The 62,014-nt window shown below is 39.7% G+C and overlaps 4 protein-coding genes across 9 annotated transcripts; 2 read left to right on the plus strand and 2 right to left on the minus strand.

Annotated features, from left to right (window-relative positions):
• Nucleotides 1–11,754: 11,754 nt before the first annotated feature.
• On the plus strand, nucleotides 11,755–14,736 carry si:ch211-222l21.1 (prothymosin alpha). 4 transcript variants are annotated; one of them, XM_060857939.1, is made up of 5 exons: nucleotides 11,755–11,949; nucleotides 12,952–13,047; nucleotides 13,450–13,504; nucleotides 13,588–13,679; nucleotides 13,800–14,736. In XM_060857939.1, exons 1-5 carry the CDS (start codon nucleotides 11,899–11,901, stop codon nucleotides 13,872–13,874), a joined length of 369 nt encoding a protein of 122 aa, XP_060713922.1. In that variant the 5' UTR covers nucleotides 11,755–11,898; the 3' UTR covers nucleotides 13,875–14,736. The 4 variants fall into 4 exon arrangements, with proteins under 4 accessions (XP_060713922.1, XP_060713919.1, XP_060713921.1 ...); XM_060857936.1 differs by having other exon boundaries at nucleotides 11,756–11,949; nucleotides 13,585–13,679; nucleotides 13,797–14,736; XM_060857938.1 differs by having other exon boundaries at nucleotides 11,756–11,949; nucleotides 13,585–13,679.
• Nucleotides 14,737–17,008: 2,272 nt separating this feature from the next.
• On the minus strand, nucleotides 17,009–26,669 carry slc45a1 (solute carrier family 45 member 1). Of its 3 annotated transcripts, none has more exons than XM_060857934.1 (9): nucleotides 26,552–26,669; nucleotides 22,468–22,914; nucleotides 22,151–22,243; nucleotides 21,160–21,375; nucleotides 19,846–20,744; nucleotides 19,210–19,363; nucleotides 18,966–19,142; nucleotides 18,681–18,886; nucleotides 17,009–17,735 (listed from the first exon to the last, which is right to left on the minus strand). In XM_060857934.1, exons 2-9 carry the CDS (start codon nucleotides 22,892–22,894, stop codon nucleotides 17,463–17,465), a joined length of 2,445 nt encoding a protein of 814 aa, XP_060713917.1. In that variant the 5' UTR covers nucleotides 22,895–22,914; nucleotides 26,552–26,669; the 3' UTR covers nucleotides 17,009–17,462. The 3 variants fall into 3 exon arrangements, with proteins under 3 accessions (XP_060713917.1, XP_060713914.1, XP_060713915.1); XM_060857931.1 differs by lacking the exon at nucleotides 26,552–26,669 and adding an exon at nucleotides 24,142–24,257 and having other exon boundaries at nucleotides 22,468–22,905; XM_060857932.1 differs by lacking the exon at nucleotides 26,552–26,669 and adding an exon at nucleotides 24,142–24,241.
• On the plus strand, nucleotides 26,566–33,253 carry prxl2b (peroxiredoxin like 2B). Its single transcript, XM_060857935.1, has 7 exons — nucleotides 26,566–26,719; nucleotides 27,240–27,444; nucleotides 27,686–27,737; nucleotides 28,210–28,273; nucleotides 28,387–28,462; nucleotides 29,435–29,553; nucleotides 32,199–33,253. The coding sequence occupies exons 1-7, from the start codon at nucleotides 26,657–26,659 to the stop codon at nucleotides 32,223–32,225; spliced, it is 606 nt and encodes a 201-aa protein (XP_060713918.1). The 5' UTR covers nucleotides 26,566–26,656; the 3' UTR covers nucleotides 32,226–33,253.
• Nucleotides 33,254–36,546: 3,293 nt separating this feature from the next.
• Nucleotides 36,547–56,443, minus strand: mmel1 (membrane metallo-endopeptidase-like 1). Its single transcript, XM_060858046.1, has 23 exons — nucleotides 56,113–56,443; nucleotides 50,949–51,115; nucleotides 50,681–50,710; nucleotides 50,346–50,408; nucleotides 50,102–50,263; nucleotides 49,902–49,982; nucleotides 47,992–48,087; nucleotides 47,158–47,276; nucleotides 46,975–47,040; nucleotides 46,745–46,879; nucleotides 46,143–46,232; nucleotides 45,921–46,057; nucleotides 45,078–45,171; nucleotides 44,865–44,993; nucleotides 44,324–44,422; nucleotides 43,378–43,461; nucleotides 43,168–43,271; nucleotides 42,551–42,609; nucleotides 41,797–41,916; nucleotides 40,638–40,771; nucleotides 40,372–40,533; nucleotides 40,128–40,204; nucleotides 36,547–39,313 (listed from the first exon to the last, which is right to left on the minus strand). Exons 2-23 carry the CDS (start codon nucleotides 51,103–51,105, stop codon nucleotides 39,214–39,216), a joined length of 2,298 nt encoding a protein of 765 aa, XP_060714029.1. The 5' UTR covers nucleotides 51,106–51,115; nucleotides 56,113–56,443; the 3' UTR covers nucleotides 36,547–39,213.
• Nucleotides 56,444–62,014: the final 5,571 nt, after the last annotated feature.

The following is a 62,014-nucleotide window of genomic DNA, read 5'->3' on the forward strand; positions in this document are numbered from 1 at the left end:
CTCTCTCCCTCTCTCTCTTTCTCTCCCTGCCTCTCTCTCTCTCTCTCTCTCTCTCTCTCTCTCTCTCTCTCTCTCTCTCTTTCTCTCTCTCTCTCTTTCTCTCCCTGCCTCTCTCTCTCTCTCTTTCTCTCCCTGCCTCTCTCTCTCCCTCTCTCTCTCTCTCTCTCTCTCTCTCTCACACACACACACACACACACACACACACACACACACACACACACACACACAACACAACACAAATTAATAAATGGAAACTGAATAAATATTTTGTATTCGGTTAAATTGTGTGTGTGTTGCCTGTCTTCAAGTTTGAGTGCCAAAGTTTGAGACAAACTTGTGAGCCCTGTGTATAGTTTATTTTACAGTGTATATAAAACCCGAATCTGTTCATATTCACAGTATAAATTCTTCCCTCTTAAGTATAAAATCATAACTTATATATGTTTCATTTGACCCGAGTTACTTCCGCGTTCAGACAGCTTTGTGCACGCGGCCCTTCACGTTACCACGGCAACAACTCTTTTTCCCTTTTTCATTTTGCCGCCCACTTACTTAAGACCACCCACATCGCCTCGGCTCAGCCAATCAGAGGCCGCGCGAGCGGCGGAGTGACAGCTGACTCTCACCAATCGTTCTGTCTTCCTCGCGCGCTCCTCAGTCTCTTTTGGTGACTCCATCTTTTATTTTTTGCATGTGGGCCATTTTGTTTTTTTTTCCTCTCTCCAAGACATATATTTCTATTATCATTGTAGTTAGAGTACTGTATGACTACTTTAGAACACACACACACACACATATACACTTATACTCACTCACACACACACACACACACACACACACACACACACACACACACACACACATATTCACTCACACACACATACACACACACATATACACTTATACTCACTCACACACACACACACACACACATACACATATACTCACACACACACACATATACACTTATACTCACTCACACACACACACACATATATTCACTCACACACACATACACATATACTCACACACACACACACACACATACACTTATACTCACTCACACACACACACACACACTTATACTCACACACACATACACTTATACTCACTCACTCACACACACACACACACACACACACATTTATCTCCTTATCTCTCCTCCCCAAAGAGCTTTATATCCTGTTCATTTGGTTTCTGTCTATCTTAACTGTGCAGAAAGATCCTGTTAGGCTTTTATCAGAGTTTCTGTTTTTCATCACTCTGATTTTGGACATGATTAATTATATCTTTAAAGCCTGACACTACAACATGGAGTAGCATGCGGACTAACTGTCTAGAAATAAAATTGAAATTAACATTACAAATGCAATTTGCATGTCAGATATAAAAAATAGAATTCCTTATTACATGCTTGCTCTCCGTTGGGTATTGCTAGTGTCTAGCTTGAGTATTTAAGAAACTGCTGATCATTTTCACTCACAACACTCGTTTAGTTTAGTCCTTTATAGATTAACACAGAATTGTGTGTAAAACAAAGAGAGAGAGAGAGAGACAGAGAGAGAGAAAGACAGAGAGTGAGAGAGAGTGAGAGAGAGAGAGAAACTATTTCAGGAACTGCTGACCATTTTCACTCACAACCCTCATTTAGTTTAGTCCTTTATAGATTAGCACAGAATTGTGTGAAAAACAAAGAGAGAGAGAGAGAGAGCGAGAGACAGAAAGAGAGAGAGAGACAAAGAGGTAGAGAGAGAGAGAGAGAGTGAGAGAGTGAGAGAGAGACTATTTCAGAAACTGCTCACCATTTTCACTCACAACACTCATTTAGTCCTTTACAGATTAACACAGAATTATGTGAAAAACAAAGAGCATCCAGTGCAAACACTTTGTTGGGAACAGAAATCTGAGAAGAATAGCGTGAGTGGTTAAAGCTGAAAGAAAATAGAAGTCAACTCTGTTCCTCCGTGGTGAGCAGAAGAGCATCTCAAACCTTCAGGTGGATGGGTTACAACAGCAGGAAACCAAACTGGGTTCCAGTTTTATCAACAAAGAACAGGAACAAGAACAGGAATCTCAGTTTCAAGCCCTTCCTGTCAGCTCAGTTTTCTAAACATGAACCTCCACTGCTCCCGTGGCAGGTCTTCTGTTGTCACAATGACATCAATTCATGAAATTGTTCAAAAAAAGGGGACAGCTCTTTTTTACCCTGTCCGTTCATATTAGCAACATGCTAACCTCTTTAAAAAGGTCGAAAGTGAAGTCAGAGTATGTATTTGTTCTCTATTCAAAACAGTCTCTGGTTCTAGTGAAAAGTGAAGCACCAATACAAAACAAGACAAGTCTTGTCTTATTCATCACCAAATCTTACCACCAAAATGATAATTATCGTTCAGTCACGTTAGTTTTTCTCACTTTCACAAGTAAGGTATTTTATGCTACTGGAACTTCCAAAGGTTTTAAACAAGTTGTAAACTTAAAAACAAGTCTATAAATGATAGGAACTGTCTATGGAAAGTTCAGGAATAAGAAGCACTTTAAATGGCTCCTATAAATAACCAGAACAATACTGCATATACATAATAAAGCTAATATTTGAATAGTTAGCTGATGTTCAGTGAAAGGTCAGTGGAATTCACTTTACAGTTAAAGTGCTCCTGGTTGCAGAACGTCTGAGAAGCCGCTCTACCCCACACTTCCCTCTTCCATTCCTCCTTCTTGCCCTCTCTTGTTTATTTTAATTGGCTGAGTGCCAACTATTCCTTGTTTCGCCTCCATGCTGCTCTGTGATCTCTTCCCCTGGGCCTTTTTGTCTCCAAAACTCAGTTTAATGAGTAAGAAACTTGAGAGCTCCTGGGCCAGCCCAGTCAGCGGCGCTTTAAAGCCAGGTGATCACAGTCTTTATCTAATCTTCTCGGTTAAACATTTATTTTCATAGATTTCATTGTCCATGAATGCTCCATTGTTTGATGTTGCTGATGTTCGCGTGTTTTGTTCACTTTTAATCCAGTCTCTAATATCACTCACAGATCACAGCCTAATTGTAAACCAGTCTGCTCTTAAAACATGCTTCAGTTTTAAAGTTACGACATGCAACTGGCATTTGTTTCTCACCACTAGATGGTAGTAACTTCTGTTAGTGACTTGCTGTTGCCTGTTAGTGTGATAACAACACATCTTAGTTTACTCACCTGATTACCGAGGTGAACAAACTTTAGTCCTGGTTGATTAAGTGTATTTTTTTTTACCTTTTCCAAAAGAATAAAATGAATACAATAAGAGCTACCGTTGGCTCCCAAATGGCTCATTGCCAGTTTTTTTATCTTTGTCAATAAGATCTTTCTAAAATCTTTCTAAACACACACACACACACACACAGAGAGAGAGAGAGAGAGAGAGAGAGAGAGAGAGAGAGAACACACATAGAACTGGTGCTAAATGGTTTTGCTGTTCCAAACACCTTAGATATTGATTACGAAAGCTATATTTTAGTCATGTTGTGGTGATGACGATAATGATGATGATCATGATGACGTGTAATTAAAGGCATTAGAAGCTTTCAATGGCAAAGCAACATTTGACTCAAGATGTTCTCAATCCTGTGTAAATTGTCTATGATTAAGAAAGGTGGCTAATCCAAACTATTGTTTTGAAAGATTCCTCACATCACGCTTCACCAACTTTAGTTCTCACCATTAATTTCAATTATCTAATGAAGGAATAAAAATGCATAAAAATTAACGCATATAAATGTGGTTTCCTCATATTCTGTCATATATGATCCCTTAGTAAATGTGTATAGAGAGGTTATGAAGAATAATAAAGCTTAGAAGGAAGCAGAAGAGATTCACCATGCCTCAGTTAGATTGCTTTGCTAATTTTCAATTCAATTCAATTCAAGTTTATTTGTATAGCGCTTTTTACAATGGACATTGTCTCAAAGCAGCTTTACAGAACATAAACATAGAACAGAAGGTAGATATAAGGAGAAATATAAAGAATTAATATAATAAAATTCAAGATATATATAGTTCACAGTGTGTAAGTATGTAAGTATGTATGTATGTATGTATGTACGTATGTATATGTATTTATCCCCAATGAGCAAGTCTGAGGTGACTCAGGCAGCAGTGGCAAGGAGGAAACCTTGAGAGGAACCAGACTCAAAGGGGAACCTCATCCTCGTATGGGTGACACTAGAGGGTGCGATTACAAATATACAGTCAAACAAATGTTGTATTGGTGTAAGGATCACATGGAGTTCAGATCTCCTCTTAGTATCACAGAGTCCAACTGGAGCTGGTAGATCTGTAGCTGTCTCAGGATTCTCACAGAGTCGGCCTCGTCTCAGTGGAGGTCCGAGATCTTCATCGCACGGAAGACGAACGGAGCTGGTACAGTGTCTGGATGCCCCGGGATGGGTAGAAAGAGAGAAGCAGTGCAGAGGGATTAACATATCTGCTGTTCATAAAAATGTGCAAGTCTGATATAATAGTGTACAATATTATGGGATGTATTATGTGTACGCCTGACTAAAGAGATGAGTTTTTAATCTGCTTTTGAACTGGGAAAGTGTGTCTGAACACTATCAGGAACACTATTCCAAAGTTTGGAAGCTAAATAAGAAAACACTCCTTTACCTTAACACTCCTACCACCTTTAGTAGACTTAAAGCTTAGCTTTTAATTTACGCTCTAATTCACAGACAAGCTTTAAAATTCAATCATAACTGGAAAACCTAACCAAAATCTAATACACATTCAGTCACAGCATATAAAACTGAACATGTGTTCAGCTTTAACTCTCCAGATGACATTTATTGAGCTCCTTAACGGACACAGAAAATATTTTAAAGATTTCATAATCAGACATGAGGCTTAATTTTGTTTCCTGCATTTGGTTTGCTCTTTAACCTCACACACACACACACACACACACACACACACACACACACACACACACACACACACACACACACACACTCACACACACACACACACACCCTAAAATCTCTTCAGGGACTATCTGAAAGTCCCCTCCCCACCCTCTTGCTCTGCTACCACATCCCCTGTGTGTGTATTGTGTGTGTGTGTGTGTGTGTATGCGTGTGTGTCCCTTGTCTTAGCCCCACTTGCTAGGCAGATGGCTCTTTGTTGAGGTTTTACAATAGAACTGAGGTCACTGTGGTGCTCTATTGGCACACACTTCAGGTCATTTTATCTCTCTTCAATCTGATGCTTTAATATCCTCCATTAAGGTGGTGAGTTCTCATAGCATGCACATAAACCTGCACAGCGTCTACAGTCTCTACAGCACATGCGACTTTTCTCAAGTCAGGAACAAGGTTGTGGGTTTTGAAAAATTATTTTTAAAAATAGAAAAAAGTGTACATGGAAATAAATGAAAGTCTGAGTGGCATGGATAAGACGCAATCCAAAAGGAAAACATCAGCTGGAGCTGAGGGGGAAAAATGCTAATTTGCCGTCTGGTTTATTAGGCCGTCCTCCAATTCCCTCACGCAAGCAGACCGTGAAGAAGACTCTCCACGTCTATTCCCTGCCTGGACTTCACTGGAGGCAATGACTTCTGAGTGAGGGAAGTTTGGAACATGAGGTGTGAAACTGTTAAAAGTGAAGTGCAACATGTTTGAACAGCGCCACAGGAACTGAAGCCAAGTGCAAGTAAAGACCTGTCGAGACGGTGAAGTTAGGAAAGCTAGATCATTAGCCAGACAAAAAAAAATCCAGAGTGTGGGTGGTGAGTACAGGTAAAGGGGCTGCACCGATGAGAAGATCCACCTCATTCGAATCTCAGTCTCTGGAAATTTCTGCCAGAAAACCGAGCTGACTGAGTGGGCTGGGCTTTTACTGTATCTCATTTTCTCCTAAAACCTTCATGTTAACCTCCAGTGCAGGAACTGGTACAGATTTACAACATACTTCATGTTATTTTACTGAGTTAATTTTAATTAGATTAGTATATTAAACACAAAACCAGACTTTATTAAACAATTGTAAAAAAGCTAAATCCTTTGACAGCCTTTAGCCAACATTTGCTTTTGATATGGAACTAGCATTTGTAAAAAGTATAGCATAGATGTGACTAGCTAACATTTTGTAGATTAAGTTTTAATTTAAAAAAAAACACGTTTTATAAATGCAAGAATAGTGTAAATAGTGATAAATAGCACTGATGTTCCTAGCTAAATTTAGCTTTTATTACTAGCTAGCTAATTTAACAACATGTCAGAATCACTTTTTTACATTTAAACATTGTTTCTAAGTCTTAAAAAAGAGCACATATAGATTAGTAATTTCAACAGACAAACAATGGAGAGTCCTTTCATAACTTATGTCTTAATTTGTTATGTGAATACGTCATAGAAAAAGAATCAACACCTTGTCAGGTGAATTGACCAATCAGGGTTTGATATGTAGAGATCTACAGTACCAGCTCCAGTCAGACTCTGCAATACTATAGAGGAGATGTGAACTCCATGTTATCTTTTGCATCAATACAACATTTATCAGACTGTATATTTATAATCACAACCCCAGTGTCACACATATGAGGATGAGGTTCCCCTTTGAGTCTGGTTCCTCTCAATGTTTCTTCCTTTACCATCTAATGGAGTTTTTCCTCGCCACAGTCACCTGAGTCACCTCAGATTTGCTCACTGGGGATAAATACATACACATTGTAAACTAAATATATATAATATTAATCTTGAATTTTGTATACTATTAATCTTTATATTATTCTTTATATTAACCTTGTGTTCTATGTTTATGTTCTGTAAAGCTGCTTTGAGACGATGTCCATTATGTCGCTATACAAATAAACTTGAATCGAATTGAATGTAGAATCATTAGCATAACATCAGCTGTTGGTGTTACTTTCACCAGGTGAGAATCACTGCATGCTGCTGACGGTATGATCTTGTATCTAATAAACCTGAAGGGATAAAGACATGTACCGGTTGCACTGATTTTTACCAGGTTTCCTACTGGGCCATTGAAAATCCATGCCTAATGTATTAGCCAGTGCTGTTGTGAATGAAAGAGCACAGCTTGCCCACACAGGATCTCTCAAAATAATAGCAATCCCTTTCCCTCCAAAAGCTCAACCTCTGACATTAGAAACAGCTCTTTCCCTGCTTACCTCTACCTCTAACATTACAGGTATCATGTTACAGCTCTGAGCTTTGTCTCCAGATTCAGGTAAAACACTAATTACATTCTTTTAGCTACACAAACCTGTTTGAACAAAGTTAGCGCAGATAAAATTAACGATGGTTTCAGTGCAATGTGAGCGAGCGAGTGGAAACATTTTTAACATTAAAAACAGAAGTTAAAAAAATACCATATTGATACACATCATCTTCTATTTGTATTTGCTGTGCGCAGGTTCCAGGGGATATGACCCAGTCTTCTAAATTATACATCATCTAGACATCATTATGGATGGATGGATTTGCTTGCAGCATTATTTAACCACATCAGTGCTAGCCTGTGTCACATGATCCATTAAGGTGAAGATACAACACTGCATGAAGTGTTAAAACCGGTGAAATCTCTCACATTAAAACTAAAGGTGACATATTAGTGCATATTTATATATTTAAATTATTCCTTTATTAGTCATCATTTAAATATTTAAATAAATATGCACTAATCTGTCAGCTTTAGTTGTAATGTCCAGGTACTATTATCTCAAAGGTAATATGTCACAAAGGTAAATGTTTATCTTTATAAATTAGTTAGAATTACAGGATAAATCTAACATTCAGAGTTTAATCCTACATAAATAGATGAATATACCGTACGTTTATTTGAAAGACAATGACAATAAAATCTCAAATCCCTTGAATCCTTCATCTTATACTACTTACAATAAACTCCTCCCTCATGCTCTCAAATAATAAAAAAAAAAAAAAAAAAAAAAAAAAAGCACCGAAGAGCAGCAGGCAATTTTTGGACGAGATCCAGTATCCATGGAAACTAATCGAGCTCGTAGGCAGGCTGTGGGTATACAGAGGGGGAATATGCACTACAGGAAATGACCTAACAAAACCTCCCTTCTCCCATTGCTCCCATTTTCCAGTGGCACAGCATGAGTAATGCTTGGACCTGATCGCTGATTTTTTTTTTCTTCCCTAAACTTACTGTTGCTTGTCTGGATCTGTGCGGCAGACAGCCGTCTCGGTGTGCCGGCTCTACACATGGACTTAATTTCCTAAATAAAAGAGCCTCTGTATACAGAATGGAATGAGTTCCAATCCTTTGTCTGAAGACAAACAGGAGGCTTTATGTGATTATGTTCATTAATCTCCTTAAAAAAGTCTCGAACGCTGTCATCTTGACACCAAGATCTGCATCCAAAGCACATCATGTGAAGCTCTGTGGTTTTAGGTCTGGGATTACAACACATTTCACTGCTTTCATCTCTGTGCGTAATTGCACCCGTCATCTGCCTGGCCATAATTATAACCTTCTCTTTGGAAAACTTGCGAAAGTGACTTCAGAAAGCTTCACGTTGTGGGAAAAATGATTTCTGAACAATTCTAGTTGCAGGCATTGGTTCTGGTGAACGGTGGCACTCAGAGCCAAGTCGATGTTTATCATCCTCTCATCCATTTACATGAAATACAGCTCTCCAAGACCATAGGAGGCTTTACAGAAACTTCAAAGAAGCTTCAACTGTACAAGAAAACACTCCATGCTGTGCTGTTTTAGGAATATGCTCCACAACAGGGGCGCGTGAGAAAGCGGTGTTACAGTCAATTATTTACATGATTATTTTCCAATAACATCATGTTCTGAACTCCATACATATTGTTATACATTAACAGTTAGATTTAATGTTGAAGAACATTTTTCAAAGCAAGCAACATTTTTAGTTAGCAGCTATTAAACCAGGCTGTCAGTCCTACATCAATTATTAAAACAAACAAACAAACAACAAACAAACAAACAATCACATCTTGCCATGTTACCAAGAAACCACAAAGCACAAAATTCTCTCTGATGAATGACTGCAACAAAATGAAGGTCAAGTCCTTGTGACTTAGCTATTGCTATAGAAACTATAAGGTATTTACCTTCTGAACTGAATCAGAATCAGTAGGACTGAAGATAAGTAGTTTTGGTCTGCTTTCTTTTTCTGTTAATCAGGAAAAAGGATGAATCCAAGTCTGAACCTGTCGAAGGATTCTAATAGATTTTTGAAAGAGCTGCTTAAATATTTTTGCTTTATCCTTAAAATTTAAATCCAATCCAAACATTTGATGTCCACATCTACATCTCAATAATATCTAAACTGACTGAGCATACGGACTACATACCATCTGTGACTTCTAAAAAACGCATTCATTCCTGCTGCAGGATCTGATGAATCTGCAATGGTGGTGATCAGAAGCGATGATTTAACCTCGAGGGTCGATGAAGAACTTCAAGGTTTATACCATGATAACGGGATTATTTTTAGCCCAAGTTATCCTCCTGTAAAAAATGTCAAATTCCTCGTCTACAGTAATTCAGGGCAAAGTGCTGAGTGTGCACAGTCTATGAAGAAATAACTATTTACAATTTCACAAATATACAAATTCACATGACAACAGGAAGACGGATAATAATAGGCCCATGGAGCAACAGGTATGCTCCTTTAACAGACAATGACGATTTCACAATGAGTTATAATATGAAAAGGGAGGAGATGTTTTGTGTATGGGCTTCTAGAGGAGCGAGTGAGGGAGGAGTTAGCTTCTCAAAGTGTTCCTCCTGACTGAGAACAAAACAGCCACATGGAGCATCATGGTCTAAGGCACAATGGCCTTTACACACAACATGCTAATGAAACGGTGGCTATAAACAAAGACTCAGAGGCTGTAGACGGTAGTGTCAGGGGTATAGAGGATCACAACATGGCCATGATGGGATGTGAAAATCTGCTGAAATATAATTGTTGAATATATAAATAATCGATAAGTTAGTGTTGCTAATTTAGAAACTTTGTCATGAATTTTAGACCCACTTCAAGTCAAGTCAAGCAGCTATTATTGTCATTTCAACCATATATAGCTGTTGCAGTACATAGTGAAATGAGTCAACAGTGCTACATAGAACAAAGACACGGCTAAGGACTTAGTAAGTAAGTCCTAGCCACATACTGGTGTGCAACCTGGTGCAAACAGTGCAGGACAAGACAAACAAGACAGACAAGACAGTGCAGGACAAAAGACAGTGAAAAAAATTACAAGACAATACAAAAAATACAATACAAAAACTACAAAAAAGACAATACACAAAAGACAATAAACAGAAGCAGCGGTGACCTGAGATAATGTAAAGAATTGTGCAAAACAGCAGACGACAGTATGCTGCAGACGACAGTTAGACAGCATGTGCAAAGAGCAAAAACGTGTGCAAAAACAGCATGTAAACAGATTGATGGATATATGTTGGAAGTGTGTGTATTTGTCTGTAGGTCTGTGCAGTCCATACAGTTAATGTGCGTATGTGTGTTGTGCTCAGAACAGTTCAGTTATTAAGGAGTCTGATGGATTGTGGGAAGAAACTATTACACAGTCTGGTCGTGAGGGCCCGAATGCTTAAAAGCAAATCTAGTCACTTTTTGAGCAGACATTAGTGACTGTCCTGCATATGATAAGGCTCTCCAGCTCACATTACAGCCGCAGTCACATCGCAGCCGAAGTCGGGTTTGTTCGACTAATCCCCAGAGTGTGATCTGATATTCTTATTGTAACGATGCACTTCATTTTTCATCATTTTTAAACTCTCTTCTTGGCCATTTTTACAATAGTAAACAAACTGATTATTACGTAACCACTAACATATGCAGGGAGTTTATGACATTAGCATAAGCTTCTTTAAACAATGTTATAACAGTTAATTCCAAAAAAACTCATAATCTTATTTAATTTTATTGTGTTTTCACAAAGGGGTAGTAGCACGTTCGCCTCACAGCTCCAGGGTCGGGGGTTCGATTCCCGCCTCCACCTTGTGTGTGTGGAGTTTGCATGTTCTCCCCGTGCCTCGGTGGTTTCCTCCGGGTACTCCGGTTTCCTCCCCCGGTCAAAAGACATGCATGGTAGGTTGATTGGCATCTCTGGAAAATTGTCCGTAGTGTGTGATTGCGTCAGTGAATGAGAGTGTGTGTGTGCCCTGCGATGGGTTGGCACTCCGTCCAGGGTGTATCCTGCCTTGATGCCCAATGACGCCTGAGATAGGCACAGGCTCCCCGTGACCCGAGGTAGTTCGGATAAGCGGTAGAAAATGAATGAGTGAGTGTTTTCACAAAATCCTTCATGCTTCTTCATGTAGCCTTTGAAGTAATAATAATAATAATAATACTAATAATAACAAATAATCTTGAGGAATCCCTGAATATGCAAATAAGTCGTTATTAGGGGTTTTTGGTGATCTACTTTCTCCTAAAAAACACGTGAGGATGTGAAGACAAATCATCAAAACCCACTATTCACTACACTTGGCTTTTATGGACATGTTTGTCAGGACTCCATTTTGTAAAAGACCGGGTGAACGCCAGCTTACAGCGTTTGACCAATAGGAACACAAATAGACAGTTTTTTTAGTGGGAGGAGTTTGGAGGCGGACTTTAAAAATGAGCGGCGTTTGTGTGTCCAATAAGAGTGCGTGAAACTCTGCGCTGCATTCTCCCGACCAATAAAAACCTACAAGGCATTATCTGTCCAATCAGATCGTGCAGCGGTTAGCTAGGTCCTTTCAGTTCTCAGGTTGAAGCGGGTTTGATTCACTCTTCCTCCTCCTCGCGTCTCGCTGTGTTCTACCTCAGTCCTGAAACACGAGGATTTTTTTTTTCTACAACTATTTTTTTTTTAGTTCTTTTTCCTCAGTAAAAATGGCCGATACTGCTGTAGACACCACCACCACTACAGAGATCACTGCAAAGGTGAGTTATGGGGGGAAATAAACCTTAAACAAATCGTCCAAAACCGCAACTTTCTCTTAAGTGAACGGATTCCGTTTGGTGTTAAATTTGTGTGAAAAAAAATTTCTAAAACAATAAAGTGTGTCGACCCGAAGCGAGTAGTTGTGTGAGGGACCTGTAATCTAGCTGCTCAGTTACACCGCTTCATCACTGGGTACCACAGATGGAGCGCGAGGGACTGTTAGCCTGCAAGCTAACGCGCACGAGACCTACTCAACTGACCGACTGAGCTTTGTTTCGATGTATTTAAACACTTATGACCCATCGATGGGTTCATTTTTATCATATAACATCATATTATCTGTCTGGATTGTAATTAAAGGCAATTTTCGGTTTATAAGTCCGTTTTGACCTTAAATGGTCAACCGCTTCGGTGTGAGGTAAAATAAAAAAAAAAACGGTTTTATAACGGATTGTTTTCGATTTGAATATAATATCGTTAATAAATGGGCGGGAAATCGGTGCACATTAGAGCGCGCGCACTCTCCTCACTCGCTGAGCATTGTTCCTTATGGCCACGCGCTGCCCTTTGTCTGAGACTCGGGCACGCGCCGCTCGACGCGTTCTGGCTCGTTCTGATTGGTTGGAACAATTCGATGGGATTTCTGAACAGTTGTGTGCAGTGATTTTTTTTATTTTTTTTTTTAATCAAAAAGTAGCCTCGTAGTTTATTATGATACGTACGTAGATTATAACGTTTTAAAACCGCTCCATAAACGTACACGAGAGTTTGGTTTTCACGCTGATGTTCGGCTCAGCTCGTGTTTTTAGGGGGTATTTATTTGCGTCATAACGCTGATGCTCATAGTGGGAGGAAGAAGCAGCACAGAAACTTCCACTCGGTACCTGAGTGACATTAACACCACAAAGCGGAATTGGGACGGAATAACCATGAAAATGTCTGACAGATGTGCTGTAAACGTCTAGGTGACTTTATAAACACGTGTGTGTGTGTGTGTGTAGGATCTGAAGGAGAAGAAAGAAGTTGTGGAGGAGGCACAAGAGGAGGAGAAGAAGGAGAAGAAGGAGAACGGAGACGCACCTGCTAATGGCACAGCGGTATGTACGAGGGGGATTTCCCAGCATGCCTTGGGGCTTTTATCACTGTATTACATCTCATAGTGCAGGTGTGGGGCGACTCACAGCAGCCCCCCTGGTCTGTCTGCCCTGCTGCTGTGCAGGTTGTGCTCTTTGTTTGGGTTAGTGAACTTTCTCAGATGTAACACAGTCAGAGAAGGTATTAGTGTTGGCCGTGTGTGTGTTTATCAGAGCAGTATGAAGTCTCAGTGGCTGTGGAATGTTATTAGTGGAGCTCCCACTGCATAGTAACACGATAACGTTAAAGTGAGTCAGAGTCAAATGTGTCCAAAAAAACTGACTCCCTCCTGTCATTTTCTTCTTGTTTTTATTTATTTATTTATTTTTCCATACTTTACAAATAACCTAAAACTCCCCTGACAGACTAACGGTGCGTCTCATGAAGAAACCGACAAGGTGGACAAAGCAGCCGAAGAGCGTAAGTCATTACCGCTCCGTGAGTCAGTTGTATTTTGTAAGCCGTCGTTCGGTAATTAAAGTGAAAATTGTGTCGTGAAGCAGCTGCAGAGGGGGAGGGTGAGGAGGAGAAAGCTGCTGAAGAGGAAGCAGATGGGGAGGCAGTGAAACGTCCCGCGGAGGAGGAGGAGAAGGAGGTGGGTTTTAAAAAGATGTTTTCCAAAATGGAAGAAGGAAGAAAAAAAAAAACAGACCAAGCAGCATCATGATCGGTGTCTATTATCTATTGTCTTACTAATCTTTTGTGTTTTTAGGAGTCGGTCGAAACAAAGAAACAGAAGACTGAGGAGAACGGCGAATCCACAGAAGCCGAGGCTGAAGCGACGGCCTGAGGCTTTTTCCTCTGCGGTTCTGTTTGGTCAATCTGACAGTAGAGTTTGTGCTTCTGTGTATATTTAATTTTGTTATCGCTCCACCCTTATGAAACATTCAATTACACTGATGTCTTAACATCATGGCCCCGTCTTTATCTTTTTTTTTTTTCTTTTTTTTTTGTATGATGTTATTTATTGGTGTAGGAACAATGTGTTAGGGTCCTGTTATATAAAATCTATGAATTTTTTTATGCACAAGTTAAATGTGCGAGCACATTCTATTGTTTGGGTTTTTTTGTTTTTTTTGACCAGCAGATACGCACCCATAAAAAACCTACAAGTCGCCGTATATAACGTAACGAATAATTTTTTTTTTTTTTTTTTTTTTTCCCCATGTTCTGATGTTTATATGTCAGATTCACTTAAGACCAAAGATAAAAGTTTTAAGCAGGGGCTAATGGACGACATTTTAATCCTGGTTGTTTTCTGCTGCTAGTAGTTAATCCCTTGCTTTGGCTTATCTGTTAACAGAACAGATGGTGTCCATGAATGGGTCTCCTTACATTGTGAGAGTTGAGAAGAAAAGATAACTTTGTCCTTTCCTGACTAGCTTATGTTAATTAACCCCTCTTAAACCTTAAGGTTTTTGGTCTTTTGTTTCATATGCATTCCAGAAGGTTTGTAACTTTCCACGTCCGTATGTACAGGTTATTTTTATTTTACTTTTTTGTTTTTTGCAGGGGGGGGTATAGGAGTATGGGCAGTGCAGGATGGGAAACGGTCAACATGCTGGCACTGGTGTTTTGTGTTTTGGTTGCTTTTGACCACTGCTTTGTATATTCTGGTTCAGGCGTATAAATAAAATCACTCGTCTTTTTAACTGTGTTCTTTTTCTTTTTTTTTTTTTTTTAAGCCTGTTTCAAGGTTTGTGTTATCATTCAGTGCTGTAGACTATAAGCTTGCAACATTTCTATTTTTAATAGCAGGTTTCCTCAAACGAGTTGAGGTTAATTCTAACATTTTTCCTGACTCTAGGGGCTCAATTGTTCTTTTTGAACAGGTTTATATAAACTGGGAGAAAAAAAAAAATCGAGACAAAGTTGTTTTATTTACATTTCGGCTTGTCTTTTGTTCAGATTTTATATTTTTTTCTTCTTTACCCCGCCTGAAACTGATGAGATTTGGAAATTAAAAATCGACATTTTGTTGCTTGCATTAAAAAGCCGTACTTCTGCCCTCTAGTGGCTCGTGAATATATTGTACTTTTTCAGTCTTATGTTGAGTCCACTTTTAGTTCCTAACGTGTCTTCCTGATCTGTTGCCTGGTGGCCAAGTCTATTGGGGGGGAAAAAAACTGTAGATTTGCCTCGCTCTTCTCTTCTGTAGTGGGTACTTCTCCGTTACAGCTGAGCTGTAGTCGCTCACACTCCAGTCTCAACATCCGCTCTGCCTGATAATGACAAGAACCACCGTCACCATTACAGCCATCAAGCCAGATCACATGGCAGCAGGCGGAAGAGTGTTTTTAAAAAAAAAAAAAAAAAACGATTGGTAGTGTGACATGTTTGTGACCATCACCGAGTGCTCTGAGGATGATTTTTTTTTTTTTTCTTTTTCTAAATGTAAGTTTCTATGAGTGCATGCAGTCAACTCAAACGCTCAGCTCAGCAGGAGATAAGAAGCACATTTAGGCCATGTATCTGTCTGTGTAGTGTCCAGTGGAGTCTCAAACATGCATTCGGAGTAGTGTTTTTCTGGTTCTTTTTTTTTTGCCTATTATATACAGTATAGTAAGCGTAATGCTAGTGTATGCAAACTAAGACATTCTGTAGATACATTCTCTGTTTTACTGTCTCACAGTCAGAAACAGGTCTGAAGGAACCCTACGTTCACCCAAGCAAATGACATAAAAGTGTTTCTGTGGACGAGTTATTTCAGCAACAAACGAATGAATTTAAATTAGGCTTTTCAACAAACGAGCTCGTTCGAATGATTCCTCAAACCATTTCTGCTTTAATTCGCATTTACAGTTTGACCCAAAAAAATGGCACCGTGGTTTCTTTTCCTTTTTGTATACAAATTCACACTAAATGTGACTAGATGCTACGAAAGAATTATTAAAGCTCGGAAGGAAGTCGGCGCCTCTGGTGCATGTACGTAGCTGGTGAACTAAAAATGAAGTACCTGCTAGTGTGAACGTAGAGCGAGGCATCAGTGCTGCTTCTCATGCACATGTACACCTGACATCTGCAGTCAGTTCACAGATGCTGAGCGTATCGCTGCATCTTGATATGTGAGAGTGGTTTCTGTTTTATCATCGCCTTTTATTAAACATCTTTGGATTTAGACTGTTAACCGTTTCCTGCAGTCCAAAACAAAAAAAATTAAGCCCGTACCAACATTCGGCTCAGAACGGACTCGGACGCTCTCACATATCTCCGACATTCTTGATGTTTTAGTTAAATGCAACCGTTAGAAGAAAGACAAGGTTGTGAAATCTGTGATGCATGTGGATGCTTGTGGGCTTCGTCTTTCTATACCGTGAGACCGAGTAAGAATGTTTACATGTGCAAAGTAATCTGATGCTGAGAGAGAAAACTGATCTGCCAAAAAAAAAAAATCTTATTTTTTTTACTGTAACTTTAAATGCATAGGTTTATATCCACAATTTCAAAGGCACCTTAGGAAAAAGGATCTAGCATTTTGTTTTAAATTTGTTTTATTCATTTACTTTTTTCGATTCTTTGCTTTAAATTCATCTCCTGTGTTACGAAGTAATGTGGTCATGGGAAAACTGGGGCCCTGACTGATTGTGTTTGTGTATAATGACAACTTCTACAGAGAATGATGTCATTTGTATGAGCAGAAACAACATACTTGTCATAGTGAATGTTTTTACTACTAAAAAAAATGGTTTAGTAACCACAAAGGTCACTTTAATACATCTAGGGAACATGAACCTAAATCTGTTTCCAGCAGAAGATGATGATTATCTCAAAACCATGACAATAGAACCAAGTTGGTTTTATGTTTGATCTGAATCCAGTGTAAAATGTGATTGCTGTTATATTAAGGTTTAGCTTTAGGTGGACTTTTTGAGGAGTCTCTTGGAGATCTGGACTTAAGATTAAACCATAAAACATCACATTCGTTTCGAACGACATCACTACAAAGTTATTCTTTGTGAATCATCTGTAACATGCCATTTTTTCATGTGATTTATTTGTGAACTTTAGCAAAGTCAATAATTAAATTCAAACATCCTGCAGCATATTTATTTAAACTTTGGGTCTATTATGTTTTAAGAAGAATTTGACTGGTTACATGTTCAGATGTCAGTTAAAAATTGAGATCATGTATGCACAGTTGTGTACCATTTACCTAACTACCTGAATCAGATCATTCGATCAGATTAGTGTTGTGCATGTAAACACACTTAGTTTATGGAAAGGGAATCAAACATGCCTTGGGTAATAAAAAAGTTTACAAAAAAAGAAAGTTTCTAGAATGATGCGAGACATGATGCCAGTGATTAGTGCTGTCTAAAAAATCATGTGTATGTAGGTTTACAGGCCTGTTTGTGTGTGTGTGTGTATGTGTGTGAATTTATATGTGCACCAGTAGTGGTTGGCTCTCACTCTGTGAGCGCTCACCCTCCGGAGGTGGCAGCTGGTACACCACACACAGCGAGGAGTACAGGCAGCCCACAAAAGACATGAGGCTCGAAAAGTACATCACACCCTGAGCCCCACCCACCAACGAGGTCAGAGGTCCCATCGCCACCGAGACCAGGATCTGGGCCAGGAAGTACTGGCAGCTGAGAAGAGAGATGTCCACGCCCATGCCCCTCCTGGTGCCGTCCTCTGTGGAGCCGCAGAACTACAGGAGAATACACACACACACGGGTATCTGGTATGACTTATTCACAGTAAGGTCCAAAGCTCTGTCCTCTTTACTTCCATGTCATTTTATTCAACTGAAGCTCTTGTACTAGAGATGTAATAGTGGTGTTGCACACATGAAATCTGACCTGTTTATTTATTGTTTGCTAAAATGGGCTGCAAAACATTCTCAAAAAATGAGAAATAATTAAATAAAACATTATCCACTTAACTTCGACAGCACTCCCACTCAGGAAGTGTAGTCGCCCAACATAAAAGAGCGAAAGCGGGTATTAGTTTGCAGGGTGAAGCTCATTAGAGATTAATGCATGGATGTATGATGTCCACAAATGCATCCTAAGTGCCAGGAAAATGGACTGCTGCATTTTTAATCTCTTACATTTCATGAGCTCGCGTCTGTGGTCCCAGTGAATAAGGAAAATGCTGCTTTGTTTTAGGAAACGTTGAGGAATTGATGCTGTTCATGAATTCTTATGGGAATGTTTGTATGGCAAAAGTTTGTGCACCTCTGATCAGCACACCCAAACATGCTCAATGAACATCCCGTTCCAGATGTAGGCCTCATATCTGTTCTTAATAAGCTCCACTGTTCTTTGAAGGGTTTAGACTAGATTATGGATTGTGGCTGTGTGAATTAGTGTTCATTCAGCTACAAGAGCATCAGTGAGATCAGATTCTGGACTCTGGAGTCCAACATTAATGCTCCAGGTCTACATGGAGGTGCTTTGTGCACAGGATTAATTGTCATGCTGGGACAGGATTTGAGCCTCTTGGTTCCAGAGAAGAGAAATCCCATACCACTTTGTGCTTCCAGCTTTGCAGTAATAGTTTGATGAAGAACGACATATGGGCGTGAGGGTTAGGGGTGCACATACTTTTGGCTGAATAGTGTAGTACTCAGTGTGCTGTGCTCTATTCTTACCTGTGGACTCTGATAATATTCACATAGTAGCGAATAAGGCAGCGTGCAGAGCGAAGAGAACAGGACTCCGTAGGTGACACAAAGAGACAACACCACGTACAGGTTGGTGGAGAGCGTGGCCAGACCTGTGCCCAAGCCGAACGCCAGGTAGGCAAAGAAATACAGAGAGCGCAGAGAGAAACGTTCCTCCAGCTTCTCCAGGATGGCTGAGGAACACACATACATTTCCAGATAAACATGCAGAAAATTCGCCATGTTGGTGCTCATATCTTCCTGAGTACTGACCTGAGTAGAAAGCAGCACTGAATGCATAGATGCACATGCCCCAGCAGCCCATGCTGACCCCGGCGTTGTAGCGCTGGTAGGCCTCAGACTTGTTCGGTGCCTTGGGGTCGCCCCCAAACACAAACTCGCCCATGAAATCCGTGTAGAAAAGCAGCATGCCTTCGAAGGACAGCCAGCCTGAAGAACATGCACAATGATATCTCTAAATGTCACTGAATCCTAGATAAAAGAGTGCTTTACTTACCCAGGAAGTGGTTGGTGCACAGGCTGCGAAGGGAAGGGGGCATCCTGTAGATGGAGATGCAGAGCAGCTTGAGAGACATCTGAGTGTCTGGAGCCTCGGTGTTGTCACTGAGATTACTGTCATACTGCACACCATTTAGGAGGATGTTGGCAACCTAGAGAGGAAAATGATACAGTAATAACGTGAAACTACAAAATTCATTGCGATTCTTTACCTTATTACAGATTTTTACTACAATCTGACCAGTATATGTGGCAGAGAATGCGGAAAGATTTTTTTATTGATGTAAAGAACTGCATCACGCGGTCGGTCCACGTATACTACAGACAACTGTTCACTCACCAGCGTCTTTTTAACATGAAGAAAGGATATTGAAGAAAAATTACTTTAGACATCCGCAGCTCTATTTGATTCTTTGTGAGAAAACCATAAAGCATCAAATCACAAAACATAAAATCTAAAGTTATATAAAGTTAGATATAAAGTTGACAATACATGTCTGAAGCTAATCTCTTTCTGGCATGAGCATGTTTTTATTTAATTTATTTTATTTAAAAAAAAAAACTGTACAGTATAAAATGAAAGGCCATAACTGATCATCATCATTCTGTCATTAAAAGTGAGGTTAAGACTCACTTGTTGGCTGAAGGTAACAGTGCGTCTACGGCCGTTCTCCAGGCCGTTGCTGGGGCCGATCAGAGGGTCGTCCATTAAGGTCAGGCTCTGAGGGCGCTTCAGGATCCCTGAGGTACTGCTTCCCCGTGTTAATCCGCTGCCTTCCTGAGGTGCCTCGCTGAGCTCAGATGCTTCATTCAACTCCAAACATTCACTGGCTTGAACTTCATCAATAGCCACTAATCTTTCCGCCTCCTGCAGATCTCCATTGGGTTGAGATAATTCCCTTTCCTGAGAGTTGGCAGCTGGAGACGGTTCCTCTACCAGCTGAGACACCTGAGCAGGAGGAGTTTCTCCCATAGGAAGGCATGGAGTCATGGTCTCTGGCTTCAACGGTTGGGGCATTTGCTGTCCAGTGTAACAGTCAATAAGCACACTGTCTATGTATGACGTTCCCAAGGACGACGCAAACTCGTTAATGTCCATCAGCGTGTTGTCTCGGCTGATAAAGCTGCCGTATTTAGGTGTGAGAGGGCTGAGAGGGGAGATGGGGCTGGTGAGACCTACACAGAGCCTCGCGTTGGCACTACACGAGTGTCCTATACCATCCGGGTACCTACACCCAGAGAACTGATAGCTGTAGAGACCTTCCTCCTTCTCCTCCTCCTGTAGGGATCCAGCTGGTGGAGGTGGAGAAGGTGGCAGAGGTAAAACGGGGCTCTTTAAATGTTTTGAGTTCCTTTTCTGTGACGGGAGAAGAGGACGCTCAGGGATGCTTGTAAGTGTCAAAGCTGTAGTGATTACAAGGGTTATGCTGGTGAACAGGTAGATGACTCGAAGCTGACCTCCCATTGACTTGCCAAACTCAGTGTGGTCCCAGTTCACCCCGCCCACGATGTAGCCGAATCCACCACCCAGACCTGCACAGATTAAACGAAATAATGATTTGTACAGTAGTGAAGGAGTGCTTTGTGGATTTAGAGTCCTCTGCTGCCTGTGGTGGGAACTGCATGTGTAACAAAAAGCCTCAGACTTTACTCCAACAAACCCCACCTGCTCCGTTAAAGCTACACATTCAAAATGGGGTGCTTTTCAAGGAGAAACAGTAGAGGTGAGGAGTTCTGTTCTAAATTCATTTCTAGGCCTAAAAATGTAAACAGAAGCCTGGATAGGAAAAAAAAACAAGCCAGATCTATAATATGGCAATGTTGTAGAAGTTTGTGAGGAGTTTTAAATGATGTAAACAGATGATGCAGGAAAAAAAGATCTCTTATCCTCAGAATATATTATCCAAACTCCAGTTCTGTAATCTGCTCATAAACGCTGAACTCTGACCTGCCAGAAGTGCGTGGATGTTGAGACCTCTGTCCTGGTCCTCTGGACTGCACACATCCATCATGTAGGCATGGCTGGGATTATCCGCTGAGTCTGCGCTGAAGTCCATCAGAACCACGCCGCACACAGTTAGCACGATGCCCCACTTGTGAGTGTCTGCCAGCGCAGATCCCATGTCCCGCCCATTTAGCACCAGCGTTAGACCAAGCAGAGCCCCTGGCCACAGAAAGAGAGAGAGAGAGAGCTGGTTCTTCACGAAACACAGTCGGAATCAACTAAACTGCCAGACAGAGGACAGACTGGAAAGCTTAACGCACACGGACTGTAATTTACAAACAGCTAATTCTGTTCTCTATACACTTGCCAAGAACCCGCCAACCTGCACATCCCTGTTCTAACACTAATGTAGGCAGGACATCAGGCTCGCCAACACCAGGAATATGAAACTGAGCACTAAAACACAGAGATGTGTGGAGTTATCGATAGTCTAGCTGCTAGATTTAAATTAAGGGAAGATTTTAGGTGAGACATCAGTTATTTAGTTTTATCATCGCTCCAAGTTTATCATCCTACTACAGACCATTGCGAAGGGTTTTATTCATCTTATACAAGAAATTACAATTAAAAAAAGAATATGTTAAATATATTATGAAGATTATGTTAATACATTTAGTGTCTGGGAACATCAGGGTTCATATTTACATTATTGCAGCTATGACTTCACATCTGTTATCTTGTCTTTTATTGTGTGAATTCAGAGATCATTTTTACAGTTATTTATCTGACCTGAAATATTTGCATAGTGGTCAAAAATGAAGGCTAGACATCTTGTTCTCCTTCTATATCGTTCATGTCCTCTGTCTTTTTTCATCTCACTCACCCAGGCTGAGTCACATGACATGGATACAATCCACTAATACACAGCTTTAGAAACAACCTAGAGAGGCTATTTTTTGGAGAGAATATTTTTTGGTGATATCACAGGGCTCACCGATGGCCAAGGCGAGGATAAAAGGCCTCCGGCGGCCAAAGCGTGATGTACACCGGTCACTCCAAGCTCCAAGGATCGGCTGAAGCAGGAATCCTGCGGTCACAAAAAAAGAAGGTGTGATGTAATGATGGCGGACATGTAATGTTCTATTCTCTTGATCCAGACCGTCTCATTTCCTTATTCTGTCCCAATAAATAATTTTTATGTTGATCTGAGAATTGAGCATGAAATTAATTTATAACGAAATAATAATATATTGTTAGTATTTAATCTGAAGTACATTAAAATAATAGAGTAGCCATACACTCCTGAGGTACCTAATATGGGGCTGATGAACCAGACGAGGCTGTAGAACTGATCAGGCAGACCCATCTGAAGCAGCAAGGGCGTCACGTAGGCCGTCTCCATGGCATAGCTGAACTCGATGCCGAACAGGATGCAGCCGTTGAAGAGGAGCTTGGGAAAAGTGCGACGTGGAGGCAGATCGCTGAGGTCCAGCTGCTCCAGAGGGCAAGGAGTGTTGGGTGGAGGGGGCGGAGACGGACGGATGAGCTTTTGCCGTTTTTGATGCCTCTGGAAGCTGTTGGCTCTGTGGCTGAGATGGCGTGTGGTAGACATTGGGAAGCTGCAGGTTTTGGGAAGGGTCGGCCTCCATGTTTCACATTGGGTCGCCCTCAAGCCGTCTCGCCCCGGGCTGATTAAAAGGGGGTCGCTGGGCGTGCCCATTCCAGGGGAGGACATCATGATCTGGAGTTCTGCACACACTATCACAAAATGATTTTCACTCCTATTTTTATATTCTGTATTTCATGATTTTTATTGGTCAGAAAGTGTTGTTTTTTTTTACTGCACATCACAGCTGCACATCACATTACATGTTTACGTGATTGCGAACTGCTTTTGTATAAGAGAAATAAAAATCTTGGGGACATGCTGAAAAAAGAATATAATCATCAAGGTGAATCATCAAGCTTCAAATCAAATCAGATCAAATCACACCATGCCATCTTTGATTATTTTCCTCTGACAGCATGGCACTGTGTTTTAAGCCTTACATATTCATCCACATTTATAAATCTTTGAATCAAAATAATACTTTAATGGGAAGATAAACCAAACTGTCAGATCTAAAGCTGATTAACACTTGACAAATACAAATCATCACCCAAAAAAAAGTAGAAAATATTTTGACATCTTTGAAGGCCATGGTTATGTTTATTATAATAATAAAAATAATAATAATAATAATTATTATTATTATTATTATTATTAGCAAACATACATAGCCTATCGGGTTACAATTTAATAGTAGGTAGTAAGTCATGTCGTTTTGAGATGATCAACACGATTCCTACAGCGCTGAATATCGCGATATATCGACCAGCCGATTATTGGTGCATGCCCATTGTGCACTTTATCATACTGTGTGTACTGATGGTGACATTGAGCTGAAAAAGAAGTAAAATTAGCAGACGTACAGAACGAGTTCACGAAAATAACGAAGTGGAGTGAAACAGGGCAACTACAACACCCACAATAACCATGTAGCGTTTTTTTTTTTTTTTTAAAAAAAAAAAACGAGGCAGAGAGAAAAAGAGGCAGAAGAAAAGGAAGCTGACGAGGACATCCTTGGAGTCGGGAGCGCGCATCAGTGCATCCAATGCGCAGCCTGAGCGGTGTGCGCGCACTGCACGTGCTTACTGTCTCCAACACGCAAAAAAAGATGAACTTATAACTCACCTGTCGTTTTTCTTTCATTTTCACTGGTATCATTGATTTATTTTATGTAGTATTGACCCATAAGACCATCCAGGTCATCGCATCACACAGTAAACTGTAGAGTCCCTATCAGTGTAAGGCCCATATATGTGATCAGAATAAAGCTAATGATGTCTGTCTGTCTGTCTGTATGTGTGTGTGTGTGTGTGTGTGTGTGAGAGAGAGAGAGAGAGAGAGAGAGAGAGAGAACATAAAGAATTCAGAACCTTTACCTTCTCTGGGTTTCTGTTCATCTCCTCAGACTGAGCGCGTTATCATTGTAATTCCTCTGTGTCTTTTTCCTTTGTGTTATCTTTGGTGCAGGCATTGCTCGGCTCCTCTCTCTCTCTCTCTCTCTCTCTCTCTCTCTCTCTCTCTGTCTCTCTCTCTGGTCCACCCATCATCTCCCCCACCTCTGTTTCCCGGCTATCCCCGTCTGAGCGGTGACGTCACAGTTAAACCCCGCCCACTCCAAGTTGTCGCATCAGCACCAGGTTGTATTACTGTAAAGCACATCTCTGTCCTTCTGCCCATCTGCCCATCCCTCTATCTCTCTATCTATCTATACATCCTTTTTATGAACCTCCTATCCTTCTATCCTTCTCAGGGACCCTGGAGCTTATCCCAGAGGACAACCCTCACATCAGTGCATACACTCACATGGATTAATTAGAGCTCCCAGTCAGCCTATAACACATGTTAGGACTGGGGGAGGAAACCCTGGGACCACGGGGAGAACATGCAAACTTCACACACACAGGGCAGAGGAATCGATCTGTCTATCTATCTATCTATCTATCTATCTGTCTGTCTGTCTATCTATCTATCTGTCTGTCTGTCTGTCTGTCTGTCTGTCTGTCTGTCTGTCTGTCTATCTATCTGTCTGTCTATCTATCTATCTATCTATCTATCTATCTATCTATCTATCTATCTGTCTGTCTCTATCTATCTATCTATCTATCTATCTATCTATCTATCTATCTATCTATCTATCTATCTATCTATCTTTCTCTCTGTCTGTCTGTCTGTCTGTCTATCTATCTATCTATCTATCTATCTATCTATCTATATATCTGTCTGTCTGTCTCTATCTGTCTGTCTGTCTGTCTGTCTGTCTGTCTCTATCTGTCTGTCTGTCTGTCTGTCTCTATCTATCTATCTATCTATCTATCTATCTATCTATCTATCTATCTGTCTGTCTGTCTCTATCTGTCTGTCTCTATCTATCTATCTATCTATCTATCTATCTATCTATCTATCTATCTATCTATCTATCTGTCTGTCTGTCTGTCTATCTATCTATCTATCTATACATCCTTTTTATGAACCTCCTATCCTTCTATCCTTCTCAGGGACCCTGGAGCTTATCCCAGAGGACAACCCTCACATCAGTGCATACACTCACATGGATTAATTAGAGCTCCCAGTCAGCCTATAACACATGTTAGGACTGGGGGAGGAAACCCTGGGACCACGGGGAGAACATGCAAACTTCACACACACAGGGCAGAGGAATCGATCTGTCTATCTATCTATCTATCTATCTATCTGTCTGTCTGTCTATCTATCTATCTGTCTGTCTGTCTGTCTGTCTGTCTGTCTGTCTGTCTGTCTATCTATCTATCTGTCTGTCTATCTATCTATCTATCTATCTATCTATCTATCTATCTATCTGTCTGTCTCTATCTATCTATCTATCTATCTATCTATCTATCTATCTATCTATCTATCTATCTATCTATCTATCTTTCTCTCTGTCTGTCTGTCTGTCTGTCTATCTATCTATCTATCTATCTATCTATCTATCTATATATCTGTCTGTCTGTCTCTATCTGTCTGTCTGTCTGTCTGTCTGTCTGTCTCTATCTGTCTGTCTGTCTGTCTGTCTCTATCTATCTATCTATCTATCTATCTATCTATCTATCTATCTATCTATCTATCTGTCTGTCTGTCTCTATCTGTCTGTCTCTATCTATCTATCTATCTATCTATCTATCTATCTATCTATCTGTCTGTCTGTCTGTCTATCTATCTATCTATCTATCTATCTATCTATCTATCTATCTATCTATCTATCTTTCTGTCTGTCTGTCTGTCTATCTATCTATCTATCTATCTATCTATCTATCTATCTATCTGTCTATCTGTCTGTCTCTATCTGTCTGTCTGTCTCTATCTATCTATCTATCTATCTATCTATCTATCTATCTATCTGTCTGTCTGTCTGTCTGTCTGTCTGTCTGTCTGTCTAGTGGTGACCCTGTTAGACTGATTGTCTAAACAGTAATTTTATATATAATAAAAGCATTTTACACTTTTATTATATGTTATTATATGAGATGTTCAGAATGCACGTGTAAAATGCTTTTATTATATATAATAATAAAATATATTATATAATAAAAGCTATCTATCTATCTATCTATCTATCTATCTATCTATCTATCTATCTATCTATCTATTTATATATGTAAAGATTCAAGAATAAAATATCTCATTTCACAATGCTATAGTTGTTGCATAAAATAATTTTATTTATGTCACAAGACTTAAATAAATAAATAAATAAAAATACTTCCGTATGCAGAGAAGACTTTTGAACATTGTAGTTTATGTAATAAGCCCCGCCCCAGTGACACGTACCTTGCTATGATTGGTTCTTGTTTGTGGTTTCTCCAACAGACAGGTGTGTGTGAGCGACTCTGTATCAACACACTGACTAACATAACAAGTGTTACTGTAAAAACAATGTCGTGTTTAAATGTGGACAAACTCGGCAGTAAGTGTGTGAAGAGCGCCGTGTCCGGGGAGGTAAGAGTCCAGTGTTTATTCACTTAATCACATTATGAAGTCTTCACCATGTGTCGTGATTCAGAGTCGTTCGGAGTCATGTGAGGTTGTGATTCATTTTGACTCCCTTTCTGCTTCTCATAAATAACAAGATCTTTTGATGTTTTTGTTGAGTTTTATTGAGTTTTTCTTAAACAATTATGTTAATAAATATATTAATACCAATAATAGTCACATTGCATAAAAAGCACAAATAATAATAACAACAACAACAAGAAGAATCATTTATCAGTGTCAGGATCAATTGCTGTTGTTATTGTACTGTATGTATTTTATTTACACACAACATCTCTCTGGTATAAATAATGTTGGTATTAATTCTTCTTTTTTTTTGTCTTCTTATATTTATATTACAGCTTAATGATCATATAAAGTCTTGTCCACACTAAAATGAAGCTTTTCCTTTAATAAAACCTAATTGAGTATTAAGAATGAATCGTTATATGCTTAATTGCTCACCCAGCTTATGTGCTCCTTTTAGCAGGTGGAGCTCAGCTCTCTCTGGAGAGATCAGACAGTGGTGATGTTTTTCCTGCGACGTTTCGGGTGTCAGATCTGTCGCTGGGCTGCGGCGGAGGTCAGCAAGCTGGAGAAGGAGCTGAGAGTAAACGGCGTGGCTCTGGTGGGGATCGGCCCTGAAGAGACAGGACTCAAAGAGTTTCAGGACGGCGGGTTTTTTAAAGGCGGTGAGTTCTGGTCACGTGGGACATGAAAATAAGTTTGAATTTGCTAAATTCTGAGAATCATTTTGTAACCTCAGGTTTCATCAGAAATTTGTCCCTGACGTTTTATTGTCATAGTTACACAAGCACGGTTTGACTTTATTACAGGAGTAATGATGTTTTTACAGCCTTTCTGCTTTATGTAAAGCAGTGACGTGATTGAGATGGTGCGAGTCATTGTGTCTTGTGATTTTGTTCCCCCAAGAAATATACATTGATGAAACTAAGCAGTGCTACAAGGACTTGGGATTTAAAAGGTACGGAAACTGACATATGTGACATAAAATATCGATTCGTTTATCTAGAATCCACTATACAACAATCTACACAAACGTACACAGAATAAATGTCTAGGTGTCATAGAGTTACTTCAGCTGTATGTGTAAAGGCAAGGACACGTTAATGCTAATTATATACATACATAAGTCTTTCAGTTTAAATGATTTGATTACGATCTATAATCGTAACATATAATGTGCCAAGACTTCATAACACTATATGACTGTATACATGACAGAGCCTTTATAACATACTACAGCGTTATAACAATGTGTAGTGAGTGTGTAGCGGTATAGAGCCTTTATAACATAAATGCGGTTACAATGTCTATATAACGCGGATAAACGTCTTTATAATCGCCACAGAGGCACTGAATAACAGGTCATAGAACTGTGAGAACACAGCTAAAGGAACGTATGCATGTCATAGAGCCTTTATAACCCTTCACAGATATAATGCGATCAATGTGGTGCCTGCTGCTCTGGGAAAGAAAGTACGAGAAATTTCCTCAAAGGTACAATCAATAATAATAATAATAATAATAATAATAATAATGTCTGCTGTTTCGTGAAGACTTTTACTTTTATATAATTAGGAAAAAAGTCTCACTGTGTTTATTTCATAAAGGCAAGCAGTGAAGGAATTCAGGGCAACTTTAGTGGAGACCTTCTGCAGAGCGGCGGCATGCTGATTGTAGCCAAAGGTAAATAAAATATTCGTAATAATGTTAAAATAAGTCCAGCTATTTACTTATTTACTTATTAAACATTTACCTAACAATGAAATACAATAAAATACAATCAGCCAAAGACTTTAGGTTGACAGTCAGTAGTGTGTTTTGGGTGGTTTAAGTTTCTTAACGTTTTTTAAAGGGTTATACATCTCTTATAAATTTTTACACAAAACCCTTAGAGTGTTAGATACTTCTGACTGAAGATCACTGAGTCACTGCCCTGGATGTTACAGGTTAAATCTAACACTCAAAGTGTTTTCGGTCCGTCCATCAGGTGGAGCTCTTACAGGAAATACGTAAAACCCTATGAACCTTCACATCCTGTCTAGAAGGTTTCGAGGAGAACTCGTTGTAAAGCTTAAACTACGTGTAGTTAAATTACAAAATTATGTTTTATGATCAAACGAGGGGGGCACGGTGGCTTAGTGGTTAGCACGTTCGCCTCACACCTCCAGGGTTGGGGGTTCGATTCCCACCTCCGCCTTGTGTGTGTGGAGTTTGCATGTTCTCCCTGTGCCTTGGGGGTTTCCTCCGGGTACTCCGGTTTCCTCCCCCGGTCCAAAGACATGCATGGTAGGTTGATTGGCATCTCTGGAAAATTGTCCGTAGTGCGTGAGTGTGTGAGTGAATGAGAGTGTGTGTGTGTGCCCTGTGATGGGTTGGCACTCCGTCCAGGGTGTATCCTGCCTTGATGCCCGATGACGCCTGAGATAGGCACAGGCTCCCCGTGACCCGAGGTAGTTCGGATAAGGTAGAAGATGAATGAATGGATGATCAACCGATTTAAGATCGAGTTCCAGATTTGTGTTTAATCAAGCTGTCACTAGGGGGCAGGTTTGTGTTTAATCAAGCTGTCACTAGGGGGCAGTGTAGCTTTATTTATGTTTGCTTTAGTCTAAAGAGTTTGATACTGAACATTTATGTCGGTCTGACTGTTTGAAGGTGGTGAGAAGGTCCTGCTGCACTTTATTCAAGAGACACCAGGAGATCTTGTGCCACTTGAAGACATCACCAAAGCTCTGGGCATCAGTGCCAGTGTGCAGGCTGGAGTGAGACCTCAGGTGAGACAGTGAGGTTATACAGAGATCACATCCATACGGTGGCTGTTTACTTTGGGATTTGTGTTTATTTATTTGTTTGTTTGTTTTTTGGACATTTGACATGGTGAAGTTTTCTGTAGTAAAAGAAGAATAAAACACTTCAGAATGTGCGACGTTGAGCTTCTCCTCACTTAACAAACACAAAGCCATGAGTTCGTCCTGTCTGAAGTTTACAGTATCATTTCACCATGTTTTCTCCTGAGCACCTTTGGACCTTCTGATGTTCTTAAAACTCCACCTTAATTTCTGTCTCTGTGCGTCAGTTCACCACAAATCTGATGAGTGTCCTTCATCATTTCATCATTTCATCATTTCATCATTTCATCATTTCATACGGCCTTTTATGTGAACAGTGCAGACTTTTACTAAGAAAGTGGACACACACACATACACACAAACACACACCACACACAAACACACACCCCACACACACACTACACACATGCACAAACTCATACCACACACACACACACCACAAAACACACACGCACAAACACACACACACACACAAACACACACACACTACACACATGCACAAACTCATACCACACACACACACAGCACAGAACACACACCACACACACGCACAAACTCATACCACACAAACACACACACCACACAAACAAACGCACACACAGCACAAACACACACAAACACACACACCACTCAAACACACACACACCACTCAAACACACACACACCACTCAAACACACACCACACAAACACACACCACACACCACACAAACACACACCACTCAAACACACACACACTGCACACAAACACACATAAACACACCAAACAAACACACACACCGCACAAACACACAAACACACACCACTCAAACACACACACAGCGCACAAACACACACACCACTCAAACAAACACCACACAAACACACATACACACCACACACACAAACACATACCACACAAACACATGCACACACAAACACACACCACACAAACACACACACCACACAAACACACACCACACAAACACACACCACACACACCACACAAACACACACCACTCAAACACACACACACTGCACACAAACACACATAAACACACCAAACAAACACACACACCGCACAAACACACAAACACACACCACTCAAACACACACACAGCGCACAAACACACACACCACTCAAACAAACACCACACAAATACACATACACACCACACACAAACACATACCACACAAACACATGCACACACAAACACACACCGCACAAACACACACACCACACAAACACACACCACACAAACACACACACATATTATTAATTTTATATATATATATATAAATATATATTATATTATAATTTTAATATACTGTAAAATCTAGATCTGTTGCTCCTTTTTATCTCCTGTTCAGTTCTCAATTCTTTTTGAGACATTGTTGTATTTCTAAGAACAGAGTTTTGTGTAAATACGCCTTCTCTGAATGAAGTTTTAGTCTTTTCTTAGACTAACAATGAGAGGAAAGTTCTGGTTTATTTTTCTCCTCGTTCAGGGTGACAGACCGGTGCAGACACGCTCAGAGGAAATATACCAGATAAACCCTTTAAAGTCCCGGCGTGTTATTTATGTATTACAATTAAATGGTAAATGTTAAATAAGGAATAAAACAAACATTAGCATTACAGACACCGCCTCCGTTTACACGATGATGTTAATAAGTATGTAAATAACAGTAATAAGTAGAATCAGATTTAGCACTTTTCTGATATTGTCGCTGATGATCGAGGTGAAACTTTGAGTATCAGATGATATCGAGACTCATCTGTGTTCTCATTTCATTGCATTAATACGCTTTAAAATGATTTTGTTTTACAAACATAATTATAAATTTAGTTTATAGCCCATGGTCACGTCAACTGGTCAAAAATCTTTTAGATTATTTATTGGTTTGATTTTTTTTGTTGTCGTTGATCTGAAATATCTTTAACATTTTGCATTCCGTGTATCAATCCATCATGTGTACACACAGCACCGCAATCATCCATACTGTGTGTGTGTGTGTGTGTGTGTGTGTGTGTGTGTGTGTGATCCCTGTCCACCTACAAATGCAGCCCTCCATCCTGCATAAACACGCAGAAGGCTTTATCACTGACCCCATCAGCGGTCGTGTCTCTGAACTCAGGAACATTTTCACCTTCGTCCCGCAGGAAGGAAACATCCAGCAGACACAGACGCAGGTCTAGTCGAGCCGGAAGTGTTCTGATCACATCGTGGCACACATTAATCACACATTGAGTCTTGTGTCAGGTCTGTTCCTATCGACGTGTGCGTCTGGGTCACGTGTGAGACTCCGTACGTAAAGCGGCGCTTCTATTTTAGCCGCTTCATCCACAATGCAGTTAAATAAACATGTGTAATGTTTGAGTGCTCATTGTTTAAGCAGCCTGAGAATAACAGGACATGGCTTTGGCCTTATTTCCTCCTAAAAGAGCTCGGTGTGATAAGATCTTCTCCACAGCTTCTCTGCTGAACTTCTCCTCACCTAGCTGAGGACCAGGAGTGATGATGAATCAGCAGAAAGATGGAAAAAGCAAAGATTTTTCTCCTCATTTCTCATCATCTTTGTCTCATTTTAGTGTGATGAAGGAGTCTGTACACGATGAAGATGAAGAACTGATGAACTCAGAAGCTTCAACACCGTCGTCTTCCTCATCATCTTCTTCTTCTTCTTCTCCTTCTTCTAGAGAGAGATGAGACTCAGACATTCCAGCTGCTGTCTTCACCTCCATCACCATCAGAAACTTTAACTTGTCAAACTGTGTTACTCACAATGCAGCAGTTAATGTATCATTTATTTATGTTCAAGTCAGAACACAGGACATGGACTCTCTGTCTCTCTGTCTCTCTCTTTCTGTCTCTCTCTCTGTCTGCCTCTCTGCCTTTCTGCCTGTTTGTCTCTCTCTTTCTGTCTCTCTCTGTCTGTCTCTCTGTTTGTCTGCATGTCTGTCTGCCTCTCTCTGTCTTTCTCTGCCTCTCTGTTTTTCTGTCTGTCGGTCTCTCTCTCTCTCTTTCTCTCTCACCGTCTCTGTCTGCCTCTCTCTCTCTCTCTCTCTCTCTCGCTCTCTCTCTCGCTCTCTCTCTCTTTCTCTGTCTTTCTTTGCCTCTCTGCCTCTCTGTTTTTCTGTCTGTCGGTCTCTCTTTCTCTCTCACTGTCTCTGTCTGCCTCTTTCTCTCTCTCTCTCTCTCTCTCTCTCTCTCTCTCTCTCTCTCTCTCTCTTTCTCTCTGTCTCTCTGTTTGTCTGCATGTCTCTCTGTCTCTCTCTGTCTTTCTTTGTCTGCCTCTCTGTTTTTCTGTCTGTCGGTCTCTCTTTCTCTCTCTCTCTCTTTCTGTCTCTCTGTATGACTGCCTGTTTGTCTGTCTTTCTCTGTCTTTCTTTGTCTGCCTCTCTGTCTCTCTCTCTGTTTCTCTCTCTCTCTCTCTCTCTCTCTCTCTCTCTCTCTCTCTCTCTCTCTCTCTCTCTCTCTCTCTCTCTCTCTCTCTCTTTGTCCCGCTGCCTGTCTCTGACTCTTATCTTACTGCATTAAAAAAAATTATATAAGTAATGTGTGAAAAATTCAACCACCAACCTACAAGCTATAAATAATCTATACTAAATAAATAAATAAATAAATAAATAAATAAATAAATAAATAGATTAAATAAAAATAAATTAATAATTTATAACTAAATAAATAATAAATATCCAAAGAAACTAAATAAATAAACAAACAATTAGGCAAATAAATAAATAGGTAGCTAAATAAGTAAAAAAAAAACATAAAATAATAATAATAAAATGTTTAGAATATCATCACTCACATTATATTCACTTGTTATGAATGTAAATTCACATGTAATAAAATTATAATGTTTTAAAAACCAAACCAGCGTCTGGGATTTTATTTCTTCAGTGTTTTCAGATCAAACACAAACCACATGCGATTTGTAAACGTTTATTAAGCATACACAGATCTTTACCCTAAAATATCAAGACTCTTATAGCTACAGTATGTTTTTCTGACTGTTTAACAATATTTCTTCGCTGTGATCAGATCAGCAGATGATTAGACACACGTTCAGAAACGCACACAAGTGACCTGAATTGCTTCAGCCGTTACATTAAGGTTCAAAGAGCTTTTCATTTCTTTTCTTATATTTGTTTCACAGCAGAAGCAAAACTTACAAAAGTATTGACGTAGCAGCATCTGAACTTCGTGGCGATTGACCTGCGGGTGCGTGGCGATGGCGTCGGATCGGACGTGTGGTGAATTCTCTGAATTTCAGAGCAGCTTTTAATGCACTTAACAGCATTTACAGCATTTGTCTGACTGTATATTTATAATCACACCCTCTAGTGTCACCCAGATGAGGATGAGGTTCCCCTTTGAGTCTGGTTCCTCTCAAGGTTTCTTCCTTACCAATTTAAGGGAGTTTTTCCTTGCCACTGCTGCCTGAGTCACCTCAGACTTGCTCATTGGGGATAAATACATTCGTAGCTGTCGGGCGGAAACCTCGTATGTCCAAATTTGGTCAATTTCATATTTTTTCACATATCGATGCTATTGGTCAGTCCCCACGTGGGTCTGTTATTTTTACAAGTTATTAACCGATCTAAAGTCTTGAAAATAGCTTGAGCGCAAATCTCATAACTCCATTGGACACTTCAACTGTCCACCTCTTCCTCACTCCGTGGGAGAGCTTCACGGCATATTTCTCCTCAAGAAGAGTCGCAACGAATCAACACGTCTTCTGAGGTAAATGTCTTCAAAACACTGGGCTCAAAGAAAAAAAAATCTTGACCCCCGCTAGTTCTGGTGCTCGTCTGAGGACAGGAATTTAGCACAAGACAATCCACTGCAACGTGGACTAAACCCTGTGCACTGCAGATAAGGTACGGCGTTTTTTTAATTTCCTGAAAAATAACGGTTTTGGAGATACGAGGATTCTGCCTGACAGCGACGATATACATACATACATACATACACACTGTGAACTATATATATCTTGAAATTTTATTATATTAATTCTTTATACTTCTCCTTATATCTACCTTCTGTTCTATGTTTATGTTCTGTAAAGCTGCTTTGAGACAATGTCCATTGTAAAAAGCGCTATACAAATAAACTTGAATTGAACTTAAGATTTGCGCGTGGTTTTAACATGCCGTACGATTCAGCATGCAGGAGTTACTTTATTGTTTAGCTTATTAACAAGACTTCAAATAAATGCATAAGACATCAAAAATCCACACAAATCCATTTATCAGTACACAAAAGCATTTTTCATTTTACAGATATTTAGTAGCAGATATATTTAGAAATAAATATCATTCTTAAAGGTCCACAAAGTACAAAAGAGCTCAGTTTTAAACCTGCTTTCCAAAGCCGTGGCATTTAAAATGTTATCAGTGATTCTTGGCACCGTAGGATGTTTCTGTCTGATTGTTGTGTAGATGATTCTCTCAGAATCGACTCTTTGCGTGTTTTGATGGACGTGGCGAAGAAGAATAAACGTACGTAGTCAAGGTGAGAGATCACCTTAAATGACACTACACATGATTAACACTTAAGGCTCTAGCACACACTTTATTAAATAGCCTAACTTTCCCTGACCGAAGTCAGAACCATTTCGCATACAAAAATCCAAGTACAGGCGAGTGACAAATTAAAGGGAAAAAAAAAACAGACAATTATTTTTATTTTTCTGGCTTGGATTGGTTTCACCTGTCGCCTTACAGAGAATCACTGTATCAATAATTCAGCTTTTTTTATTATTGTTTTTATCATTTATTCTGTGATCTATGAGTCATCTCTATCTTGGTGGGTGTGGTCTCTTCCAGGATGACTCCGCCCACACCCACAGAGATCATAGGTACCGGCGAATGAACGATGTAACTTGTACGCTAGTAACTGAACAGTTGTGAGGGTTTGGGAGGTGTGTGTGTGTGTGTGTGTGTGTGTGTTATCCTATGTTCACATGAGCAAGCGACAAAGCAAAACAAACCAAGTGACGTTTCTGTACTAATTGGTTATGACAGTAAAGCGACAAAAACTATTATATTAGTTTATAATCTAAAACAACTTTCATCGTTTTTGTTTTTTTTGTGTGTCAGACAATCAAAACCTCTTGTTATAAGTGTACAAAGATATTACAAGTAAAAATAAAGTCGATAAGCAGCAGCGATCGGTACCTATCTACGAAGTTAGTAAAGTTAGCCCTGCTAATCATAGTGCGCTATTTAATTTTTGCTTAATTAGAAAGCTCTAGAAGCTGTGTGTGTATATATATATATATATATATATATATATATATATATATATATATATATATATATATATATATATATAAAACGACTACTGTTTCTCATCAGAACCAAAAGAAAACCCTCAGACAGACGACGCTCGCTAGCGACAAAGGTAATGCAAAGAACATGTTCATGGCTCATGTAGACATCCAGAGCCTGAAGGTGTTCTGAAAATTTCTGCTGGTTTTTCTTTTTATTTGTCACTCGTCTGTACGCTGTCCTGTGACTTCCAGCCTAACTAACATTTACATTTTATCTTTATTTAAAAAGAGAACCGAAAATATCTTTAATATATGCAAATTTATCGAATCGCTCATATTATGATTATATTATTGAGTCTTTTTCCTGGACATTTTTATAAACTGATTTGCTCTCTTGGTAGATCTTTTTTTTTTTTTTTTCCTTCTGTGAATAAATACTTAAAATTAGTACAAATATCCAGAAATAATTTTAACTATCATGGAATAGAGGAAAAATATCATAAATAATAAGATTAATAAATATAATAAAAAATATTTCTAAGATTATATCTCTAGACTTTTTTTTTTATTTTTTTTTACAAGTTTATCGTTATTTAAAAGAACTATTTTCTTATGTCATGTATAATAAGAAATATTAGACATTTGAATATACTCAAGATTTTTTTTTCTTATTCAACTAAATCAGCTATTATGTTTGTGACCTTTTTTTAAGCTGAGATTTTTAAAGAACCCGACGCTTTACTTTTTATTGGGTCTGAATCCTCGTAACCCAGCCGTCTCCTCCGAACAGTACAAGCCGTAATGGTCCTGTAGAACTTGGCTAGCAATCAAGCTTCAAAGGCAGAAGTGAATATTCTGTTAATCAGAGTCTCTGTGATGAGAGATAACAGTCAGAAATTAATGGCCCATGGCAACCAAATTTGTGTTTATCTGCTCCTTGCTTATTGACCGGTCCGAGCTTTCGGAGCGTGTTCTCCAGAAGCTGTCCGTGTCCCTGCACCGTTTGATCTTTATTCTGATGCTCTCCAGGTTATTTTTTTCCCTTCTGTCCATCTTGTTTAGTTCTGCTGTCATTACCGGTTAATCAAGGTGAAAGAGAACAGTCTCTGGCCCTGAACACTTCTCTAATGAGGACACCATTCCGGCCGAGTGGCCTTCGTCTGCTACGCTTCAGCCCACCGCACCCCACAACGGATCAATTTAAGAGATGGCGAGGCTTCACTCAACCTTCACTCTGTCCTCCTCACAGCCATTGAACGTCATTCCCCTTCTCATACTCCTCATGCATGAGATGCAGTAAACTAAATGTGCCTGATTTAGCGATGCCGAAAGCAGACGGCTGTGGAATCCGATCCTGATAAAGAGGTCAGCCAAATGTCAATTAAACAGCTTTGTGGTTGACCTGGTGTGCGGGGAAATAGATCACAACCTCTTGTGATCAAAATGTGTGTCTAAAAATATCATATAGATCATTAAGGGAAAATATTCTCATTATACTGACAGAATAACCAAGAAAACTTGTGGTTATCGGATCGTTTTCCTTCCTCTGTGAATACCGATGCTCTAATTTAGATAAGCATTCAAATTTAAAAGTCATGAGCCAATATAAAATATAATAGCAAAGACATGACAAAGCACTTTTTTTAAGTTTTCAGGATTTTCTAGTTTACAAAAGATTTTCCATTCATTTCTTCCTGTAACAGCCACTTTCCCAGCATTCTGCCACAGCTAGTAAGAAAAAAACCTGTTACCTATTATTAATTTCTGTATTGTTAAATTAATTTATTTAATTTAGTTTAATATTCAAACATTATCGGTTATCATAGTAAAATCTAATTTTATAGACGATACACATGCATATTTAAACCTGCTTATTTCCTTATTTTCCTTTAAAATATTTAAAATAATTTTTGTAATGTAATAAATTATGTTTAAGACTTAATAACACTGTTAATAAACACTGCCAGGATCTATGAATATCTATAATAGGTAACGAATGACATCTATTAGTTTTCTTGTCAGTACAAACCGCTAGTTAGTGGCTGGTTACCGCTAGAAACCTAGCCTTAATTTGTCACGGGTACAGACAAGTCGGATTTAATTATCTGAGGTACGATTTACATTTTCATATCCAAAAGTGATTTGTTTACCAGCAGCCAAACATCAAGCATACTACAACAACCACATTTTTATAATAGCATTATGACTAATAATATTTATCACTGTTTCTAATATTAAGTTAGTGATATAGCTAATCGATTTACGCTAGCGAACTAGCTCACATTTGTCAAAGGGAAATACAAGCGTAATAGGATTTTACAATCAAATCTTGACTCGTGATCTTATCCAAAGTTAATTTTTTTCCTCATTAGAAAAACTTCTCTAACAACCACAAGTATGATTTTCACATTAGCGACACATTAGTATTAGCTTAGCATGCATGCTCTGTAGCTAGCATGTTTTCCTCTCATAATATAGAAGAATGTCGATAAATAAGAAGATTTAACCATCTAAAATCTTATTTTGGTGATATAAGCATAAAGTTGGACTACAATATGTTTTTTTTTTTTTTTTAGAAATTATTTCCAACCGATTTGTGAAACGTGATAATTTAAGGCTCATACGTTTAACAGTCTTAAAGTCTTCAGGTAATCGTTTGACCTGATGGAGGTGCTATAGCTCACATTTACAGCTTTAAACCTTAATCTGGAAGCCATGTATTTTTGTCCTGACATAAATATAAGTTTTTATTCCTTTGTCTTATTTATTTTTTTGGCTCCACTGTGACCTTTTTTTAAGGCTGTTAAAAGACAGATGTTAGATTTCCTGGGTTTTAATTCTAACCTAAAAAAAAATAAAAAAAACATGGGCTTCGAAACCTTGAGCTTTCGGCTGGTTGTTGGATCTTGTGAAAGGCTTAATACTTTCTTTCTAAAGCACTCATGCTCACCACATTTAAAGAAGGCAATGCACGTTAAAAATAGACAAACCTGTCAGAATATTAGGAAATATGTCCGCTATTAAAGGTGGCAGCTGTGTATATCATACCTGCCTCTTAATCTGGACTCATTACAGAATGATAACACGTGACAGAGAAATATACAAACGTCTTAACAAGCGTCTTTTTTCCACCCGCCTTCATTGTACTCACTCTCTGCTTACTCACATAACTACTTTTGTAATGACTCACAATTTTTTTAATTTTCATAAATTAATCTCTTTCTATAGACACAAGTTAAGGCACACAATATATACTGTATATATATATATATGTATATATATTGCCGCCTTGGTGGGAATAATGAAGCCTGTATGATCCACTCAGTCTACCACACTCTGCACTTCTCCTGCGGGTTCATCGGAGTTCCTTTCTGGCACTGGAACGCCTCGGAAAAGGCTTCAAAATTCTGCAGGGAGCCCAAAACCCTAATGCAATGAGACATGAATAGAGATGAAATGAACTGCATTATTATTATTTTTACACACACACACAGGCACATTTTATGACATACATGAGTAATGTGTAATGAGACTCCCTGTGTGAAGCTCTTATACCGTATCAACGTAATATAATCGGTAACGACAGCGTTGTGCGATGAGGCCGGTTTACTGCTAACTCCCTGAAGTTTTATTTCTATTATACTACGGCGTTTCAGCAACGATTACCATCAGTAACATTTCCATTTCCATAGTCAGTCATTATCTCAGCAGAATTTCTGGATTTTACTGTAATAAGGCAAAAATAAGGCACAGCTCCACTGTCCTAAAGATGGTGGAAAACATGTGAAATAAATCTGTTCTTACAGACGATTTCACCACATAAACAATTCCATGTTTTTTTTAATCCATTTACAAAGAGTTTCTACTCTATATTTCCTGTAAATAAGTTAATACTACAGGAATGATATAAACGTATCAGAGCAAGCGCATTCGTATAAAAGGGAAGTAATGGTCTAGTGGTTAAGGCGTTAGATTGCTGCTTTGAAGGTTGTGAGTTTCAATCTCTGGGTCACCATACTGACACTCCTGGGCCCCTGAACATGGCCCTTAACTCTCAGTTGCTCAGCTGTATAAGTGAGATAAATGAAAGTCACTCTGGATAAAGGCAGAAATATGATGTTGATGTTCCATTAAATTCATCAACATTATCTGACTAATCATCAACTCTGTGGTAGAATAATTATGTAAAGAACAGACTTTGTCCTGTTTATCTATCTTTACTGTATATGGAGGAACCTACCTGTACTCCAGCGGACTGTGGGGGTCCGTCTTGATGGACTGGATGGCATATTCAGGGCGACAGGCTCCACACCACACCTGAGGAGAGCATTACATTATCACTATGAATTTCCTTCTTCACATTATAGGCATGTCATCATGTTGGCTGTGATGCTCTAGCTTGGATTCTGCCATTTATCCGAGGAAGATTTTCTTGACTTTCGCTCATTCATCTCCATCCCACCATGTTGACACCTGTCACACACCTGGGCAAAGTTGAGGAAGAAGAGCTGCTTATGGTCCATGTCCAAACCAGGAAGACGTGGCTCCTCACCTTCCCTCTCCACCCACTTCATGTACGCCTTATACGCTTGCCGAACTCCTCCATTATCGGCAATGTTCTCCCCCAAAGTGGTGATGCCACTCACCTGGACCAAAGAGAACTTTTCTTAATCTGAACAACAACCCTGTTGTTGTTGTTGTTGTTGTTGTTACTGTATAACATAATGCATTTAAAACAAAATTTGTTTACATTTTGTCCTCCTGCAAGCTTCCAGCTGAATTTGCCGTACTGCTGCACCATGCATTTGGACTGTTCCTCAAACTGCTCTGTGGAGAAGTTGCTCCACCAGTTGTACATGTTTCCGTCTTTGTCAAAGTTGCGACCTGCTCGAGTGAAAAGTGTGTCAAAGCACAAGGTTAGTTATTTGTACATCCAGCAAAAGTCATACAGCTGAATGTTGTTGCTGGACAGAAGAAGACACAATACATGATATTTAAAATCTCTCACTTATTGTATATACTGTACACGACGGCCTATATAAAAGTATTGGCACCCTTCAAGAAAATGATTCCAGGGAAAAAAACAATTATGGTATAGTTAAAATTTTCAACTCAAACAACGGGAGGTCACTTACCTCTCTTTTAACCTATAAATATAAACCATTTTAAAACTGCAAACTTAAAAAATGTAAAATGAGTTTAAAATTTCTCCAACCTTGTTACACAATGGAAAGTGACCCAGAGCTATTTTTGTTTTTCGCAAATGCTACACCACTTATTATAATTATTATGATTACCGACTCTTTTAAAATAAGTGTTTTTTTTATATTTTTATAGTATGTCTAAAATTGAAGTCAGTATTTATCAGACCTTATAAAACCTTGTCTTAATAACATGATAACTGGCATAAAAAAAGAAGAAATGGGGGGGTGTTTTTGTTCCAATACATTTGTAGTTTACTGTCAGTCTGACTGAGATTCATTCATCTTCTATCGCTTATCCGAACTACCTCGGGTCACGGGGAGCCTGTGCCTATCTCAGGCGTCATCGGGCATCAAGGCAGGATACACCCTGGACGGAGTGCCAACCCATCGCAGGGCACACACACACACACTCTCATTCACTCACACACTCACACACTACGGACAATTTTCCAGAGATGCCAATCAACCTACCATGCATGTCTTTGGACCGAGGGAGGAAACCGGAGTACCCGGAGGAAACCCCCGAGGCACGGGGAGAACATGCAAACTCCACACACACAAGGTGGAGGCGGGAATCGAACCCCCAACCCTGGAGGTGTGAGGCGAACGAGCTAACCACTAAGTCACCGTGCCCTGACTGAGATTAATTGATTTAATTAATTTTTTGTCTATAATCAAAAGAAAATGTGAAGGTTTGTGACTCGCCATGATCGTCGAAGCCATGAGTGATTTCGTGTCCTATAACCATTCCAATTCCCCCAAAGTTTAAGGCCTGAAGCTGCTTCTCACTGAAGAAAGGAGGCTGTAAAATTCCAGCAGGAAACACTGAGAGAGAGAGAGAGAGAGAGAGAGAGAGAGAGAGAGAGAGAGATGATAAGATCAGCTGAAAATAAAATATCTGTATGTTTGGACCATATTGCAGAATGCAGAGAAATGCAGTAAAGATTGAACATTTTCTCCATTTCTCCCACAAACCCTCTGCCTCCAGCTGCCTTTCTGTCTCCAGAATAGCAATTTAGCTTGAAGTGTTTCCCAGAATGTCCAGGAACATTAAAATGTGCAATCTAAGAGTAATTATGTGGAAATTACTCCAGCTGAAAATCTGCATAATCACCCGGCTTTTGCAGTCTATGTATTAACCCAGCATGAATAGCAGGCTTGTCGTGCCTTGAGCACATCTCCTTTAGCGACAGCTTTGTGTGCGCTGGAGCTTGAAACTAGCTTTATATTATCTACGAGGGAAAAAAAGCCTTCTGTGCTTTACGGACATTATTTGTAGCGAGCTAAAGAGGCATTCAGACGGAGGACACAGCTAGCGAGCGGTGTGTCCAAAAACAAATCCGTCTTTATCTAGGAGATTGGGGTTTAGTGCTGTAAGGACTTTTCACTGTTAGAGAGTTCAACATCTTTTTAGTATCTGTGCAAAACTTTACTGTTGTTATTATTGTTGTGAACTTACCGATCTGATTTCTGTTGTGAGAGTAAAAAGCGTTGACTTCAGCCGCACCGATGATCCACCTGACAAAATATTCACACTGTGAGGCTACGGATGGACTGAGAAACGGTACAGTACAGTATATCATGAATTTGTGGTGCATTTGGCTGCTTTCACAGAAGATTGAATCCTCTTTGGTCACAAATATTCTCCATCCTACTCAATATGATGTTAAATGTTTTTATATCAGTTCACTAACAAGAATTCTTTTAGACAAGAACGTTTCCAGCTAAAGAACTTGCAACTTGATTGGACGACGGTGGGGACAAAAAATATCCATGTCCCACAAACTGTATGGAAGAGGCATATAGTTTCTCAGCGGTCAGTCACAGTGACAGTAGCCAATCATGTTTGTCTGTGAGCTCATGATGCCTTGCTTTAAATATCTCAGAGGAAACACATTTGCCTTCATCCCCTTTCTCTCTCTCTGCCCGAGAATATCCAAGTGACCAAATAATGGAGAACGTTGGTGGTTAAAAATTATTATTTTTTCTCCTGAAATGTGTTCTAGCATTGCAGATTAAACGCTAGTGCGAAAGCAGCCTTATGCATTAATCTCGGTGTGTTTTGTTGTAACCTACAGTTCCGGATCCACAGGTTCTCGAAGCTTCTTGTGAGTTTTCTGAGCGGCTGCTCGAAGGTTTTCAAGAACATTCTCGAAGTAGTTCTCTTCGCTGAACATCAGCTATAGGCAGGAAGTACATGTACGCGTACAAGAGATTATTTATTTCGATTGTATTTTATTTTAAAGGAGTAACTTCAAAACGAGAGTGTTCAGAGGATGTGCTTACGTGGATGTACTCCTGATCCAGCTTCCCGTTCTCCTCCTCAAGGATATAATCTGGATAGCCAATTTGCTCAGAGATAGACATCGCCTGAAACGTCAAACGTTGTTGTACTATACAGAATTGTCTTCTAGATCTTCTAATCTTCTCTATTAAGTGTTCTTATCTAATTCAAGGACTTTCTATGATTTTTAAAGAGTATTTTTAGAGGAGAATTGCTCACACTTTTTTTTTTTTTTAAACATTTTTAGCTTTCATATAAAAATCATACAAATGTTTGTATCCCCGGAGTGCTAAGTGGGGAAAATGGAAAGTTTTTATTTATTTATTAGAAATTCATTCATTCATTCATCTTCTACCGCTTATCCGAACTACCTCGGGTCACTGGGAGCCTGTGCCTATCTCAGGCGTCATCGGGCATAAAGGCAGGATACACCCTGGACGGAGTGCCAACCCATCGCAGGGCACACACACACACACACTCTCATTCACTCACACAATCATACACTACGGAGAATTTTCCAGAGATGCCAATCAACCTACCATGCATGTCTTTGGACTGGGGGAGGAAACCGGAGTACCCAGAGGAAACCCCCGAGGCACGGGGAGAACATGCAAACTCCACACACACAAGGCGGAGGTGGGAATCGAACCCCCAACCCTGGAGGTGTGAGGCAAACGTGCTAACCACTAAGCCACCATGCCCCTTTATTATAAATTATTATTATTTATTATTATTATTATTATTATTATTATTATTATTATTATTATTATTATTATTATTATTTTATTTATTTATTTATTTATTTATTTATTTATTTTTTAATGATTATGAATATTACAAAACTGAAAATGAGACAAAACTGAAAGAAGACAGCGTATGAAAAATGGAATAAAGAACTGAACAAACACCCAAACCTGGCAGAATTCTCCCGTATTATTACCATCTCACCTTCTCCCTTGCTTTCTCTTTTGACTCGTCGTCCATCCAGTTCAACTCTTCCAGTGTTTCCACATAAGAATCCTGAATCTTTCTGATCAATTGACCGACCTGGAAGAAGAGGAAACCAGATCGATAGCTATGAATAAAGCTCGAATTAAGGATGATAAGGAGTAACGCTCGAAGAAGTGTGTAATGAAATGTTCATCACCAGCAGCCTCCAGCAGGTTTAAAGCAAATCAACACAAGTTTTACAGAATTTAGTGCATTAGGTTTAGTTTAAGGTAGAAAGTTTTGGACAAAATTTTACAAGGTAAAATGAAGAAACCAGCAATAACACCATAGCCATGAAGCACGGTGGTGGCAGCATCACACTATAGTGCTGCATCTCTACAGCTGGGACTGGAGCTTTACTACTATTACTACTAGTTAGTTGGTTTTTTCAACTAAAACATATGGATTTGTTTTGTTTTGCTTGAATTTTGCTGGTTACTGTACTACAGTAAAGGTGGAAAAATGTTCACAGGGGTGTGTAGACTGTTTTTGTCCTCACCATGCGCTTGCTTTCTCCAGCAAACGTCTCGCGTATGTACAGAGCCCCGACCGCGTTCTCCATGGTGTTCTGGACGTAACGCACACATTCCCTCCAGCGAGCCTCCTCCACCGTGGTGCCATGTAAAGTCTGAACATTATATGAGCATCAGCAAAGTGCAGTGTAAAATATACAGCGTGATCAGAGCGCTGCGTCGGTGGAGAGATCTCTCACCTTTCTGTAGTGAGCTCGGACGTCTTTCATGCGTCTACTCAAGCTGCTGACTTGCTCCATGATTAGCATCCAGACCAGATAATTCTGCACAGTCCTGCATCAGTTTTATAATAAAACACAGATAGTTGATGAACAGATACGAGACAGATGAGTCTAATAAACACACAACAGAACTAGAGATAAATAATAACTGAGTAGATTAGTGAGATTTATCGTTCACTGTCCATTTCATTTCAGCTGTTTTTATTAAAAATCACTTTGGATTATATTAATTCTTTAAAAATTATTCAAGTGTTTTTTTATTATTATTTGGTATTATTAATACTTTGTTTTATTTTTTCATTGTTTATGTCCAGCCTTTCTTCTTCTTCTTCTTCTTCTTCTTCTTATTATTATTATTATTATTATTATTATTATTATTATTATTATCCTTATTATTATTATTATTATTATTATTATTATTATTATTATTATTATTATTATTATTATCATTATCATCATCCTTATTATTATTATTATTATCATTATTATTGTTATTATTGTTATTGTTATTATTATTATTATTATTATTATCATTATTATTATTATTATTATTATTATTATTATTATTATTATTATTAGTAGTAGTAGTAGTAGTAGTAGTATATTACTGTAGCGTAATATAAAATGTACATATTAGGACACTACGGTCTCATGATGATATAGCATCAGTTACAGAAGTATTAGCCCCCTTGAGGCCGTGCAATTTTAAATAGCTATTTTTCCTTTTTATTTTTCCCATCTTTAGTACTCCAGAATTCTACCCAGCGCACAGACATAGTTTATCAGAGCCGGAGGTCTGACCTGCGGTTGTGTCTAGACAGCACGCTGTCCAGCTTCTCGAGGTAAGGTGAGCAGTAGACCACGACCGGCTCGTCAGGCTGCACTGTGATGCTAACGCTCGCCACGATTCCCTGGATGTAGTGGGTCCAGTTAAAACCCTGAAAGAATGCGAGACAGACTCGGTGTTACAACTCTGTCACCTCCTTCACTCAGCAGGTTTAACTCAGAGAGTCGGAAACTCACGCCAAGCTTGAAGGTCTCCTGCACGTCCCTCAGAGTCATTTTGTTGTAGAGCACAGTGATGTCGTTGCGTTCCTCAGCCGGAGACGACGCCTGTGGGAACGAGAACGTTTTACTGCCTTTCCTCTGAGAGGTCGTCTTTAATATTATTTCTTTAGAACACGATCCTGATTTCTGGATTTTGATTGGTCAGAAGGTCTGATTTATTTTCTGTAGCTAACAATAATTCAGCTAAAACTCAGATGTAGTAACTGCGTAGTTACTGCGTAAAGAGACTTTGATTAAAGCTGATGTCGAGAGAATATAATCGCTGATGTGGTGACGTCTCCCTTATGGTAGGTGTTTAGCTAACATTTATGGAAGGAGTCTCCAGAGTTAGGGCTTTGTAGCAGTTTTCCCATACAGTATCTTCAAGACAGCTTAGTTTACAAGCCGACGTTGCATTTGACTTGAGCAACACTGGAGTAATACTGTACCGATTTATTCACGGACGTTTGACAAAAAAAAAAGATTCAATTCAGAATCCCTTTGGAATCACTTTCAGAATAGCTTCAGTGTTGTCTTCAGTTTGATATCATCACATAGCCGATGCAGATCTGACTCACATTAGCGATGTCTCGCTCCAGCTCCATCACTTGCATCATTTCCTCCCACACATGCTCATCGTCCTGCGTGAGGTTCCTGTCCTCCCGTACTATTTTCGCCATGGAAACCATGAACTGCAGGTAGGCCTCACGCACCTACCCAAACAAACAATGCTGCTCAGCACTGTAATTATCACGTGGGCGGCAGGACGACATGAAGATTACTGAGAAAGACACGGTGCATGGTTTACCTTTTTGTAGTTTCCATCGTTGAGGTAATAATCTCTTGAGGGCATTCCAAGAGACGGCTGGTCAATCTGTGGAAACGGGGCGGATATATTTCATTTTTATATCGTAACGGTTATTGAATAATGGCTTTAAGAGGTTATAAAGCTGCACAGGAATAAAGCAGTTCAGGAGATCGTTCTGTTTACGTGAATGATGTGGCGGCTCGAGTCTCGATCGTCAGGCCAAACAGACATTTCCAGCAAAACCTTCTTGTTGTAATGAGAGTTTAGGGACGCCAGCATGTGCTCCAGACTCCACGACTCCTCTGTGAGCACAAAAGGAACAAATAAAACACCAGCATTTTTATACACCTGCCTTCTTTTTCTAATATGTAACCTGCTGATCATGTACAATGTAAATCGATTCTTTTTACAGTTAGAAAAGTCACACATTATTGATGAATATTCTCATCAATTCTTGTTTTAATAATCATATTAATAATGTTATTTTTCACACATTCACATTTCATATTGTTTTTAAACATGAGACTTATTTATCATTTTTTTTCTTGGTTTCTTAATAATTAATTTATTGTTTACATCATTTATTGGCTTGTGAACTTTTCGCACATAGGAAATATTTATTCTTATTATAATAATAATTATAATATTTATTTTGTGACATATTATTCACGTGATCTCCCACGTTTCACAAGTAAGAAAACGTGACAAAATGACACGTGAAATGTAATTTTTCCATCTGCGATGCTGTACTGGAATTTTCACTACACACAATAACTGTGTTTTATTTATAAAATTCTATTTAAACATCACATAAAATGGCCAGATCTAGCAAGAGAGGAATCTGACCTGTCCTGAACCCATCTCTGGTGGAGCTTTAACCTTCTCAGTCGATCTGCTCCTTATCAACACTTTGAGACTCCAGCCTGGATACTATTGTTTTTATCTCATTTAGCTAAAACAGAGACACTGCCGTGTCCTATTGTGTAGACTCAGAAGCGGACACGGTATCTTTGGTACCTGCTGTGTTGTTCCAGTCCTCAGAGGCTACAGGCCAGTCACCAACACTGTCGATGAGCTTAAGGAGGGGCTGCGATTTGCGCTGCTCGATCACACCTGCAGGGGGCATCGGTATGATCAAGTTACACTTCAGGAATAAACTTTTCAGAGAAAACTGAGTGCAGTAATTGTGTCCTCTTAAAAGGTTGTATTGGACAACCAGAAAATCTTTATAGAGCAGGTTTTTGGAGCACCTGCACCTTGATCTTTAATTTTCAATCTTTGTCCTTCCTGAAATTCAGCCTCACCCGGTGTGTTGTTGCTTTTGATCATTATTCTTCGATTTTCTCCAGATCTTTCCCTTTTCCTGTAATTTAGCTCCATTTGACGTGTTGTTGCTCTGCTTTTTTTCTCCTCTGGTGACTAGACAATTTCCGCCTTTGCCCAGGGGATTTCATCGTGTGTTTTATTTGCTTTTTTTGTTGTTTTGTTTTGTTTTGAAAATTTTTTTCTTCCTGGATAGTTTTCTTGCATGTTTATGCTGATTGGTGAAACAACATTATCTTTTTCAATGACTTAATCTTAAAAAAAGCTAAAAAAAAGTTTAATCTTATAAAATGTAGTTTCTCTACAAAAATAAACAATGTGTGAGTGTGAGAAAGGATTGTCTATAAACTAGAAGCTAATTCCTGAATTCAAGCTGTGAAATTAGCTTATCTTGTGTTAGACATTTAACTAACATTAACGGTAAAATATATTTATGATCATGGCTTTAAAAATCCACTCTCACTCATGCTTTAATCCTATTATAATCATGCTAGCTAGTGGGATATTTTTATTTATTTCATTATTTAAACAAGTACTCAGATCAATCCTGCCAGGTTTGCTTGTATTACTTAGCTGTCTAGCTTTATCTGTAAATATTATAAATATGTATTAATATTAAATTATGATTTATTCATATTTATGAATTTTAATACTCTTAGTAATGAGGTTAATTAATGTGATCTAGTGAGCTAGTTGTAGCAGTGAAGATTATAAACATGTACTATCAGAAATCCTGTGAGTATTTATGTTAGCTTGATGGCTAGCTTTGCCAGTGACGTTTGTACACGATAATTAATATGACCTAATCTTCCTGTGAGAAATCCTGTCAGGTTAGCAATAGCCGGTTATGTTTAACCGTAAATATTTTAAAAACGTGTTATGGTTTGAAAGACACTGATAGGCTAGCTGACATTAGCGCTGGTTATCTAACATTCATTTCAGAAATTCGGTGGGAATTCATGTTATTTAGACGGTTAATTATTCCAGTAAAATTGTGAACATTCATCAATTGACCTGAATCCTTTTTAGAAGTCGTGTCATGTTAGTATTAACATTAAAGTTCTTAAAATAATCCTAAATATCCTGTCAGATTTGCTTATTTTAGGTAGCCGGCTAGCTTTAGCGGTAAAGATTGTATTTAATGAAGTGGCTTTAAATCACATCAGAAATCCTGTCAGTTTATGTTAGCTAGCTGACTATAATACAACGTCGTGCATAAGTATTTAATCAATTTAACTTGTTTTGTGTTACAACCTGAAAACCAAAGTGAACGAGGAGTATTTGGGATTATATCACAAACCCTGAGTGAAATTTTCAAGCTCCTTGTTTTTTTTGGGAGTTCTCTAAAAAAAATTGTTACAAGGGGATGCATATGCAATAAGTACTGTTTACTTGTTTTAAAAAAAAAAGTAAAACATTAATTTTTATCCACACTTTTTATTTTGTGTAGATTTATGACATCCCAATGGAGTAATTTATACTTCCAGGTTGTACAGTAAATCTACAAAGGGATGTGAAAAAGTTCAAAGGGATGAATATATTAATAATAATTGTGCAAGCCTCTGGGATGAAGGTCCTACAGGATAAAGGGAAACAGCACTCACTCTCATTCATACACGATCTGTAGAGCACTTTGGCTTTCATGAAGGCTTCCCGGTCACGTTCGTTTTGTGTCTCCAGAACTCCTGAAGCCAAAAATAACCCAAGACACGGGAACATTAAATCAGATTAAGTTTTCATTTGGAGTAATTGGAAGTCAGGACATCTCTTTGAACATGATTCTGAATTCAAAGGTGACACTGACCCTTGAGCACGATTTCCAGCTCGTCCCTCAAGATGTTAAAGACGCTGTGGAGCGAGCTGGTCTCAGGGATCACGTGCCTGTCCAGCCAGCCTCCGCATGCGTACTGGTAAAAGTTCTGGCACGGGTCCACGCTCTGGTCCATGTTCTGCAGTAACCTTGCCGCTGGGAGAACAGCAGAGCAGTGAAGGATTTGTCTTTCACATTACACCATTTTCACTTATTTATTATTTGTTATTTATTTCACCTGCAGTGACACAGTCCGGGGTTGTGCACATGGTGGCATCTGAGTTCCTGCGATACTCCAGACCTTAAAACAACATCGTTACTTAAACGTCATAGCTAGCCATATGTAGTGTGATATAAAATCTTCAAACAGCTGGACAATGAAACCGTTAGCATTGGTCCAAGCATTATCGATTGTGACTTTTAATTAAATCTGCCGTTGTCTAAATAAAAGAAAATCTCCAAGTAAAAAAAATAAAAGAAAAAGAAAATCTCCAAGTGCTTGCTAGCTAACTCATAAACCCTAGTTGCCGTTAGCTAGCTTATGCTAATGTGACCACTGTTAATATACAGTACCTTTTGATGCACCATTTCTAAACGAATAATCTGTAAAAACAAACAAACATAAACATAAATATACGCATTTTAAAAAATGTTTAAATCTCATTACGTTTTTAGGGGGGTTGTACAGATTTATTGGAATCAATTAGTTAATTAGCAGCTTAATTGTTAGCGCTCCTTAGCACTTACTGTATCTTTTTTCTCTTTAAAGATTTGTTGCATGTTATCGAGTGACTTTGTACATTAGTATAGCCTGTAAAACATGCTAACGTTTGTGTCTCACCTCTGAGTGTTGAAGCGTAAAGCACAACCAGTCCAGCCAATGCACAGCTCATCAGCAGTAAGATAACGGACAGTCCGATCTCCACTACGGTCCAGCGATGCTTCATTGGCTTGGTTGTTTTCTCCATTATATCCATTTGACTCTCGGATTTTCCCATTCTGTGAATTCTGAGAACCACAATTTGAATATTTGTAATAAAAGTCTTGTAACTTAATGTTGTTGTGTATTGTTTTTACTTCTGCCTGTCTTTACACTGTCCAAATAAAATGTAATCATTCGCTGTATTTAAATAAAAAACATAAAACATCAAACTGACAGACGTCGCAATGTGAAAATAAATATGTCATTTAAAACAGTTAAAGTGTAGCAGAGATTAGTTAGAACGTAAAAAGTAAAACTGTAAAAACTGTTCATAAATCTGGGTTATTTTATTGGAGAGATCAGATTTGATTGGATACAGGAGTGTTCTATGCTGTCTGTCTGATGTCAAGGTTGTAGAGACAGGTTGCTGGTTTTGCTGAGACAGTGTGTTGTGTACTCAGCCTACACTGAGGTAAGTTCAAGTCATTTCTTTAGTACTTAAGTGTTATTTGGGACAAAGCCTGTCTGATCTACATGACACCAGTCTGATCTACATGAAGCCAGTCTGATGTACAACAAACCAGTCTGCTCTACATGAAGCCTGTCTGATCTACATGAAGCAAGTCTGATCTACCCAAAGCCAGTCTGATCCACATGAAGTCTTGACTTGACTTGACTTGACTTGAAGTCTGTCAGATGTACACAAAACCAGTCTGATCTACACAAAACCAGTCTGATCTACACAAAGCCAGTCTGATCTACATGAAGCCAGTCTGATGTACAACAAACCAGTCTGCTCTACATGAAGCCTGTCTGATCTACATGAAGCAAGTCTGATCTACCCAAAGCCAGTCTGATCCACATGAAGTCTTGACTTGACTTGACTTGACTTGAAGTCTGTCAGATGTACACAAAACCAGTCTGATCTACACAAAGCCAGTCTGATCTACACGAAGCCAGTCTGATCTACATGAAGCCAGTCTGATCTACATGAAGCCAGTCTGATCTACCAAAAGCCAGTCTGATCTACATAAGGCCAGTCTGATCTAAATAAAGCTAGTCTGATCTACCCAAAGCCAGTCTGATCCACATGAAGTCTTGACTTGACTTGACTTGACTTGAAGTCTGTCAGATGTACACAAAACCAGTCTGATCTACACAAAGCCAGTCTGATCTACATGAAGCCAGTCTGATCTACCAAAAGCCAGTCTGATCTAAATAAAGCCAGTCTGATCTACATGAAGCCAGTCTGATCTACCAAAAGCCAGTCTGATCTACATAAGGCCAGTCTGATCTAAATAAAGCTAGTCTGATCTACCCAAAGCCAGTCTGATCCACATGAAGTCTTGACTTGACTTGACTTGACTTGAAGTCTGTCAGATGTACACAAAACCAGTCTGATCTACACAAAGCCAGTCTGATCTACATGAAGCCAGTCTGATCTACCAAAAGCCAGTCTGATCTAAATAAAGCCAGTCTGATCTACCCAAAGCCAGTCTGATCCACATGAAGTCTTGATTTGACTTGACTTGACTTGAAGTCTATCAGATGTACACAAAACCAGTCTGATCTACACAAAGCCAGTCTGATCTACATGAAGCCAGTCTGATCTACCAAAAGCCAGTCTGATCTAAATAAAGCTAGTCTGATCTACCCAAAGCCAGTCTAATCCACATTAAGTCTTGACTTGACTTGACTTGACTTGAAGTCTGTCAGATGTACACAAAACCATTCTGATCTACACAAAGCCAGTCTGATCTACATGAAGCCAGTCTGATCTACATGAAGCCAGTCTGATCTACATGAAGCCAGTCTGATCTACCCAAAACCAGTCTGATCCACATGAAGCCAGTCTGATTTACCAAAAGCCAGTCTGATCCACATGAAGTCTTGACTTGACTTGAAGTCTGTCAGATGTACACAAAGCCAGTCTGATCTACATGAAGCCAGTCTGATCTACATGAAGCTAGTCTGATCTACCAAAAGCCAGTCTGATCTAAATAAAGCCAGTCTGATCTACCCAAAGCCAGTCTGATCCACATGAAGTCTTGATTTGACTTGACTTGACTTGAAGTCTATCAGATGTACACAAAACCAGTCTGATCTACACAAAGCCAGTCTGATATATATGAAGCCAGTCTGATCTACCAAAAGCCAGTCTGATCTAAATAAAGCTAGTCTGATCTACCCAAAGCCAGTCTAATCCACATTAAGTCTTGACTTGACTTGACTTGACTTGAAGTCTGTCAGATGTACACAAAACCATTCTGATCTACACAAAGCCAGTCTGATCTACATGAAGCCAGTCTGATCTACATGAAGCCAGTCTGATCTACATGAAGCCAGTCTGATCTACCCAAAACCAGTCTGATCCACATGAAGCCAGTCTGATTTACCAAAAGCCAGTCTGATCCACATGAAGTCTTGACTTGACTTGAAGTCTGTCAGATGTACACAAAGCCAGTCTGATCTACATGAAGCCAGTCTGATCTACATGAAGCTAGTCTGATCTACCAAAAGCCAGTCTGATCTAAATAAAGCCAGTCTGATCTACCCAAAGCCAGTCTGATCCACATGAAGTCTTGACTTGACTTGACTTGAAGTCTGTCAGATGTACACAAAACCAGTCTGATCTACACAAAGCCAGTCTGATCTACATGAAGCCAGTCCGATCTACATGAAGCCAGTCTGATCTACCAAAAACCAGTCTAACCTACATAAAGCCAGTCTGATCTACACAAAGCCAGTCCGATCCACATGAAGCCAGACAAAAACCAGTCTTATATACATGAAACCAGCCTGATATAAATGAAGCCAGTCCGATCCATATGAAACCAGACAAAGCCAGTCTAATCTACATGAAAGCAGCTTGATCTGCATGAAGCCAGTCTGATCTAATTTTAGATGATCTAATTTCTGTAGATTTCTGCTCTATGGAAGTGAAACGACTGTCTCTTTTTTACACCTGTCCATAAACCAGCTCCTGTTGGTGTGATTGTGAACACATTCTGGTGTGTGGCAGTGATACAGGAGTCACAGCTACTATCAGTCATCTACATCATCGTTAAGGAGAAATATTTTTCCTTCTTTTGGGTTTTTTAAAGCTAAAATATAAAACGCTGGTCATTTACAGTCGATTGGCATTTTATCAACATGGGCATGAGTATAAACAACAAAAAAATTGATCCAAAATTGAATCATTGAATCATTCTCTCACTCATTCATTTTCTACCACTTATCCGGTCACGGGGAGCCTGTGCCTATCTCAGGTGTCATCGGGCATCAAGGCAGGATACACCCTGGACGGAGTGCCAACCCATCACAGGGCACACACACACACACACACACACACACTCTCATTCACTTACACAATCACACACTACAGACAATTTTCCAGAGATGCCAATCAACCTACCATGCGTGTCTTTGGACCGGGGGAGGAAACCGGAGTACCCGGAGGAAACCCCCGAGGCACGGGGAGAACATGCAAACTCCACACACACAAGGCGGAGGTGGGAATCGAACCCCCAACCCTGGAGGTGTGAGGCGAACGTGCTAACCACTAAGTCACCGTGCCCCCGAATCATTTACTCAATGATTCAATTTTGTACAAAAAAAAATCCCTCGAGATTCACTAAAGTTTCTTGACAAAATGGTGACTAAAGAGCGAAAAAGCGCATCCATCTTCATGTGCTCTAAACTCTTCGCTACTGCAGCTCAGCCATCTCCATGTGTCGGTTACCGTAGACACTCACTAACTCTTCCTCCTTGAATACGACGCTGTTTCTTTTGTCCCAGAACGGAACGTCTAGTCTTATTTGTCTTTAATCCTAATGACTCAAGATTTAATGGAAATCAATTGACGACGTGATCCGTGTAGAAAACCGTTATACGGTTAGAAGCCGATCGTAGATCGTCGTGTGAACTGACATCGACACTTTTGAGATTTATTTACTTCTGATGTTTTTACTGGTGTGTGTGATGGAGGAGGAAGCAGCTTTTCTGTTTAATGCTAAATAGCTGAGGACGCGGCGTGCTGAAGACTCGCTGGTGTCGGCTGATAAATCAGGCGCTGTGTGCCTTCAGCTCTCGTTAACCCATGCTGATGAATACTCATGGACACGCTTATGCCAGCAGTGTGATGGATGGATGGATGGAAGTGTGTGTGTGTGTGTGTGTGTGTGTGTGTGTGTGTGTGTGTGTGTGTGTGTGTGTGTGTGTGTGTGGACACTGCTAGAATATGCCAACAGCAGCCAGCTGATAAACACAGTGCTGACTTGATCCCATGCCAGAATGTGACATCTAGCAATTTGTCTGATATGTGTGTGTGCGTGTGTGTGTGTGTGTGTGTGTGTGTGTGTGTTTCCTACTGACTCAAATTTAAAGGATGAGTGAGGATTGCTTCATTTTATCAAGAAAGTTACATAACTCTCCACGTCAATCTGAACAGAATATATAGTGCCATGTGCTCTGTATAGGTCTGATCCTGATAGATGACGAGTTCTGTGGGTTCTGTAGGAGAAAACATGACTGTGTACGAATTCTGCAGGTTCTGTAGGAGAAAACATGACTGTGTACGAATTCTGCAGGTTCTGTAGGAGAAAAGCTGCTTGACATTCATTTGAAAATGTCTTAAACTGTGTTGCATGTAGACTGAAAAACCTACAGCTGGATTTGAAGGTCAAATACATTTGTGGAAAATATTTAAGTGAAAATGAACTTAAGGTTTAAAAATATTAGCAGGACCTCGTTCCATCGACGACAGGACACGTAAACGTACACGACAGACATTCATATCCGAAATGAGCGTTCAAAAACGACAGAAGGGCAAACGTGCATTTTGTGTTGTTTCATCTGTTCATTATGTAATCGTTTTATAGAAAATATTAATGAAATGTTTCTTATATGAGAGAGAAAGAGAGAGAGAGAGAGAGAGAGAGAGAGAGAGAGAATCCTCTCCTGAGTATGAGTAACAGGTTATTCTGTTTGAGCACCACGATGCCCTTCGGCATGACGACAAATCACATCTACTTCAGTCCAAGAAAAAAAAATGTTCGCAAACTAAAATCAGAAGATTTCTTACCTCAGTTTTTTTTGTTTTTTGGGCCGACCCTCTCTGGATGCCTTTCAATTTCTCCAACACCCCTTCTAGGTTTTCACCCAGAGCTGGTGTGTGGAGAAATGAAGCAGCATGCAGACGGCTGGATGCCAGTGGGACTGTGTGTTCCTCTGAGGGAGGGAGCATAAAGTGAGAGAAAGATAGAGTGATGGAGAGAGAGAGAGAGAGAGGGAGAGGGAGGGAGAGGGAGGGATGCTGGTTGAGCTCCAGTGTGATAACAAGTTATGAGAGCCTCCCCTCAGCATGTATTAAGTGTAATATGTACAAAGCACTAAAATGCCACAAATGGAGTGAAGTCTTTTTCACGTTACAGTAAAGCTCGGCTCGTTAAATCCGAGCGCGAGAATCCAGCGCGCTTCACTGACGACTTTATTCACCTCTCGGCGAATGTGCGGCTTTGGGTTAATCCGTGTCGGCCTCATAAACCCGGCCAGGTGGGGCCACGATTGGCGGGAAGTTCTGCCTCGACTCGGTGGGGGTGGAAACCTCGCTCGCACCGGAGTCAGATTGAAGTGGCATGTTGCCCAGGCTCATTCCCGCTCCGATTAACCACTGTAATTAACGGATATTAGACGGCGCAGGCGCCGGTGGTGCGAGGCCGGGCCAGGTGATTGGAAGTGATGCAGAACCGCCGTTTCACAGCCCAGCTGTCCACATCACTTAGTCCATCATAACACACTCACACACACACACACACACACAGTGAAGCGGATAAGTGCTACGGACCAAAATAGAAAGAGAACAATAGGGTACGTGGGTCAACAACGGCTAATCATGCAAGTCCATTAAAAAACCATTATAGCAGACTAATGAGTATAAAAGCTCCAGCATGTACCGTATTATTATTATTACTGAAGTGTGTGTGTGAGTTCAAACACAATCCGCAGCACAGACATTCAGTTTTACAGAATAAAATGCTTTTTGGAGACAGCAATGACCTCTGCAGGAACGTCACATGACCCATCGCCGACATTTAGTCACTGTGGAAATCACAGGCTAGAAACCTACAGAATAATAATGGGTTATTATGTGTTATAACACACTTCTGTCCAACTGGTCAAAAGGTTCTGATGAGTTTTCTACACCAGCAGCTCTGACAGCGGCTCAGCTGTACATCGCAGGTTTATATCGACGCGCTCGGTCTGAAACCTTATCGTTTCCGTAGCAACAGCTCGTTCACAGGGACGTGGACGATAAAACACACGTAACTAACGATACGGTGACGATTTTCTGTGAGGAGAAACGTGTTTGTTTTATTTTAAGGAAGGAGTCTCCAGTTTCAGCACTGTGTAATAGTCAGATCTATCTAGACAGAGATAGAGAGACAGACTTTCACACGTTTTACGGACGTTCCAGGACATTTAACCGTTTAACTATAAACGGATAAAAATTACTTTGTTTTTACGTAGTTACAAATTGCTGTGATGTAAGAGGAATAAGACTGAAAGTAAGACATCTGATTATTTTCCTCTAACAGCAGATAAAAGAAAGGCAGAGTTGAAAGAAGAACGTGTTTAATTTCATTCCCATGAGCACGAGGAAGACAGTAAATGCTTCGAGATTTATTGCCTGATGTTTGACCTGATGGATTTTCTCTGCGCAGACTCGAGTATATACTTTAGTGCCTCAGTGAAAACAAGCTTTAAAAGCTTTTTTAAATTAGCCTATTAAACTAGAACGTATTTGTTAAAGGGCAAGTTTGTGCCGTTTTGCTAAAAGCCCATATTATGATTGTTACAGAAGATTAAATGTTCTGAGAAGAGCCGCTAGTCTGAGAGCCCTTTATAAATGACTTTATTATTAATTATTCTCTAGGGTTGTTGTTGTTTTGCCTCTGTGTGTTTTCTCTGACAGATCATCTCCCCAGGATGACTTTGGGGAGAAAGATTGGCTTCTGTTTATTCAAGAGCTGTATCATCAGCAGCAGCATCATCATCATCATCATCATCATCTTCATCATCAGCATCATCATCAGCAGCAGCAGCATCATCATCATCATCATCTTCATCATCAGCATCATCAGCATCAACAGCAGCAGTGTCATCAACAGCAGCAGCATCATCTTCATCAGCAGCAGCAGCGTCATCATCATCATCTTCATCAGCAGCAGCAGCAGTGGCATCATCATCAACAGCAGCAGCAGCAGCAGCATCATCAGCAGCAGCAGCATCATTATCATCATCATCATCATCATCATCTTCATCAGCAGCAGCAGCGTCATCATCATCATCTTCATCAGCAGCAATATCATCAGCAGCTACAGCAGCATCATCATCAGCAGCAGCAGCATCATCTTCATCATCATCAGCAGCAGCAGCATCATCATCATTATCATCATCATCAGCAGCAGCAGTGGCATCATCATCATCATCATCTTCATCAGCAGAAATATTATCATTAGCTACAGCAGCATCATCAGCAGCAGCATCATTTTCATCATCAGCATTATCATCATTATCATCATCATCATCATCATCTTCATCAGCAGCAGCAATATCATCATCAGCTACAACAGCAGCAGCAGCAGCATCATCATTATCATCATCATTAGTCTCATCATCATCATTATTATCAGCGTCATCATCATCATCAGTGTCATCATCAGCATCATCCTCATCAGTGTTATCATCATTGTCATCATCATCATCAGTTTTATATTATATTCAGTTAAAGCAGCAGTCAGTCAACAAACATCAATAAACTTCATGAAAAAAAAAAGCTTGACTGAAGGAGACGTGCTGGTAGCTGTTACTTTATTTTAACGTCAAATTAAACAAATTTATAGCAATAGTAAATGAGAAGGCAAGGCTGTGCTCTCTGGTCTATATTGGCTAAGAACCCGAGTGTCAGTAACTGATATCATTTCTAATGGTGTGATGAAGCCGAGACACTGTTACTGTTAATAAAGATGATTATATTCCGTTTACAGCTCGGTGTATAGCAATTAGCTGTAAGAGTCCATGAAAGAACGTCATTATTTTTATCCATTTGTAGTTACAGCGAATGATAAGGAACATCTGTGAGATGAGTTAATCTTCTTACTATTACATGTACATCCTCTCTCTCTCTCTCTAAAAGAACAAAAAAAGCAAACAATAAAAAGTTACAGCTTTTCCGTCTAAAACTGGAGACTCCTTTCACAAATGTTAAATAAACGTCTCCTTACCGAAAACTTCCCAAGTTACGCACGCTTTTATTCTGCTGACGTGGAGCTTCCGCGTACGACTCCCTGCGAAAGAGCTGTTGCTATGGAGACGATAACGTGTTAAAAACTACAAACGAAATTGCCCTTGCCGTCGGTTCTTTCAGTCCACACGAGACACCTCATGAGCCCACGACAGAATCGTTAGGTCCAAAAAAGGTGCTACTCTACTGTACCCTGCTCAGGGAGATACTCTTATGTAATCACAAGTCATAAAAAAAACTCAGAAAGGTCAGCGTTTAAATAGAGAGGATGTTTTCCGTATCTCTCATGTGTTATTATCCCCAAGAGACGTGCCGCTATTGTGCTTCCAGCTAACGCTGGAGTTGTAATACACAAAAACCTACTATTACTGTTTTTGTTACCAAGGCGATACGGAGTCTTGGCTGTAAGTTCTCTGGACCGGGAGTTTGACCTCTTTTCACTAAACAGCTACTGAGAAGACAGAAGAGCTTTTCCTCAGCCCCGGTACAGAGGAAGGTGATCAGCTTTACCGAAACAAGACACAGGTTAATAAACACATCAGCTTAGTAAACACTCAACACATCACACTGTCTCACAAAATGTGCGTGGATTTTCACTGACACACAGCTTTTTCTTTTCATTTTCGATTTTTTTCCCCCCCACGATTCATATTATTTACACCTGTGACTTTGTACACGTTTATTTACTTGTGATTTTTTTTTCCCATGTTGTGTTCAAGTCACCGATGTTCCGCACAAACATATGATTTTAATGTCGAATGGATCAGAAAAATCAGCAGCGAGGTAAATGTGAAGGTAAATCTCTCGACTCTGTAGGCCTGCTCATCCACTGTGCGTCCCCATTTCTGCGTGTCCGGATAATCTTCCTTATCTTAATAGCTTCTCAACACTATCAGCTACCAAGCAGGGAGCAATCGACCCTAAGTGTCTCTTTGTCAGGCGGCTCGATAGCAGTCTTCCTCCGGCGACCGGCCCCTTTCCTCAAATCGCTCGAAACCACCTGTACGTCGATATCTTTTCTTGTGGGTGTCATGGTGAACTTCTTTTTTAGGATTTCAGGTTTCACATGAACTCTGGCTCTGCTGTGTGACTCACAGGACATGCCTTGATCTTAAAATAGTTCACATGCTGGATTTAGCTACTATAAGGACTCTTTTTTTGTTTCTTTTGTATGTTTTTTGTTTGTTTGTTTGTTTGTTTGTTTGTGTTTTTATTGTCACACCCCTTAGCCAGGACTACGAACCCTAAGCCCTATTTGGATTGGATTAGTTTCATAATAAATGGTAATGAAGGTAACAGAGTATGTCATGGATTTTAGGATTGTTCGAATTCATCACGTCAGTCATTTTTTTTATGGCCTTGCGTGTGTAAGTGTCCAATGTATAATAGAAATAATAGAAATATCCGTCAACATGCTTTAAAGATGCATTATATGACAGCTTATATCTTCGGTATAAAGTCACTCCTCAAAGCGCTCACTCTTTTCTCTCATCATCCTGAAACCAAAATAAAAAATAAACCAAGTCCACTGTGGCGTTTAAAAGGAATTAGCGAAACTGAGAAGACACAGGTACAGACGACATACATGTTATGGGGCACAGGTTACATGGCCACGTCTCCACAGACACATCATACTTATCCCCAGGGGTGGTTCTAGAGGCGGGGCCACAGGGGCCCTGGCCCCTGCTGAAATCTGATTGGCCCCCGTTCCATCAATCGTCGATGAGAAGAGCAACTGGAGAATTTTTCACAACGATCACAGATGTAATTTCACCCCCAAACAATTGGCGGCACTCGAGCGTTTGAAAAAGGAATGACGGCCGAAAAGTATTTGCATCGTACTGAATAAATTTGCGTGGCACGGTGGCTTAGTGGTTAGCACGTTCGCCTCACACCTCCAGGGTCTGGGTTCGATTCCCGCCTCCGCCTTGTGTGTGTGGAGTTTGCATGTTCTCCCCGTGCCTCGGGGGTTTCCTCCGGGTACTCCGGTTTCCTCCGCCAGTCCAAAGACATGCATGGTAGGTTGATTGGCATCTCTGGAAAATTGTCCGTAGTGTGTGATTGTGTGAGTGAATGAGAGTGTGTGTGTGCCCTGTGATGGGTTGGCACTCCATCCAGGGTGTATCCTGCCTTGATGCCCGATGACGCCTGAGATAGGCACAGGCTCCCCGTGACCCGAGGTAGTTCGGATAAGCGGTAGTAGATGAGTGAGAGAGAGTGAGTGAGTGAATAAATTTGCACCGTACTGAGTAAAATGTACCCTGTACTTGGCCCCTGAATGTAACATGTGGCCCCTTAATGGCCCCTGTTACAGAAAAATCCTAGAACCGCCACGGTTTTTCCTCCCTTCATAGTTCCTGTTCTCACTTACATTATAGCTATAATTATAAACAGTGGTTTCCTCAACAGCCTTTTATTTTTTCTCGTGCTACAAAGAACCCACAGAAAAGCCTTATAAAGAACTCTGTCCTGAAGACGCAGAGAAAAAAGGTTTCACCAAAGCTCTGACACTGGAAACTCCTTCCATAAATGTTACAAAAAACGTCACCACATCAACAATTACACACGTCATTTAGTCTGTTCACGTGATGCCATTGAGCTGTTGCTATAGAAACCATAATGTTTTATAAACCTGCTCAACTGTCAGAGCTTCTGTTATAGAAAATCAATCAACACCTTC

Source organism: Tachysurus vachellii, chromosome 22 (assembly GCF_030014155.1).
Source record: "Tachysurus vachellii isolate PV-2020 chromosome 22, HZAU_Pvac_v1, whole genome shotgun sequence".
Classification (NCBI taxonomy): Eukaryota; Metazoa; Chordata; class Actinopteri; order Siluriformes; family Bagridae; genus Tachysurus; species Tachysurus vachellii.

What these genes read in the sequence shown, in the direction of transcription:
- slc45a1 (XM_060857934.1), bottom strand. Translation starts at nt 22,894, where the DNA reads ATGATGTCCTCCCCTGGAATGGGCACGCCCAGCGACCCCCTTTTAATC. An exon ending in CATCCACGCACTTCTGGCAG is followed by an intron (nt 20,745 to 21,159) that starts GTCAGAGTTCAG and finishes TAATCTGTGCAG; the next exon opens with GTCTGGGTGGTGGATTCGGC. An exon ending in CAGTGCTGCTTTCTACTCAG is followed by an intron (nt 18,887 to 18,965) that starts GTCAGTACTCAG and finishes TGTGTTCCTCAG; the next exon opens with CCATCCTGGAGAAGCTGGAG.
- prxl2b (XM_060857935.1), top strand. Translation starts at nt 26,657, where the DNA reads ATGTCGTGTTTAAATGTGGACAAACTCGGCAGTAAGTGTGTGAAGAGC. An exon ending in CGGCGGGTTTTTTAAAGGCG is followed by an intron (nt 27,445 to 27,685) that starts GTGAGTTCTGGT and finishes TGTTCCCCCAAG; the next exon opens with AAATATACATTGATGAAACT. An exon ending in AAGGACTTGGGATTTAAAAG is followed by an intron (nt 27,738 to 28,209) that starts GTACGGAAACTG and finishes AACCCTTCACAG; the next exon opens with ATATAATGCGATCAATGTGG.
- si:ch211-222l21.1 (XM_060857936.1), top strand. Translation starts at nt 11,899, where the DNA reads ATGGCCGATACTGCTGTAGACACCACCACCACTACAGAGATCACTGCA. An exon ending in CTACAGAGATCACTGCAAAG is followed by an intron (nt 11,950 to 12,951) that starts GTGAGTTATGGG and finishes GTGTGTGTGTAG; the next exon opens with GATCTGAAGGAGAAGAAAGA. An exon ending in CGGAGGAGGAGGAGAAGGAG is followed by an intron (nt 13,680 to 13,796) that starts GTGGGTTTTAAA and finishes TTGTGTTTTTAG; the next exon opens with GAGTCGGTCGAAACAAAGAA.
- mmel1 (XM_060858046.1), bottom strand. Translation starts at nt 51,105, where the DNA reads ATGGGAAAATCCGAGAGTCAAATGGATATAATGGAGAAAACAACCAAG. An exon ending in ACGATGGAAACTACAAAAAG is followed by an intron (nt 46,880 to 46,974) that starts GTAAACCATGCA and finishes TTGTTTGGGTAG; the next exon opens with GTGCGTGAGGCCTACCTGCA. An exon ending in TCTTCCTCAACTTTGCCCAG is followed by an intron (nt 40,205 to 40,371) that starts GTGTGTGACAGG and finishes TGCTCTCCTCAG; the next exon opens with GTGTGGTGTGGAGCCTGTCG.